The sequence below is a fragment of the Phasianus colchicus genome, chromosome 2, assembly GCF_987193195.1.
Source record: "Phasianus colchicus chromosome 2, bPhaCol1.hap1.1, whole genome shotgun sequence".
NCBI classification, from domain to species: domain Eukaryota; kingdom Metazoa; phylum Chordata; class Aves; order Galliformes; family Phasianidae; genus Phasianus; species Phasianus colchicus.
The window spans coordinates 90129312-90201400 of NC_143437.1; the positions used below are offsets into that span (position 1 = coordinate 90129312).

A 72089-nucleotide genomic window follows, 5' to 3' on the forward strand; every position below is an offset into this window, starting at 1 on the left:
AAGCAGTGAAAACAACTTTCTGTTAACCTGAAGATTCAGTACTAGTAGTTAATTGCAATAATTGGATAATTCTGTAGCAATGGGCTGGTCATCTCTTTTCGTATTCTGTTCAGTCCTTGGCATTTCATTTTGAACACCAATTCCATTTAATTCTCATTATATATTATTGAGAGCCAGAAAGGCATTTAGGATAACATTAGTTTTTTTTTGCCTCAGCCTACGCTGTTTTTAGAATTCAAGCTTTGCAGAGTAACTTGTTTTCTTTTAAAATATCTGGTTTAATAACACAACATTTGTAGGTTTCCTTGTATTGGTTGTTGATGCTGCTTTAATCTGTTTCTTTTCCCAAAGGTCTTTTTTTCCTCAATCAACAACAGAATGACAGAGTTGAAGAAATGGCAGTCATAGAAAATGTTGGGCTTTGTTGTTGTTGTTTTATTATTCCCTGTTTTTACTTAAATCATTAAATCAGAGACACTGGTATAAACTGAGGTGGCATCTCAGATAATATATTTTGTCTCTCACCTTTCAGATAAATGAGTGTTAGATGTAGACCTGGAGGAGTTTACCTGGGAGAGAGTGTTATTCTTCAGATTTGTTCTGAGACAAAACATAGTCTTTGGAACTGTTTAAAAAATGTTGTCGGAATGTTCAAATATTCTCCCATTACTTCAGTGTCATATCATTGTAATTATTACATATCTTTCCAGAAGACAGTGCTTGCTTATCAGATAACCTCCAATGCTGAACAGTACTGATTACCATTATGTCATACTCACATCCCAGGTGGACAGATATTTCTTTGAAGACAAACTTTAAAACTTCATGTTTAATATCTATGTTTTCAACCATGAAATATTTTACTGGTTCTTTGACTTCTTTTATTATTAAAATATCACCTTACTGGATTCAGCATAGCTGTTTTCCTCATTTTAATACCACTACAATTTTCCAACAGTATTTTTCTCGAAAAAAAAACCACTTAAGTGCCGTTGAGTTTTTTAGGTTAGTTCTTCATTTAAGATAGTTTTCTGTTCCTGAAAATTATGTATATTGTTAGCATTCTGCTTTGACTGCTAGTTCTTCTATCACCTACAAGAATACTTAAACTATCAGAAATGGTAACGACATGTATCCACAAACTCATGAAGAAAATACTTTAATACTGCTAATAGGAACTGATGAATTACAGCTGAGGGAACTGGAATGTCACTGGCTCTTCACCTTATAATGAACAGTTTTAATCAGTCTTCACTATGTAATAAATGTATTATTTTGAAATAGAGAAAGTATTAAACATAATAAAACAAGCATATCAATGTTAACGGGGAAAAAAAATATAATTTCTTAGACTTGATATATTCTTGAAAATGTTCTTACACAAATCTCCATGAAGTAATACTATTCAGCATTACATAAGAGATAGAGGGATTGTTTTTAACCTACAATGTTAAATCTTTCAAACATAAAAAGATTACTATGCTCTGTATGTGTAGATTTCCTTCTTTGCCACTTTTCATTTGACAGTGTATACTTTAGCAGCTAATCCACTCCCTCAGTTAGAATGAGAGGCATTGTTGTTGAAGAGAGACCATTCTTACTGGAAAAAAACATATTGGTATGTATATGATTTATAGATCTTGACAGCAACATAGATCCAATAGTTCATCAAATCATTATTAATCATGTTTTTGCGGGTCATTTCTAACTGTTCTGTCAATTTTGGGCTTGGAATGATACCTAATCACAAACAAAGCATAATTCTATTGAAACTATATCTCTGCTTCCTTCTTGCCGTGCAGATTTCACGACCATGGAAAATCAAGGTCTTTTGCAACCTTAATGATGCAATGATTCTAAACTTCTAGGTTTAGAGGTAGTCAAATGAACTCAAAATGAATAGAAGAAACAAAGCTGGTCTAAGTAAGAAGCGAACAAGAAACTGCAGGCAAGCATAGACTTCGCAATTGGTAAGAATGCAAACCTGGAGGTCTGGATCATTTTTGCAAAGGAGATTGGTATGTCAACTACTACATGGAGCAAATGGTGGTCTTTAAACATCCAGCCGTTGGGCAGGAGTGGGTCACCAAAACAAGCTACTTGGAGGGACGGATTGGTATGAGTGAGGGCTGTAACACAGTGATGGCTGGAGCAGGAGTCTGGGGCACAAGCCACGTGCCCAGCATCAGATGCTAGCAGGCCAACTATCTGTATCTCCCTAAAAGGGAGATGCAAGAGTTATTAACGTGTGGCAAACTCCAGGCCCAACTTGCCAATAAGTAGGACATCTAAGTAGTGTTATCAGGCAGACAAGGGTCTCTTCTGGTATTTGAGGGACCTGTGGGTGTAGGATACATGTGGGAAATGCCTGAGTGGCTATATCTATTTTCAGTGAGCACTGAGATGGTTCATCTGGTAGTAGAAAACTCAAAAAATACATAAGGAAGTCTAGGGTCAGGGAAGGGTCAGGTGGCAGAGGGGCCATGCTACTATTTTCTACAGCTGTGAGTGTCAATATGGCAAATTCCATGTGTTTGCCTGCAGCAGTGTCCTCCTGTCTCTGCCAGATGAAGAGGATGAAGGGAGTTAGCTACGTGTATGTCTTATGTCAGTCCTGCATGTAGGTGCTGCTGAGACAGCATATTTTCTGTGGCACTTTGTAAGATCAGCCATGTCACTGTGCTCAGTTTTTCTCTGGGTAAGGATTTCAGTTTCACTACTGGTTGAACTCACAAATCAGAAAGCAGCAGCTGCATCCCTTAGCCCAGGTAGACAGATATTGTCTCATTTTTTATTTTTTTTTATAATTTATGAAACTGTTACCTCAGGAGGTCAATTCATCCCACGTTAATTTCAATATCTAATTACATCAGATAAAATCTTGCATTAAGAGGGGTATTTCTCTTCACTGACTATATAGAGAATCCAAATAATTATCTCAGATGTAGCTCTCTACAGTGCAGATGCTGACAGCTAAGTGAGATGAACTTCACTGGAGATGCCCTGCAGCATTTAGCTCTCTGACTTTCAGTACCTTACTCAAAAATCCACTTCAGAAAGTCTGCACTATAGAGATAGCTAACAGTGCAATATGCTTACTTCAATAAAAACAATCAAAGTACATGAAGAAAACAAATACAGGGAACTCTTCTTTTGAATATTGGCTTGTATTACATTCTCAAAGTATTCATATGATATAAGATAAAAGGGAAGATTTAATATAAAATATGTATTTCTATCAAGTATTTGTCATTTTTTGGACTGATTTTCTCCATACAAACAGAGATGAAAATTATTGAGCACTTAATACACTATTATATGTATCTAATTCTTTAAATTCTCAGCTAAATGTTTTCTGAACTTACCTAATTCACACCCTTCAGGTCAACAGCTGTTTCTTAAATATGAAAGACCAAATTATTCTGTAACACACCTATAACTTCTATTTTTTAACTATAGTACTGTAAACCAGGATTTTCCCTGTAACAGTGTGCATGTTTGATTACCAAAGCAACAAAGCATTTGACTTTGGAAAGAGATTTAAAGAAATTACTTTATTACATCAAATTCATTTAACCGCGCAAACTAATTTAATAGTTTCAAGAGCATTACCCATAACTCTCTGTAGAAACTAAAAAGGCTCAGCCCTGCTAAATGCTGTTGGAGATACATATAAATGTAAATGAGTTTGCTGAAATTAGAAATGTTTTCAGCACTGTCCATGTTTAGCTAGATCTCTCAATAATTTAGAGTTTATGAAAGAATTTGTCCAAGCCAACTTTGAACTCCACAGAAATTTAAGTTATACGCTGAGGATAATTTTATTAATGCCATTCTCTAATCAGATAATCTCAATTTCAAGGAAGAAAAACATAAAATGCTAAAAAAATAAAACTAGAGAAGAGACTTTATTGCACTACCCAGTTATGAACTATATTATTTTTAAATATTTTGAAAATGAGCTGCACTAGTGTTTGTCTTTACTGTGTGGATACAGATTCTTAGCATGACTGGCTCTTCCAAAGATGTTATATTATATTACTCTCTACAAAATTACTCCTTAGGTATTTCTCATTACTGATATATCTCCTCCCAGTCTAATTGGCTGAGAGGTTATACTAAGTAAAATGATTGCAAGGATTTGCATAGTAATAACACAATTATTTTATAAAAGCTATGAAATCTCTATCTACGCTGATCACTTTGTGTAGCCTCTCTGTTTTGAATAGCCATGTGTCTCGAATATTCATCACTAGCAAAGAGGTTATCTTCCCCTCTTCCCCTAGAACACTTTCACCTGAATTAAGCAAGATTAAAGATTTTTCAACAGGAATTATGAGAAAACGTAATACTTTGATGTGATCCCTGGTTCATGCACATTCTTTCTACTAACTTGGCATTTTTTTTCCTCTCCTTATAAATCAAAAGTAATGTCCTAGAATAAGTATGATATATTTTGGGTTTCATTGTTTTACATAAGGATTACTTCTCTCTCTTGAAAGTCCTTTTCAAACGATAAAAACTTCAGCAATTCTGAAAGGTGGGTTAAAGAAATAGAAAGGTAGTTTATTCCATTTGAATCATAGAATCACCAAGGTTGGAAAAGACCTCCAAGATCATCTAGTCTAACCATCTGCCTACCCCTAATACTTCCCCATTAAACTATGTACCTCAGTACTTAGTTCTTAAACACTTTCAGGGACAAAGGTAGATAGAAAATCAGTGATGTCATAAGCAAATGCAGAAGCAATGTTATTACAATTATGTATATATCAATTTATCTCCCTAGAGAGCATTAAAGTCATTTTTATCTAGTTCTGTCTTTGGACTAGCAGCTTATATTTGTTCATTATTTGTTATTCTGTGATTTGGTCAGAGAATGTTATCATTTACTGTAAGTCATGCTAAGTTCAGATTCTCGCCTTACAGCATTCAGGGACAGCCTGTCCTTGCACCTTTAAAATTTCCATCTTGAGGAGTGTCCAGGCTTCCTGGACCCCTTTACCCTTGAAGAGCGATTCCCAAGGGTCACAGACTACAGACGTCTGAACAGGTCAAAGTTTGCCCTCTTGAAGTTCAAGATAGAAGTTTTGGTGGTCACCCTTCTGACATCTCCAAAAATAGAGAATTCTATTTCAAAGGCAGACCCCAACTTTCACATCTCCCACCAGTCCTTCTCTGTTAGTGAACAGCAGGTCTAGCAGGGCACCACCCATGGTAGGCTCTCCTACCAGCTGTGTAAGGAAGCTATCTTCCATACACTCAAGAAACCTCTTGGACTGCTTCCTCTGTGCTGTATTATATGTCCAACATATATATCAGGGAAATTGTAGTCTCCCACAAGAACAAGTGCTGGCAATCACACGACTTCCACAAGCTGCACATAGAATGCCTCATCTGTCTCTTCATCCTGATTAGGCCATTTAGAACAGACTCCCACCAAGATGTCACCCTTACAGGCCTTCCCCATGATCCTTACCCATAAACACAAAGAATTATTTGCTTAAAATCAGTGTGAGATCCTTTAATTTAAAATTCAAAATAAATCATTAGCAAGTTTCTTATTTTTTCCACAGAGAAAGTGCTCTACCACTACTACAGATGTACTAAATGACACTATTATGAAGAACTGAATTCTGAAGGCAAACATTTTTCTTGAAGAAATCTGTAGAGTAGGAAGTCCCTCTGAATCTCAGCTATCTTTTTCTAATTCTTAAAAGCTTTTAGCAAATGAGGGAAAATATTTATAACATTTTTCAAGATAAGATAATGAATTGCCAGTATTGTACTTTGTTGTAAGGTACATGATATTTAAATTGAAGATAATCCCTTTTAATTTACGTTCATTAATAGCCACAGAATTATCTTCTGGAAGGTGACATTAGCATAAAATTCTGTATTATTTGTTTGCAGGATCTTTTTCTTACTCAGCTAATTTTATGGTATTTACTCTATGGTAATTTTTTGTTTTGCAAACAATTGGACAGACTATTGATTATATAGTTATCAATAACTATGACTATGCCGTAACAAGTAATTTTTGGAAACATTTTGGAATTTGTATGGCTTAAGGTATTAGGACCATAGAGAAATACTATGCTCTTTTTCAAATGACACTTTTTTCCCTCATCAGTTGGAAAAGATGTAATAAACTGTTAGCAACACAAGAAGCTTTAATGCTACCAAGAGGTTTCCTTCAACTATAAGTGAAATCTGGAAAGCAACACTACTTATTACTGTTAGAATCATATGATCAACGTGAATCACTGTGCATAATTTGGTATACAGTTATTGTTTTTCCCACAAAAGATTTTTGTTTCCATTTTTTTCATCTGAAAACTATTTTCAATCCTCCTATTCCTAGAATCTGTGCTAAAATTATTTTGATCTTGTTTTATCCTAGTTGAATGCTGCCATGATACAGATAGTCTATTATGATTAACTTTAGCAAAATTACAATACATTCATATCAATATAAGCATTTATTAATATAACTATCATTGTGTCTATACTGTATACTTATCCATTGCGGCGCCTGGGCCCCAAAGTATACATATAGTAAGAAAATGGCTTTTAGGTGCAAAAATTTAACTATTTGTGATAATACATTCTGAAGTTGTCACAAATAGATTAAACCAGCCTTTCCAAACTTTCCTTTTGGTACTGTAGGGTTAATATTTCTGTACAAATTTGGAGGGACGAAGGTAAAGGAATAGAGGAGAGAGAGGTAATATTCTGGCTTAGTTTGCAGCTAATACATAAATTATTAATTATCAGACTTGATGTCAGATAACAAGTAAGTCCAGAGAAATAAAACAGCCTTTAGCTGAGATAGATGAGATTTGAGCATTCAGATGACTTCTTTAGCATAAATGACCTTTTTACTGGTATCCAACTCCTTCTCTCACTAACCAGATTTCTCAGTATTCAAACAGATGCCTAAGTGTAGAATCCAAGATAATTTTTCATTTTTTAGTGTTAATCCTGAATAAGAATTTTAGAGATAGCTCTAATAAAGTTTCTGGGGAGAAGTAGACCACCTTTTTTAAAATTCTATCCTGTTAACTACCACTAGGAGATCCTTTGAAATAAAATTCTTAATAACAGCGTAATGACAATACAACTTTTATTTTGTTTATCGCTTGTTTAGTTTCTTCCTGTGTCTGACATTCACCTTATTCAGGATGCAAATGCAAAACAAGTAACAAATAAGCAAAAACAAACAAAAATCAGAGGTTTGGATTTCCAGGTTTTCTGTACAAAGTAGTAAGTATTCATAATAGCTTTTTCAACACTGAAATTCATAGTTATTCAGAGGCAATCTGAAAGGATGACTTCTTCCTTGTCTTTAAGCTTTGTGCTTAATTTATAGGCTCTCATTTCACATATATTTCCCTTAACTATAAAGATATTACACTGGTTTTCTTTCCCACATTCTGGGAAACTTGCCTGCTCATTCACAACTATAAAACATCTTCTCCATGCTAGAAAAATTATTTGCTGCATCCCATAGTGAAAGAGAGTGTTGAACAGATTTGACTGATTCACAAACTTTAATTTTGGTGTAGGGTGAAGAAACATGAAATTTGCCATACAAGTCTGTTTTAAGAGCTGAAGCTGAGCTCTTTTCAGTAGGATTTCATTTCCTAAAACACATCCTTGTGTGCTTGCTGTCCATTTCAAAATTACAATTGCTTGTGTGATATAAAGAAGAAATATGAGTTATGCTTTAAAATGGAAGGAGGAAGGAAGGAAGAGAGGAAGAAGGATTATCTTATAAACGCAAGAATCCTTAGCATCCATCTTAGAATGAAACATTGTACTCTGCTGACTTCAATTTATGTTTGGTAAATGCTGAATTTAATAAAAATATTATATATGATTTGTATTCATCTTCAAATTGTATGAACTGTACCAAAATTAGTATTTTAAGACAATTATTTTTTAAGCCTTAGTCCAGTAAATATAATTGAAATAAACACATTTATTTTAAGTTCAGATAAGATCAATTAATATTTTTATTAGTCTTTTCATACCTTAATGTTATTTATACAGAAATCAAGCAAGTTTTACTTGCACAGAAAAAAATATCATGGTTTCATTTGCCATGTTTTTTTTTTTCCTATTTTCTTCTCTAAATAGAAATGAATCATTTTCTCTAGCAATTTAAAACCTAATTTTATGTTCTAATATCGTGTTCCAAGCACCCAGTATCTTTATTGAAGTAACTGTACCAATAATTTCACGAGTACAAAAGCCAGGACTTGAGACATAAGGTCTACTTATTTAACAATCCTATTACTTAATAGTAAAGTATGTGATTGAATGTAGAGAGAACCAAAAATAGGCTCAAGGCCAAGTAATGAAAAAGATCAAAAGAATGGAATGAGTCTCACAAAGAGAATGGCAAAATAAGCGAACTACTTACTCCTTCCTGGAAATTAGGAAAAGATATACTGTAGGTAAAGATGTAATGAGAAAATTATTTAGGATTATTAACAAGAACATGCCAGATAAAACAAATCTATAAAATTATGAATTACACGAAGAGTATTACTTAGTATTTTCATACAAGACTCATAATTCTACCTTTCATACCTGAAAAACAATTGAACGGAATCTATCACTTTAAACATTTACATCATTCTGAAATAAGTTTAAAAAAAGCAGCTACTCTGTTAAGGAATTGACACTGTTTGGTTTGCAGGTTGCTGGGGTTGTTTGTTTGTTTTTTGAAACTTGATAATGACTTCTCCAGGGATAGACTATTGTGAAAACTTTTCTTTTAGCCCGTTGCCATAATATAAAAAGGCGACATCTTGCCTGGGTATTAGAATGCAGTGGTTATTAAAGCTCCTTTAGTGAGTCAGATCTGAGACAGATTTTGTGACCTGGAGTTATTATTTTTTTTTCCTTCATTTATAATAATGATGCAGTGTAATTTTAGATGGAAATAGCAAATAATCTATTACTGGTATTTACAACAAGCAGTAACTACATGAAAGAAGATACTGCATCACCTAAGGCATGGTCATAATCCACACTTTTCATCATTTGTACAATACTCTTACATAGGAATTTACTGTTCTAAATCATGCTGTGCTTTCAATCTTGTAGTCCGGAGGGTCACATTGGAAAAGGCTTGTCATATCTACAGGATTACTATTTTATTATTCATCACCTGGATAGCTTAGACCACCAGAATACTAATACGCACTCTGCCAGGCCAAATTTGGTAGACATTTGGAGACAATGTGATAAACATGAGAAGAGGCATCAGGACTGACAATAATGAACATCACAGCAAACAGCTGCAGCTGCTGAGTAGTAAATGGCCAAATATAACAAATTAATGTTCCCTATGCTGCAGAACTCTCAAGAAGATTTGGGAGCTTAGTATCATCCCACTGTACTCAGTTACAAAGAATCCATACTTTAATCAAGAAAATATTTTAATTGCTCCCACTGGGAATACGTGAAATTGGCCACGTTTGCTACAGATTATGCCCTTTTAGAGAGGAAGCAAAACCACCAGAGATTTTGAAGTCTACTGGGCAAGAGTGGACTCTCGTTCTGATTCAGGAGTACATCTGCTGTTAGAAGAGTCATTTTTGAGTATTAATACTCACATGAAGTGCACAAAAGAGAAAATAAACAACTGAAATCTAGCCCAGCAACTTGTACACTTATTTACTAAGCCATACCACATATTGTTCTGAAAACAAGTTTAGTACTGCCATGGTTCAGCAGCCTGATCAGAAAGAAAAACCTGAATGTGCCTGGGAGCCTTGAGAGTCATGTGTTATGTTCAGAAAATAGACAGCAATTTATCACCATAAATTAATACTATATTTTCCAACAAGCATTGGAGACAACTGTAAACTGCATTGCCTTTGAAAAGTACTAGAACACAATATAGCATTCCTCTTATACACATTGGCTCACCAGTTTCACTGAGCCAGTCTTAGAGATTACATCCATTTTAAATGGACAGTAGTCCTCAAAAGTGTTTGATTCTATCAGACCAAATCTCCTTCAAAAGGTAATCCTAAGAAAGGTAATCTCATGGCTATACTAATTAGAGAACTGACCTACAGTTACTTACGCTGTAAAATTGTTAGCACATTCCCTGTGCTCTTTTAGGCTGGGTCAGCTGAGTTTTCTGGGCATTTTCCATTCATGTTTCAGGAGTAAGTATGTGCCAGGAACCACAACCAAACATCTGTTCGGATGTAGCCTCCCTATTCTGTACAGGAAGAGTTTTCATCTTTGTGTACATGAATCATGCTATGCTATATGATCTCAAAGCAAGAGTACTTGTACATTTTCTGTTATAATGTAAATGTAGTCAATCTTAACAAAGCTGATTTTAACTGCATACATTTCCACCATTGAGAGAAAAACATGTAGTGAGTAGCTTATTAATGCTGAGTATCATTTTCATTCACTTTAATCTTTTCAGCCCTGGCAACTCTGTCATTCAGGTAGAAGTATGGGCTCCCCCCTGTACCTGCATCTCAGTGTTAGTTGGCACTCTTACTTGCGTTTTGATGATTCACCTAGTGCCTCTATTGTACTGTTTACACAATACTCTATTCCCTTCTCTACTAATTACTGAAAGATTAAGTCCTCCAGCAAATCATCAGATTTTTCAGGAATCTGCTGCTGCTTCATGCCATGCCTAGCTATTTACTATAATCATGAAAATTTCTGGCACAATCAGCTAAAACTTTTTTTTTTAAACTCTGTGTCTGCTTGCTGGAACATTCCATACTGAAGAGTTTTCTTCCAACAAATGAAGCCCAGACCTGTGCCATTGCCTCTTAGACACAAGAGGAAAACAAAAATAATAAATTGCTCTAACAAATGAAAGATATAAATGCCAAGATTATATTTCTCAATATTCCTCAAGATCACAAACTCAACCAGAACATGGTAACTACAGCCCAGGCTGCCTCTAAATCTTAATCTCTTGAATAATCTCCTCCAAACTGGTCTAGAAATGCTTCACATCTTGTCGGTCTGTCCAATATCTGGACCAGGATGTTACCTTCAACAGACTCCAGGAGTCTCCTGGATTACTTGTACCTCATCATGTTTCTTTCCCAGCAGACATTCAGGTGGTTGAAATCCCCCATCAATTTGAGAGTCTGAGAGTGAGATACCTCTTGTAGTCGCAGAAAGATGGCCTTGTCAACAGGGTCCCCTTGATCAGGCAGCCTGTAATAGACCAGGACCATTCTAATTTCAGCCTACAAGATGTCAAACTTATCATGGCTATTTCTCGCAGGCAGCTCTGCACAACCTGTCCACATCTTAACACAGAAGGCAACTTCTTTGCACCTATTTTCCTGTCCATCCCTTCTAGCACTAATTAGCTATGAATCAAAGTATTGCAGCTGTCTGTTTGGTCCCACATTTCTGTGATAGCAATTAGGAGTTTTCTAGTACACCACAGTTTCCATCTCCTCTTGCTTATTTCCACATTGGAATAGAGATAATTCAAAGCTTTTTATTTTTGCCTTCCATTTCAAAAACAGCCAGTTTATATACATTCTGTGTTTCTTTTAGTCTGCCTTGAACACTAATACTCTTCCCTCACAGTTTATTTCCATGTTGTGTTTGTATAACAATAACAGAGTCATGGAATATTAGAAACACAGAAACATATAATCAAATATAGAAGCATAGAATGGTTTGGGTTGGAAGGGTCATCTGGTTTGAAGTCCTCTGTCATGTACAGGAAAACCTTCAACTAGACAAAGATGCCGAAATTCCATCCAATCTGGCCTTGAATTTCTCCAAGGATGAGGCATTTTGTGTTAATGCTCAAGAATGCTACTCTGACATGCAGAAGCCTGGTAAAAGTTCTGTAAGTCTGGCAAATATCACTACAGTTCCTGCATAAAAACTGAAAAACCCTATTAGTCTGAAAAATAAGATTAGTCATTAGAAGATTCTTTAAGAATTATTGCACTCTGGTAAGAAATGTTATTTCACTAACAACTGAGTAAAGATATTAAACTAATTACTGTAAGACAAGAGAGATTACTGATAGACAAGTAAATAAAAATCTGTGAGGAGTGGCTGAATGAACACAGACTTAAATCTAGAGAAGTGGAAGCTGAGGGGAGAACTAATCACTCTCTACAACTACTTGAAAAGAGGTTGCAGGGAGGAGGAAGTTCAGTCTCTTTTCTTAGGTGAAGAGAGAGAATGTGTGGGAACAGCCTCAGGTTTTTCCAGGATTTAGATTGGATTTTAGGAAGAATGTCTTCACAGGGAGGGTGGTCAAACATTGGAATAAGCTGCTCAGGCAGGTGGTAGAGTCCCATCCCTGGAGGATTGGGAAGAGGCATGTGGACATGGCACTAACAAACATGGTTTAGTGATGGGACTTTGTGTTAGATGATGGTTGATCTTCCTCCCAGTTCTTTGGAGAGTGACCTCAAAGGTCTCTTCAAATCTAAGTGATTCTGTGATTTTCTGTGAGGTGAAAAGGAAACCACAGTAACATTAGTTTTGCAAGGAATATCCTTTCTTCCATTTAAATTATTTTCTCTCTTATTTGCTACTTATGACAGATAAGAGAGGAAGTTTTAATAGTGCATGCATAGTGTATCTTTTAAGATCGATATATGAAGTTACAATAAAATACATGTTGATTTTCTACCTCAACAAGAATAGTGAAGATGTTAAATACATTGGATGAATGTGTAGAAATCAGTTTATACTATAACTTTTTGAAAGACTAACACCTAAAATTCTGATTTGTTTAGATGAAAGGGCACGTGAATATAGAAAAAGTACAACATGTAGTAAAAAGGATTAGATTCAGCTCTCAACAGCAATACAGATGGAGAACAAAGCCACAGATTTTTATCCCAGCAGAGATGAATTACAAAGTAGGTCTGTTTCTCATGTTAAAGGTACTAGACTAAATGGATAATGACAGAAGATAATGATACAGTACCTGTACAGACTAATTTCAATGTTAATTTAATTTCATACAGGGTTGAGAGGTGAAATTTTCCTGAACTATATCCCTCATTTGTCAAACAAGACAGATTTTAAGGAGAGACCTTTATAGATTTGAATTGCCAAATTAAGATCAGTGGATAGGATGCCTCTTCTAAACTTCCCTAACTGTACTATCCACAAAAACAAGCATCTTCCCAGCATTATTTGGAATGAAATGACAAAATAACATCAAAAATCATGATTTCATTTAAGCAGTTCTTCTGCCTTCTTGTCTGAATGTGTTCTTTCAAATCTGGAATTTGCATTCCCAGATGGAATTATTTAACATAATAGAATAAAGAAAAAGAGCATTTCTCATGAGGGATCATAAAGTGACTGTGCCTTAATGTTTAGACCCTAAATAATTAAAACATTGCCCCAGGCACCAATCCATTAGTCTAAAGCAAAAAGGATATCTCACTGTATAGATGCAAGAGTATCTACAGAGAAAAGAATTCAAATGTCAAATGAATATTGAAGATTTGCAACAACCGAGTTATAAATTCAGCAGTTATGAAATAGCAGCATATGCCTGGATCTTAAGGATTATATCTCCTCTTCACGTAACTATCATCAAGCTCCTCTGGCTTTGGAAACTCTCCATACACACTAGATAATCTTCTCAAATTTGCCTAGGGGATTTCTGACAAAGTAGCTGCTGCTGCTTTTTTGTTTGCTCTGTTTCTTCTTCTTTTTTCCTAAATTAGAAAAGAATATGGAAAACTCTGGAGCTCAAAGTTCCAGCATACTATTAGACAAGAGAATAAAATAATAGTTTGCTTAAGTTTTGTTATTTTCAAAATACAATCTTTCACATGTTGCATCAGAGCTGTTGTCACATATGACAGACATTAAAAATTCCTAGCTGATACAATAAAATAACGTTATTCCGATCCTTCAGTGAAATGAGCCTATGTCACCTCTTCAGATCTCTTTGTGCAACATAGTATCAATACTTTTTATCTGGATGGTGTTTGAGACAGTCATTAGTGAGCAGCAAGTACTAAAAGACAAGCTATTTTAGTATCTGTGCTAGCGAACGCATAAATGCACTTAAATCTTTCCCCTTTTGTACTGTCATTGCAATTCTCTTCCCAATTAGAATAATAAAACCATGAGAATGTTGCTTTTGGATTTCACATCATATCATCATGTAGTGCATTGGGAAATAAACAGTTAATGCTCCAATTCCATGAATTATCAATATTTCTGGGTATACCTTTCTCAAAAGAGAAGAACTACAAATTCCAGAAGACTTCACTCTTCCATTTTCCATTTTGAAGGAAAAAAAAAAACTATTTATGAGTCATGAGACTGCCCCTTTTTTTTTCTGCTGGTCTCTGCAATTTGCGCTCCCTAGCCATCTCACCTTCAGCATTAAATTAAGGCCTTCAGTTTTGGACACACTCTCTTTTTATTTGATTTATTAGCTTCAATTCCAATTATATTGTATTATATTGTTATCTCACATTCCTCTATCATATTTAATGAATTAGTTTTCTCCATTAGCTCCTTGTTGCTGCTTTGTTCTCAGGCCCATCTTCCTACCTTTCACCTCTCCCCTTTCCCCCTCTTTCAGGGTGTGGGGACCCTTGCCCCATTAGTCATGGAACCAGGTCAAACCAGCCCAGAACCTTGTCAAAGATTTTGCACATAATGGCCACCTGATATCCAAATACCCTGTTGAATATTGATGGCAATTTGGTTTCCTTTATTGTAACATTATTCCTCCCTAAAAGACTTCAGTCCATCTGTGCTCTTTAAGGAAGAGATAGAGGCAGAAGATAGCGTAGTTTCCTGTAGCTGTAGTTTCTGCCACTACTATTAATAATATTATTTCATTCCTTTTTCTTTAATTTAGATGGTTTTCCAGATCACTGGTTGTCCTGGTTTGTCACTTGGAATATCAGTCTTCAGAATCACACTATTAAGCAGTACATTTATGGGAGTTTCCAGTCTTTTAAGGTTTCCATAGTAACTGCTGGTTATTAGAGACACTTCTAAATTTATTAAACGAAGCCACGAAACACTGGGAAAAACACATATCTTTTAAAATATATTTTAAATATATTTCAACTTGTAAATGTTAAAAATGTATACTTGTATATAAATACATACTGGGATATTTCATAAAAATATAGCTGTATGTTACAATTATAAAACATATTTACATAATAATGATATGCAGAATAATTTGTGATATATAGAATCATAGAATCCTTAGAGTTGCAAGGGAAATTTTAAAGGACATCTAGGCCAACTCCCCTGCAATGAACAGGGACACCATGGTAGATCAAGTTGCCCAGGGCCTGATTCAGCTTTGCCTTGTAAGTCTCCATGGATGGGGCATCCACCACATCTCTGGGCAACCTGTTCCAGTGCCTCACCACCCTCACTGTAAAAGACTTTTTCCTTATATGCAACCTGAATCTACCACCTTTAAGTTCAAAATCATTCCCCCTTATTCTAATCACCACAAACCCTGCTAAAGAGCGTCTCCATCTTTTCTGTAGCTCCCTTTTAGATATAGAAAGGCTGCTATCAGATTACCTCACAGCCTTCTTTTTATGCCTCCTATTTATTTCTTTGGAAACTACAAAATGTACAAAGTACAATAACACTATTTGATAGAAAAAAAATCACAGCTACAAAACACATTTTCAACACAGTTACCACCATTAGCTAAGCATTTTTGCCAGTGATGAATGAAAGTGCGCATGTCACACAAAAATCTGCACTAGTGCAGGTGACACTTGTCACTATCACCACTGCTGAAACACTACCCACTGACTCACTGTGCTCATCATATCCACTGTTTGGTCTCCATAAACATTCAGCAAGTGTTGATGAATGCCAGTGAGTGCAATTTATTCCACATGGGGGGATTCAATGCCACACGTTTTCTTCACACTCACTTCCATGTCAGATGCCATTTTGTCAGACTGTCCCTCTGTTGCTGTTTGTTACAGTACAACAAAATGTAAAGGGATATTGATGGGAAGGTTCAACTCCATTGCCATACCACCAACATCCACGTTGGATGTCATGGGCCAACACCATGAAACAGGAAGCTTTACTTTCAGAGCAACCCTCAAAATAATGGAAAATATGTAACACATACAGAAATACTCACTAGAAGATCTGTCCACTACACCAATAGAGATAGACGATCAAAAGAAACCAAATCATTTCATCCTAGAAATTTAGGGATTCAAAGGCAGCAATGTCAATTGTCACTGAGTCTATTGGTACTCATAAAAGTTCCAGCTATCTTATATATCCATATATCCAAAACCTCTCTGGGCAGCTTGTTCCAGTGCTCTGTAACCCACAAAACAAAGAAATTCTTTCTTCTATTTAAATATAACTTTCTGTGTTCCAGCTTTGCCCATTACCTCTTGTTATGTCACTCAGCACTGCAGAAAAGAGGCTGGCCCCAGTCACATGACTTTCATCCTATAGATATTCGTAAGTAGACTCTTCTCCATGATGTACAGTCCTAGGTTCCCTTATGAGGCCTTTCCTCATAAGGGAAATGCTCCAGGCCCCTAATCATCTTTGTGGCCCTCTGCTGGACACTATCTAGAAGGTTCCTGTCTTTCAAACTGGGGAACCAGAACTAGACACAGCACTCCAGGTGTGGCCTCACCAGGTTAAAGGAGAGGGAGAAGATAACCTACCTTGACCTTCTGGCCCCACTTTTTTAATGCGCCCCAGGATACCACTGGAGCACACTACTGGTTCATGACTAACCTGCTGTCTACCAGGTCTCTCTTTTCAGAGACTCTATTCCAGGAGGTCAGCCCCTAAATTGTACTGATGCATACAGTTATGCCTTTGCAGGTGTAGGACCTTACTTACACTTGCTCTTGCTGAATCTCATTAGGTTCCTCTCTGCCCAATTCTCCAGTCTGTCCAGAAGTCATTGAATGGCAGCACAGCCTTCCGGTGTGTCAGCCACTCCTTACAGCTTTGTAGCATCAGCAAACTTTCTGGGGGTCCATTTTATCCCTTAATCCAGGTCATTAAAGATGTTGTTGAACAAGGCTTAAACCAGTAACACATAGGGAACACCCTAAAGGCCTTCAACTAGACTGTGCAGCTAATCTCAAACCTCTGAGTCCTCTGAGTCTCAAACCTCCAGTCCATCCTCAATCCACTTCACTCTCCATTTATCTATCCCATAGTTCCTAAGCTTACCTAGAGACAGTGTTAATGATTCACTGAAGCCAAGGTATGTAGCATTCGCTGCTCTGTCCCTCATATACCCAGCCTGTCATGACATCATAGAAAGCTATCACACTGGTCAAGCACAATTTCTCCATCGTGAATCCCATGTGTACTATTATTGACCTTCTTTTCTTCTGCTTGTAAATAGCATCTAGAGCAGATTTTTCCATGAAAACCTTATTTTTCTTTTCAGTTTTTGCTCTACCTAATAAACTGTGAAAGAAGAGAAATACAAGTTCTCACACTGACACTTTTCTGATTCACTCCCCTGTCCTACCTGAGCACAGTGAAAATGACTGGCTGTGTGGTAATTTACTACCTCTTGGGGTTAAACCACAGCAAGGGCATAGATAAATACATATATATAAAAAATTATCTATACTTGTTTAATCCTTATCTTCTATTTTTATTTTTTTCTCCTTTGAGTAATTTCAACAAAAATAGAAATAGAAATGTCTTTTCTTCAATAGAAAAGACAAAAATAATTTGTGCTAAAATATTATTGATTAGTTAAGTGAATAGAACTTAGATTGCTACACTAGTGAATGCATTAGTAGCAGAAGTTTACCTAACATATTTTTACATTTTTCAAATTAGCTAATATCAGCAAGTTATGAAATAGAAAGTCACATTAATAATATTGATCTTTCCTTTTGATATAACAGATGCAAGGAAGTGAATTTATATGACTCTAGCTGTACAAAAATGCTGACTGAAGATGTGTAACGTCATAGATTACTTCCTATTTCTTATCTTCTAAGGGGGATAGTTGCATCAGACTTGAAGTCATCTCATTCTCATAAAAGGAAGTTTATTTAAATCAGTGAAATGAGCAACAGTAGAAGATAAACCATTTAGAAGAGGTTCACACTATAATCCATGTTTATCTGCTCCCAGAAGAAGTAGTATAACCAGATCACTAATGTACTGAACTTGCATCGAACTTGCTTCAGCATTAACCTGCATATCTTTTTTTTTTTCCCTCCATTTAGAATGAACAGCAACATGTTGCCTGCATCATTTATTTGTTAGACAGTGTCATGGTTTTATGTTATTTGGTTTTCAGTATTCCACATCAAAACATCATGTACTGTACTGGAATTAAACTGTTAATGCTCCAATCCACCTATCCCTATACATTACGGAAGTCATGGGATCTGACCCTTCCGGGTGGGGCAGTCTCTTACTGCCTGGCAGTGGGTGCTGGAGAGTGCTTTCCTAGCCATTTCCAAGCTTTTCAGGTTTGACTCGGTCTCAGGAACTCTCTCTCCTATTTTATTTGATTTATTAGTCTCAATTTCAATTAGATTGTATTATATTGTGTTACCTTGCATTCCGATATCATAGTTAGTAAAATAAGTTTTCCTCCATAGATTGTTGCCACTGTTTTTTTCCTCCCTTCCTTCCTTCCCATTCTGTGGGGCCAGGAGCCTACTGCTCCCTGTTATGGGCATAGATTGATCTAGTTAACTCCATGACAGACAGCCAACTATATTTCAAAAGTTAATCTTAGTTGCAATTAGTCATAACTGTCTCATTCAATTTATAATACTAATGACAAGGGGTAAAGGATTCCATTTGGAAATTGAAAGACAAGTGTATCTGAATATCTTGTCACACTTTCTGAAAAAGACTTGTAGAAGAATGAAAATTTCATACAGAAGAAGAAAAATTTCCCAGTTTAGAAATCTGTAGGAATTACCAAATTTTTACAAGTGTTGAAAAGATTTAGAGTTACAGTAGTTATCAAAAGATTCCAAATATAATCTCAACAAAAAACATCATATCTAACTTTAGAATAAAAACACCAAAGGAAATTCTAAATCAAGCTAGGCTTGATATATCACATCTGAGCAGAACCAGCTTTTTGAGTTAATTGATTTCTAGTGAACTAAACTAATACATGAAGCTGGACATGAGCCAGCAACGTGCTTTCACAGGCCAGAAAGCCAACTGTATCCTGGGCTACATCAAAAGAAGCATGGCAAGAAGGTCAAAGAAGGTGATACTGTCCCTTTACGCTGTGCAGGTGAGGCTTCACCTGAACTACATTCAGATGTGGAATTCTCAGTACAGGAGAGACAGCCCTGTTGAAGAGTGCCCAGAGGAGGACCACATGGATGGAGCACCTCTCCTACAAGGACAAGCTGAGAGAGCTGGTGCTCTTCAACCTGGAGGACAGAATGCTCTGAGGTGGCCTGACAGTGGCCTTTCAGTATCTAAAGAGGAGCTACAAGAAAGAAGTAGACTCTTTAAGCAGAAAGTTGTGATAAAACAAGAGAAAACAATTTCAAATTTAAGGTGTGGAGAATTAGGATAGATATAAGGAAAAAGTCTTCTGCAGTGAGGTTGGTGAGGCATTGGAACAGGTTGCCCGGAGTTGTGGTGGAATTTTCATCCCTGGAGACTTTCAAGGCCAGGTTGGATGGGGCTCTGAGCAACTTAATCTAGCTGTGGATGTCCCTGTTCTTTGCAGAGGAGTTGGCATAGATGACTTTTAAATTTCTCATCCAACTCCAAGGATTCTATGAATGTTGGAGGTAAGGTGCATTTCAGCAGTGGTAACAGTGACATGAAACAAGCCATAATTTGGATCTGATAATTTGCCCTATCAAGTAGCTTTTTTTTTTTTCCTGTTGTAGTTTCCATGGAAATAAATAGGAGGCATTACTTTCAAAAGCAAACTCCATGATACTGATAGATTAGAAGGAAAGGGTAACATGGATGGAATTCAGAAACAGTGGCTCTACCACATGACACTCTTTCAGTTATAAACTGAAATAACAGACAAGGAGAGAATTAAAGATATTTATATGCCCCAAACCCTACAGAACCCATTCATGTTCACAAAACACTCACAAGTTTCTGCAGTTGAAATGAATTTCAATGAAGGGATCCACTGAATCTAAATATATCAATCAAGTCTGTAAATAGCTCTGTAGCTCAGGAACTCAAATTTTTAGTTCTGTATTTAAACCAGTAGTTTGCTTATGTTTATGAAATCTATTTCACTCCCAGCCCTGGCCATTCAGACTCAGTTTACACTATTCCAGCTACATAATTTTGATAAGACATGCTGTATTTCAGAAGCTATACTAGAAACTGCAGATACAATGAAACAAATGTAAAATTTAAAAAAATATGCGAATATGTTATGAAACTAAATTTAAATTTAACTAAATACTTTAACCTCTAAAGTCATAAATTGCCAAACCTGCTCAATTGCTACTACATTACAAAAAAAACCCAAATTGTATTTAAAACTTCAGATACATATATATGTGTGTTGGTGTGTGTGTGTGTGTGTGTGTGTGTGTGTGAGTGAGTGTGTGTATGCATATGTATATATTTTTTCTTCCTTTGAAAAGAAGATGTTTGTTCTGTAGCCATCTTCTGAAGCTTCTTTTTTCATTAGAAATCTTCCTTTCAGTTTATAAACAAAGAAAATCCAGTATAATTTCTTTAATATTATAGAGCTAAAGAAGCATTACTAAGAATTTGAATAAATACTTTCAGGAAAAGAAATGTAGATTACTTCATATCCTTGAGGGAAAATAATTTAATTCCAATCATAACTTGAGTTTAAGATTAGAAAAATAATGTTTTTTTTTTTCCTCAAAGCTTTATCAGCCCTTTAAAATTGCTTGTTATCTTTTCTCTGTTTACTTGTGAGTCAGAAATTACATCCTGAATTAAAACGTTGAGAGTTAAAACTCACCTGCAGAAGTGACAGCACTCTGATCTTTTCTCACCTTAAAGAAATGCTCGCACTGGAAATTTACATTGTTCACTATGTGTGAGGAAAAAAAAAAAAAAGTATGTTATTACTTTTAAGCATAGGATAATTTCTTAAGGAATGATAGTAATCAAATCCTCTACACTATTAGAACTGAACACACAAATTACAACTAGCTTAAACTCTTTTGTATTACCTCTCTATCTAAACGTAAATCAAGCTTGTGATTTTCAGCCTCCTGGGAAAGTTTTAGTAATCCAACCAGGTACAGCATAAGAAAACAGGAATTCCTTAAGGTTCTGTTGTTGCCTGGTGCTGAAATCTTCATAAGAGATGAAGTTTTCTGCAGTAGTAATGAAAAAGAACCTTCACCTTAATCAGCACATAAAATGAGCTAGACTGCTCTCTTTAGTCAGTACAATGTTTTGTAGCATACTGGTCTGGCATTACATTTTCTGGAGCTATAGCTGAAGGCTCTTTAGGAATACAGTACCTATAATGAGGAATCTGTATATGAATCTCTGAACAGAATCAAAGTTCCTGAGTTTGATGACCTCTAAAAGACTTTTCCACTCCCAAATTCTCATTGTTTCTCCTCTCATTTCCAGTAGTAATCAGGAAACAACACTATATCTTTGCAAATTATTTTGTGATACTATTTAATACTGATATTTATCTAAACTATCAAAAGATTTGTTATAGCAAAACATGTAATTATGTATTCAAGAAGTTAACACTAGAAGCATAAAAAAACCCAAAATAGTATTTGAGATGAACAATGTTTGTGATATTGAAGATAAATTGAAGAATAAGCTACCCCAGGGAGGTGGTAGAGTCACCAACATTGGAGGTATTCAAGAAACATTTAGATGTTGTACTGAGGGACGTAGCTTAGTGGGAAACATTGGTGATAGGTGGACTGAATGATCTTGGAGGTCTTTTCCAACTTTGGTGATTTATATGATTCTATGAAATATTTAATCTGATTTTTGTAATTAAATGTCACTAGGAATAATAAGGTGATAGCATTTTTTATAATTTCAGCTGAATTCTGATGGAAATAATATGAATTCTACTTTTCAGGCATGTTAGGTAATTTGTTGTTTTTCAAAATTTATTAACTCTTTAAATTTCAGCTTGGTGAAAATGAAAACATCTTTTTACCACCTTCTATCTGCCTCTGTCAGTGACATACTGTCCTATTCAATTCTTACTTCTGAGATAGAAATGTCCCTTGGGAATCCTACAGAAATAAACTGATCCTGTAGTGAGAAGGGTCATTTATTAATGTCATAAATTACTTGCTATTTTTGAAAACACATCACTAGACTTCCTCATGAAAAACTTCAAAATCTCACCTTTACCAATGAACACTACAAAAACTATAAGATCACTGCATGTGGGCTAGACATGTAGGCACAATCAAAAATCACAAAGTTTCAGAACATGGATTGAGAAATGGATTTAATGTTCCTTGCTGTTGATTTGTATGCATTCAAAGTAGTGAAATTACCTGGCCAAATTTAAATTCACAAATTGGTTATAAATTAGATCTTGTTCCTAATATAGCATATTTTTCCAGCATGTTATTTCCATTTGTAATATGTAGTATGCTTGATGAGACCCAAAAACAATGAAGTACATACAGTATAATGTAGTTGATCTTAAAACTACTGATAAAGGGCTTAACTTAAAAATATATGGCTAGATACTTCATGAACCAGAAGACTGGAAGTAAAATAAATAGACCATTTTGAGGTATGTGGGGGTATTTTGTTTACCATGTTATGTTTAATCTTTCATTATTTCAATCAATGAATATACAGGTGTTATAATATACAGGTGTTATAATTACGAAATAACCAGGAAAGTTAGGCTAAATAAGATTATTGCAACAGGAGAATAATAAATGGAAAATGCTTACCAATGTTGGAGGCTCACAATATTCTCCACAAAGTGATCTCCAGAAAGAAATCCTTCCTCAGTGGCAGTCAGCACTTAAATGGGATCTAGGAGAGGTGGAGCCAGGCTCCACCCCTTCTGGTAGCACAGGTGAATTACCTTCACCTGTGCTCCTGTGGCTGACTCATTGCTTGCCCCAGGTGGTCAATCAGAGGTTCAGGCTGTGATTCAGCAGTTCCCATACATCACTGTATTGAAGAACTACACAAATTTTTTAATCTGAAAAGATAATTCACCAGAACCCCACCCAAGATAAGATTTCTTTCCTTCTTATTAATAAAGAAAATAATCAAAACTTTTCAACTGCAGAGGCACCTGTCAACGGTTTACAGGCTGGTTCGGCCCGGTTCTGTGACTAGAGGGGTGGAGGGATTTCGCACAATCGGCACCTCCGGAAAAAGGGAACAGGGGACCCCAAAATAATCAAAAACAGTGGCAACGATCTGAGGAGAAACAAACTAATTTACTAAATATAGTATCGGAATGCAAGATAACACACTATAATACAATATAATTAGAATTGAAGCTAATAAATCAAATATAATGAGAGAGAGAATGTCCGAAAGGTGGATAGGCCTCACCACAACCCTACAGTGAGATGCGCAGTCCAGTTGAGCAGCAGAGAGATGGGAGGAGAGCCGACGAAGAAGAGCAGACAAAGAAGAGTGCATCAGGTGACCTTGCCAGGAGTTATATCTCGAGACTCTCTGTGACCACAAAGTTCCCTGGGAAACGTAGTTGTTCTTCTCTTCTGGGCAGGTACGCAGAGCTTGAGCATTAACAGTTAAACTCCCACTGCCCCACACGATGTTATGATGTGGAATACCGAAAACCAAAAATCACAAAACCATGACAGCACCATACAAACTAGATTTTCAATCTAATCTAGGACTGCTTTTGCAACAGTCTTGATCATAGCCAGCAAGATAAAAAATGTGTTGAATAGTTTTGAAGTATAAAGTGAAGATATCAAGCAGAAGTTCATTTTCCCATAGCTGAGCACTATCACAGTCCTCATGACAAAGGAAAAGAGGATATTATTGCTGATTAAAAACAATTAGGAACTGAAATCCAGTAAGGAAGGTACAAATTATATAGAGTTGGAGCTTGTGCATAAATATTTTGGTCAGCAGTGTTGGCGCTCGGTTGAGTTAGAGAGCTTTCACAGTTTCTTGTAGCATCAGAATAGCTCTCCTTTATTGTGTTCAACATATATCTTATATACCAGTCACTTACAAACAAGAAATTCCCGTTCCTCTAACAGTTCCTCTAATCAGTTAATTGGCCCTAGCTTTCCCAGACAACAGTGATAAAGGATGAAAGGTTTCTTAAGTGTAACAAGATTAACAATGCATACAGAAAGAACCTCCTGTTTACTCTTAGACACAAACAGACACTGTTTGCTCTCTGTCTTACACTCCAGCCTCTCAAGGTTTCACAGTGATAGGGTCTATCAAGGAGTCTGATAAGCTCTTTGGTGACTCGCTCACAGTTACATCTTTCCCCACAAGCAGTTTTGCTATTGAGCTGATATCCAACTGAGACTGTAGCACAGTAAATAACTATTGTCAAATTACTTATATAGGGACAGGAGTTTAAGTTTACTTTTTAAGTTTATTTAAAATGAAATGTCTACAATTTATTGAAGGACCACAGAGTTTGTAAAATCTCCCATTATTAAGCATCTTTGATTCCATATCGTACCATGCATTCACACAGCCAGACAACCTCCAATTGTAAATAGGGCCTGTTTGTGCCCAGATGTTGTGGGTGGTACTCGGTGTGGGTGGTACTTGGGCTAAGGTGGGTGGTAGCTACAGAGGGTAGATCTGGGTGGTGCTTAATGGGTCATGGGGTGGTCATGTGTCACAGTATATAAGCGAGTGTTGCGCAGCAATAAATTGGCACTTGAGCTACGTACTGGGTCATGTGTCTCTCGTGTCCCTGTGCCGGGTAGGTGTGCAGATGGAAGGGGCACTGGTGTGGTGTTGCTAACCGGGCATGGGTTGTGAGGAGGTTAGTAACAGGTGTCATTCTGGACATAAAATTTTCTTGGCAGTTAGACAAACTCAGCCAGACAAACATACTAATCATTGCTGTTTTATATGGCTAGCTTGTTTATTCCCTTCTTAGCCATCCCCTCTTTGTGTTCCACTTGCTCTCCCTTTCTTCATTCAGCACACCCCTACCGGTTTGCACACCTCTGAAGTTTCTTCTCCCTCCCAATCTGAAGCATTCCAATTCACAGTTTTATCAGCATAAAGTCCAGGCTGATCTTCCTGGAAATTATACCTGTAGTTTTTTTTGGTTTTTTTTGGATAGTCCATCAATTAGTGTGACTAGGAGATTTATTTCTTGTCACTGTCTCCATGTTTGTTTGTCAGGGCTGTGTCTTTGTACAACCTGCATTCAACTTTTCTCTTTCCCTTTGTTTCCCAGCTGACAACGTCTACCTCCAATTAGATAAACCTTTCTGGAGAAAACATTAGTACACTCTCACAAGCCTTTAGCCATGAGTGCAAGTCACCAGCTTTAGTCCCCTGCCTGTGTTATCATTTGTCAGGCAGGTTTGTGTCTCAGTATGTCCTTGGTTTTGGCATACTTGCTCTATTATTACCCCTTGTTGCATTGAAAGTAGCCCCTGGCAGGACATTCTTAAAAGAGCAGAAGCTCTCCCTGGACATATCTTTATTAGTGTCATGTTTCTTCTTCAAAGACTACAAATATAGTCCTCCTCCTCAAATACAAAATTTCTTGATAACTCCTGAACTGCTGTAAAATTGTATTAGTATCTGCTTGTCTGTCAAGTCCACTATTCATTTTTGCCTCACAAGTTTCAATGGCTTCTGACATTCTTTTGCACTGACACAGCTGGTCCCAGGTTCAACTGGAAAGTCACAGTTTTTTAACCACACATGAGGGATGGAAAATGGTATCCTGCTCCTTGCAAAACACATTTAATAGCTTGAGGATTTTTCCCTAGAAAAATTTCGTGCAATGCGACTGTTTTTGTTAGGTGCCTGACAGCTTTCAGTCTGTCTCCGAGTTAACACTCGTCAAAAAATACAGTTACGACTTAAAAGCTATACATCACAAGTAACTGAAGTAATTACATAACTAATATTTTTCATAGATGAACACACAGACTCTGATCCAATAAACAATGAACAAAGCAAAATATTGTGCCACAAATGTCTCATATAAAATAAATATATGTGTGTATTAGAAAATGACAGTTTTTCTTGCTATCTCACACTATATAAATTTACGCTTGGATTACCAATTCTTCAGTTCTTTAATAACTCCTATAGCTGCCAACAACCTCCTCCACTTGGCAACTTGCATCTCCTGAACTGTGGAAAAAAAAAAAGGAACAGTAAATTCATAATGTAGCTTATATATTGGATTGTACTTTTGCTGATCTATTACTGAAAGGTTAATTCATCATATTTGATTAAGATCAGGAGTTAGCCATATGGAATTATGCTTGTTCATGCCTAAAGCCAAGCAAGCCTTCCCACTGTGCTTTTAAATAATAATTTAATGGATGCTTTGATGAAGCAGAAATTCATCAAAGTAAGGCCTAAACTTGATGTGAAAAATGTATCAGTATGCCACCATAGTAGCATAGAGAAGAATGTTGCTTTCATTTCTTGTCCTGTAATTTCTAGCAATGCCATATTGTCTTACAATTAAAATTAGACCTTAGTCATAAAAACAATTCAAGGTAGAGGGATGAAAACAAAATATGCAAGAAATATTCCTACCTCATACTATAAAGAAAACTTAATTCTTAGGCCGCACCTTGAGTACTGTGTCCAGTTTTGGGCCCCTCGCTGCCAGAAAGACATTGAGGCCCTGGAGCGGGTTCAAAGAAGGGCAACAAAGCTGGTGAGGGGTCTGGAGCACAGGCCTTATGAGGAGCAGCTGAGGGAGCTGGGATTGTTCAGTCTGGAGAAGAGGAGGCTCAGGGGAGACGTTATTGCTCTCAATAACTACCTGAGGGGGGTTGTAGTGAGCTGGGGGTTGGCCTCTTCTCTCGTGTAACCAGTGATGGGACTAGAGGGAATGGCTTCAAGCTGCTTCAGGGGAGATTTAGGCTGGATGTTAGGAAATAGTATTTTTCTGAAAGAGTGGTCATTCACTGGAATGGGCTGCCCAGGGAGGTGGTGGAGTCACCGACCCTGGAGGTGTTCAAGGAACATTTGGATTTTGTGTTGAGAGACATGGTTTAGTGGGAACTATTTGTGATAGGTGGATGGTTGGACTGGATGATCTTGTAGGTCTTTTCCAATCTTGGTGTTTCTGGGATTCTGTGATTCTTTCCAATCACTAATGACATCCACTCACTATCACCAACAGTAATTCAAACAAGGACAATAATACCTCCAGTATAATTCATGCAGGACAAACACTCCCTTTGACTTAGACTTCAGAAAATAGCTCAAGAAATTTAATTTCATTAATTGTTCTTACATCAGTAGTTAATTTTTTTATATACATATATATTATAGCTTACAATGTAGAATCTAAATTTAACAACCCATTCCCTTTCTTGTATACCGTCATGAGTTCAAACGAAGTTTAAGCTTCTAGAATTAACAAGAAAAGTAATACTGTTAAGAAATACTGTCATATAGGCCAAACTTGTCTGTGCTCATTCTGTCATTCTCTCTATCTTTCAGAACCATAAAACAGAATAAAATATTATAGTGCAAAACATTGTTAATGGAATGTAGATTTTTACATATAAATTGACTAATGTCAGGAAACTCAGATGAAATTTCTTTTCTGATCTCTTTTCTGTCTTTTCCTTCATCTTTTGTTACCAAGCATATTTTTGTCCCTCAGAACATTTAATGATACCATATCAAATATGATTTAATTTGTGTAATGACATATTTATCATATGTCTCAAACTTTTAAATAAGACAGTAATGTCAGTGTATCTTATCCAGCAAACAGAAACATTCATTGTTCTTTTTATTAGTAACACTGACTTCTACAGAGAATATTGTAATATAAAATATTTTAAAAGATAGAAAAAATCGTAATTTTGCACATACTTTTTGATTATTTACAACTTTCCTGTATGTAAGCATCAGCAGGAAAGTAAGGGGTGGGAAATGTTCTCCTTAAAAATGTCTCATGCACTTTGATGTGGCACAGCTCCTCCATACTGACATAAAATTTGGAGAAAACTCTATGCATATTATGAATATATGAAGAGAATACATACTGTTCAGAAAACTGAGGCTATAGCAAAATACATGAAAAAATAGAAGGAATAATGCAGACATAATGAACTACAGAACTCTGTAGTCTAAATATTTAGATTATTCCTTTTTCCAATATCTTGTTTCTTTTACAACCTACAATGCAGCTGAAAATCATGATCTTTTTAATCAAAGGTAAAGATGAAATGGAAAATACTTTGGAAAGACTGAAATTGAAATGAAAATAATGTATTTAACATTCCTTTTTTTATTCCTTTTTTTTTTTTTTTTTTTTTGCTTATTTGTTGGTTTTGCAGAGCTGCAGAATGTACAAATTTTTCCGCTGCTTCCAACCACTCTACTCTTTCTCTGAAATGCCTCTCCTGCATTTATTACAGAAGTATGCTACCACAAAAATATGCCTGAGCTAAAGACAAGATATAGGTACTGTAATTTTAACTGGCTGAAATATTTTTCTCTATGATATATGAATATGCAGTCACACAAACTGCATTTGAAGATGCAGCTCATTGTCTTGGCTGCTAGTGCTCATGGCTGGCTGGCTCACATCAAGCCTATAGTAATCCACTACCCCCACTTCTGCTAAGCTGCTCTCCAGACATTTGTATCTTTCTGAGGCATTACTTCATCCCAGGTGCAGAAACTGATGTTTTCCTTTGATTTTTTCTCCTAAATCCAAAACACAGCATCATACCAGCCATTATGAAGAAAATTATCTCAGCCAAAACCAGTACAACCTTATGCTCAACTTTAAGTTGACCAAACAAAAAACCATATTAACAAGACTAAAAGCACTGCACTGAAGCTGTTGACCCTTCATCAAGCTGTGTATTAACAGCACAAGTGACATCGTGAAGACATACCAAAAAAAGCTTCCATTAGGCTTCAGGGCCTGCTTCTTATAAGGATATATGTAAAAGTTTACTGTCAGCTCCTGCTTCAAATTTATAAAGGAAAAATTCAGGCTTGTCTCCCACTCTCCCACTCTTCTACTAAGCACTGAGTATCTGCAAGTGTGAGTGCATCTTATGTGCATTTAGAAACCATGAGAATTTAAGGAAATCCCTCAAGAGTTGTTTTTGTACAAGCAGGGAAAAAACAATAATTGACTGCGAATAGCTGTACTTAAACTTCTTTCACTAAGTACAAGCTGCCTCTTCAACAATTAAAATAACATTTATATAGTTTTAATGAAGTGTTTTGGAGACCTAATGATACAACATTTACAAATAAAGGTTGCTTCTTTCCTTCTATTTTCCTTTAACATTGTGAGGAAAAGCACTCCTTAAATAAACTCCATAGAAGATCAATTAACTGAAGAATATTTTAGACAATTTTATTTTACTGTGAACATTATTCACAGCTTAGCTTTTAGATTTTTTTGTCAGACTGATTCAACCTTACAGTTTTTTTGAGGTGATCACACCACAGTCATGTTCTACTTAGAGTACTGGATCACCATGTGCAAGGAGCTCCAGAAAACTAAGGAGAAGCCAGGGAGAAGAGAATGCTGCCTGAAGCCACCAGTCCACAGAAAAGCAGACAATGTGGCTAGGGTGTGACCAGAAGCAGTAGGGTAACACTCATGCAGGGACATAGGCAACCCCTAGAGAGTGTGAGCAACCAGGACAGAGAAATGGGCCATGGTGTGTCAGTGTGTATTAAGTCCTAGCAAGAGGATGAAAAGCAAGCTTCCAATTTGGAGGAGACAGATGGAGGTGGAGACAGCAGGCAGTGGGTTGTCTTTGAGAAGCGCCTAAGTCAGGGGCCCCTTGTAGGGACAAGCAGAGACCTACATGAAAATGGTGAGGGGATTGAGTGCACCCTCATTGAGTCTGCAGACAATATAAAAGTAGGTGGGAGTGTTGATCTATTTGAGAGTAGGAAGGCTCTGCAGAGCAGATGTAGACTGATGGGTACTGTCCAATTGTACGGCATTCAACAGACTAGGGTGGTGCACTGGGGGTGTAACAACCCCATGCAGTGGTATAGTCTCAGGGAAGATTGGCTGAAATTTTGCCTGGCAGAAAAGAATCCAAAGGTGAAAGTCAACAGTCTGCTGAACTTGAGCCAGCAGTGTGCCAGTGTGGTGAAAAAGGCCAATGGCATCCAGGCCTGCATCAGAAATAACAAGGAAAGGGATTTTCCTTCTCTACTCAGCAATGGTGAGATCACACTGAGTACTCTGTGTGGTTTCGGACCCTTCACTATGAGAAAGATACTGAGTTTCTCTAGCAGAGAAGACAAATTTGGTAAAAGACTGAACAGGATATGAGGAATGGCTGTTTAGTCTGGGGAAAATGAGACTGAGGGAGAATTGCATCACTCTACAGTCTAAAAGGAGATTGCAGAGAGGTGGATGTTGGTCTCTTTTCACAGATGGCAAGTGGAAGAGCACAAATAAATGACTTCAAGTTTCACTAGGAGTTCAGTAGTAACACTTACAGCATTGTGCGGACTATCTCCCTTATATATGAGCAGATATTCAGACTTCGGGAGATTTTTATGAGAAGATACTGAATCAATTGAAATCAGTGCACCAAGACTAAATTCCTAATACATTTTATCCCATGAGAAACTGAGACATGGAGGCCAGAAGGTGATATCTCTTATTGGTTCTAACGGAAAACTTGCTGTTCAACTTTATGAACATTGTTGATAATTTCTAAGAATACCACCATATCTGACAAAGAAAGGCCACTTGATATTTAGTGAGGGAAATGCACAATAGTTATTAGTTGCTGTGTTAATAGCTGTGCTTATATTTCAGAAAACAAAATGTGAAAAATAGCATCAAAACAAGATTTTTAAAAGCAGTTATCTGTTACTTTTTCATTGTTATTAGTTTTTTTAATCAAGAAAAGTATAAAGAAAAGTATCATGAAATTACTATCTTTCTCCTGAGTTCTAGCTGTCTATCTGATCATACATAGCAAAACATGACATATGCCATTTCTGCAATATATACTCAGATACCACTTCTGAGGAAAAAACAAAACCAACAACTCAGTAGAAGCTCTTGCTGGTTTTCCAGCTGCAGATAGTGTTTGTCAAAGTTAATATTTAACACCACCTGCTCATGCTGCTCTATTAGTCTTCACAGAATAATTAGAAATTAGGTATTATGATAAGTAAATAATGCACTCTATCTATTCAAGTCAGCTCTGTCTTTTTAAATTATTATTCAAATGAATAGATGTTTACTGCAAGTATAATGAAGGGGATAGAGGTGTGTTTATCTGTTTATTTGCATCTGGGCAGCTGTCCAATGAAGATCAGAGATGTGTGAGAGAAAAAAATTACATAATGATTATAATTTGGCCAAGTATATTTTCATTCTTGAATCTTTCTAAGGAAAATAAAAAAGCCTCCAAAATCCACTGTAAGGAGAAATATGTAACATCTGTTTATTGGTACAATAGTAACACTCTAAGCAGATGTTAGTTTATGGAATAAACCACTGAGGAAGGTCATAGAACTTTTAAAAATAATATTATAGAAAAGAGGTTATTTACCTATAACTGATTGTTTCATGATAGAAAAGTCAGAAGAAGAATCATTTGCAGAGATTTCACCGTAAATATTTGAACCAAATTTAACCTGATGGAATATTTGATCAATGAACACTGTAGGTTTAAAAATATATAGTCTATTAGTAATAAAGAAAATGCATTCCAGAAAAAAAAAGATTGAAATAAAAAAGCAAACTTGGTAATATATGATAGACAAGTATATTTTGACAAATATATGAGCATTCTGAGCTTACTTAACTGTACAGATTTATGAGATCTTCAAAAGTGTAAAGATTTGTAGTGTTTCATAGGGAAATTGATCAAACAAATCAAGAAGAAAATAAACGCTTAAGAATACAGATCAATTATATCTACTTAAATACTATGAATTATACTAATAATATAGTAATATAATTTCAATGAGGAGGCACTAAAATAAAACAGGTTCTCCTCTTCCCTACTGATATATATACATTGCACAAAGTCCAAATGAAATTCACTTTAATTTTTCAGTAAGCATTTCAGAATGTATATGCATCTGCCCATGATCATGATTAATTAGACATGTTATTCAATTCCTTATATATAACTATGTTTTCTGCTCATAGCAACTCTCAATGGTTTACGGGCTGGTTCGGCCCGGTTCCATGACTAGCAGGGCGGAGGGATCCGCAGATCTGCGCCTCCGGAAAAGGGAAACAGGTGGCCCCAAAATAATTGAAAACAGTGGCAACGATCTGAGGTGAAACAAACTAATTTACTAAATATAGTATCAGCAAAATATAATGAAAGAGAGAGAGTGTGTGAGAAAGGTGGATAGGCCTCACCACAACACTGAGGTGAGAAGTGCAGTCCAGTTGAGCTGATGAAGAAAAGCAGATGGAGAAGAGCAGACGGAGAAGCACAGGCAAAGAAGAGCAGGCGAAGAAGAGAACATTGGGTGACCTTGCCAGGAGTTACATCTCCTCGCTGACTGCAAAGCCCCCTGGGGAATGTAGTTCTTTTATCCAGACAGGCACCTGGAACTTGAGCATCAACAAGTCAAAGCCCCCAGTGCATACACAATGTTATGATGTGGAATACTGATAACCAAAAATCATAAAACCATGACAGCAACCCAAAGTGCAGCCTGAAATTTGATGGAAAGCACAGCAATGACAGAAGAGTAGCAAAGCCCTCGGCTGCAGCAAGTGAAGGTTTGCTCAAATGCACAACAGCCATAAAAGTAGAAATAAAAAGTAAGATGCTACTTACCCTTTAGTTCTGGGAAGAGATGGATCCTAGCTCCACCCCTTCCAGTCACTCAGGTGCATGCACCAGAGCTCCTCTGGGTTGGTCTTGTCTTCCCACCAGGATCTCAATCACTGGTTCAGGCCATGACTTAGCTTTTCTGCTACAGCAGTCTCAGGAATATGAGACCAGTGCAATGCACCAGCAGAAACTAACTCAGTGGATGCTATTCCACCAATAGAAGATAACACATTATCTGGATAATCTCACACTGAAAATAAAGTTTATTTTTGGTCTTTGAGGAAAAGCAAAATAAACCATTACATAGTCTACCTTCCTGTAATTGCTGCCATACTGAACTAAGAAAGTAAACAGTGGCAGAAATAAGAGGCTTTTCTTCTGCATTCCTAACAGTTTCATTGATGAACATCTGAAACTCCTTTTCACCAACACTGAACCCAAACTTTTCTGATAAACAGAGACAGGTTGCTACATTACTCATGAGTGCTAAAAATAATGAGAAGTGAAAAACTAATTCAATTGCATCTCATGGTGTTGGGTGTTGAGTGTCCCAGATCAGCAGACTTGGTTGAGGATCAAGGGTGAAGGACCAATCTTGATTGCAGTTCCTCAGTGAAGAAGGTGGGGCTGGAAAGGCTTCTAATATCTCTTTCTTACTCACAGCTTTTACAGTAGCCTGGTTACACAGCTCCACTGCGTCAGAGATGACTTTGAGCGCAGCCAGCCCAGTGCTTTGGAGGGCCTTAAATCCCCAGACTTCTATAATGATACAAATGTGTAAAACTGAGGGTTCCATGGGACTATAAAATGTAGCTGTTTCTTGTTTCAACAGTTTTGTTTGGAGAAGTTTGTGAGCTGTCATTCTTGTAAGTATATCATGTATGACTCAGAAATGAGTATTTATGGGACTGCTACAATAAACACCGAAACATAACAAAATGAAAAGCAATCTCTTCTCTGTGCTTTGCTTAAATAACAGGAATTGATAACACAACTTAATCACTTGACAAGGAAAGTGCAACTAATGTCATCTTTCTTGGGGATCTATACTGGGGTAGATGCTTTTCAGTACCTTTATCAGTTACATTAACAGTAGTATCGAGTGCACAGAATCATTAAGGTTGGAAAAGACCACTAAGATCATCTAGTCCAACCCCAACCCATCACCACCATGCCCACTAAACTGTCCCTCAGTGCTACGTCTCCATGTTTCTTGAACACTTCTAGGGACGGTGACTCCACCAACACCCTAGGCAGCCTGTTCCAGTTTCTCACCTCTCTTTCCGAGAAGAGCTTTTTCCTATTATCCAACCTGAAGCCACTCCAGTGCAACTTAAGTCCATTATCTCTTGCCCTTGGCATAATTGTGGATTACGTCAAGCAGCAAACATACTTGAGGGATGGAATGCCATTCAGAGATACCTAGACAGGCTCAAGCAGTGGGCCAAAGACTACTTCATGAGGTTCAACAAAGTCAAGTGGAATATATAGTACCTGGGTTGCATCACTATCCCCACTATCAATACTAGCTGGGGAATAAATAAATAAATAAATAAATAAATAGATAGATAGATAGATAAATAAATAAATAAATAGTGAAAAAGCCCTGCTGAAAAAGTCTTGGGTTATATTGGTGGATGGCAAGCTGAACATGAGCCAACAATTTGCCCCTGCAACCCAGAAAGCCAACCATATCCTAAGGTGCATTAAAAGAAGCATGGTCAGCAAGCTGAGGGAGGTCCTCTAGTCTACTCTAGTGCAAGCTTACATGGAGTACTGCTTCCAGATATGGAGTCTTCAGTATAGGAGAGATATGGATCTTTAAGAGTGCATCCAGAAGAAGCTACAAAAATGATCCATCATTTTCCTTTTCAAGGAAAGTCTGAAAGAGCCACGCTCTGGTTGAGTTTGTGATCTCGAGAACTGTGGGCCTGGTGAAGAGTGGCATCAGGACCCTGAACTTTGGGAGAGCAAACTTTAAGCTGTTCAATGGACTGTTGGCCGAGATCCCCTGGGATGCTCTCTTTAAAAACAAAAATGCTGAAGAGAGCTGGTTACTCTTCAAGGATGCCTTCCTAAGAGCGCAAGAACTCTCTGTCCCACTGAACAAGAAAGCGGGCAGAGGAGGGAGGATGCCGGTGTGGCTCAGTAAGGACCTGCTGAGGGAGCTGAGGGCGAAGAAAGGTGTGTATAAACTCTGGAAACAAGGGCATGCCACCTGGGAAGAATACAGGGATGTTGTTCGGACTTGCAGATGTGGGATCAGGAAAGCCAAGGCGCAGGTGGAACTGAACTTGGCGAGGGACGTGAAAAACAACAGGAAGACTTTCTATAGGTACATTGGCCAGAAGAGACAGGCCAAAGCGAGTGTACCTCCTTTGGTAAATGTAAAAGGAGAACTGGTTTCAACGGACGGAGAGAAGGCCGAGGTACTGAATGAGTTCTTTGCCTCGGTCTTCACTGGCGGCCAGGACTCCAGTACTCCTTCCGTCCCTGAGCCCTGCATCCCTACACCTCTGGGTGGGAACTGGGGTGGTAAATCCCCCCCTGCTGTGAGGACAGAGCAGGTCCGAGACCGCCTCATGAGACTGAATGTGTACAAGTCTATGGGGCCGGATGGCATGCATCCCAGGGTTCTGAAGGAGCTGGCTGAGGTGATTGCCGAGCCGCTCTCCATCATATTTGAAAAGTCGTGGCTGTCTGGTGTGGTCCCGGATGACTGGAGGAAGGGTCACGTCACTCCCATTTACAAGAAAGGGAGGAAGGAGGACCCCGGGAACTACAGGACAGTGAGTCTCACCTCTGTGCCTCGGAAGATCATGGAACAGATCATCCTGGATGACATGCTTGATCACATGAGGAAAGGGCGTGTGATCCGTGACAGCCAGCATGGCTTCACCAGAGGAAGGTTGTGCTTGACCAATCTGGTGGCCTTTTATGATGGAGTGAAGGCATTGGTGGACAAGGGAAAGGCGACTGATGTCATTTACCTGGACTTGAGCAAGGCCTTTGACATGGTCCCCCACCACATCCTTCTCTCCAAACTGGAGGGAAGTGGATTTGACGGGTGGACAACTAGATGGATAAGCAATTGGTTGAAAGGCCGCAGACAGAGGGTGGTGGTCAATGGCTCTATGTCCAGGTGGAGGCCGGTAACGAGCGGTGTCCCTCAAGGGTCTGTCTTGGGACCGGTGCTCTTTAACATCTTTATCAATGACATCGATGACAGAATCGAGTGCACCCTCAGCAAGTTTGCTGATGACACCAAGCTGAGTGGCGTGGTTGACACGGTTGAAGGACGGGATGCCATTCAGAGGGACCTCGAGAGGCTAGAAAGGTGGGCCCGGGTGAACCTGATGAGGTTCAACACGGCAAAGTGCAGAGTTTTGCACTTGGGCTGGAGGAATCCCAGGCATCCCTACAGACTGGAAGGAGAGGTCCTTGAGAGCAGCCCTGTGGAGAAGGACCTGGGGGTCTTGGTAGACGAAAAACTTAACATGAGCCAGCAGTGTGCCCTTGCGGCTCGGAAGGCAAATGGGATCCTGGGCTCCATCAGAAGAGGGGTGGCCAGCAGGGACAGAGAGGTGATTGTTCCCCTCTACTCTGCTCTTGTGAGGCCCCATGTGGAATACTGCGTCCAGGTCTGGAGCCCCAGTACAAGAAAGACAGGGAGCTGTTGGAGAGGGTCCAGAGGAGGGCCACAAAGATGATCAGGGGACTGGAGCACCTCCTCGATGAGGACAGGCTGAAAGAGCTGGGCTTGTTCAGCCTGGAGAAAAGAAGGCTGCAGGGTGACCTCATTGCAGCCTTTCAGTACCTAAAGGGAGCCTACAAACAGGAGGGGAATCAACTCTTTGAAAGGGTGAGTGACAGCAGGACAAGGGGAAATGGTTTTAAGCTGAGGGAAGGGAGATTTAGGTTGGACGTCAGGGGGAAATTCTTTACAAAGAGAGTGGTGAGGTGCTGGAACAGGCTGCCCAGGGAGGTTGTGGATGCCCCGTCCCTGGAGGTGTTCAAGGCCAGATTGGATGGGGCCCTGGGCAGTCTGGTCTAGCATTAGGTGGAATGGTTGGTGGCCCTGCATGTGGCAGGGGGATTGGAGATTCATGATCCTTGAGGTCCCTTCCAACCCTGGCAATTCTGTAATTCTGTAATTCTGTAATTCTGTTCAGCCTGGAAAAGATAAGGCTTTGTGGTGATCTGATAGCAGCCTTCCAGCATCTGAGGGGACGCTATAAGAAAGAAGGGGACAGACTCTTTAGCAGGATCTGTTGTGATAGGACAAGGGGAAACAGTTTCAAATTTAAAAAGGGGAGGTTAAGGTTCGTTATAAGGAAAAAGTCTTTAACAGTGAGGGCAGTCTGGAACATGTTGCCCAGAGATGTCATGGATGCGCCGTTCCTGGAGATATTTAAGGTCAGGATGGACCAGGCTCTGAGCAGCATGATTTAGCTGTGGATGCCCCTGTTCATTGCAGGAGAGTTAGACTAAATTTTAAAGCCAAAATTTAAAAGAAGTTATTTCCCATGTAACATTCTACTCTCATATTGCCTAAAAACATAACAGCCTTTGACATTTCTCAGACCTGTAACTCCTTTGTTTGCTTTTTCTTCAAAGACTTCATTAACTGTAATGTGGTAGTTATACTTTTTGTCCTGAATCATGACCTTATATGCACTAACATTGCTACAAATCATTTCTTTGGATATATCCATGATAGACAGTATCGCGAATCTCTACAGACTCAAGCTAAAATGGAACTAATGCATTCATATTTCATGCAGGATTCACTCCATCTTCTCTTGAAAAGATAATGTCCCTCTGTGCACATAATATCTAACGTAACGAACAGAAATGTAGTCAAATACAAATTCTGGGAAAACACACCGGGGCATGTGTATTTAATATTGTATGACCTAATGCCTTTACAAAGTGAAGGGTTACATTTCATTACTGTGTGACAGATGGCGGCAGAGGGGCAGTCTGACAAAATGGCGTGGAGGTGCGTATGAAGCAGAGGTATGTCACTGAATTCCTTCATGTGGAAAAAAATGGTACCCATTGACATTCATCAATGATTGCTGAATGTTTACAAAGACCAAATAGTGGATGTGAGCACAGTGAATTGGGGGGAGGACCATTTCAGCAGTGGTAACAATGATGTGAAAGACATGCCACATTCCAGACGGCCATACACAGCTGTCACAGCTTGAAATGAAGAGAGACACATTCAGCTCATATGCACAAGGTAGCTAATGGTGGTATATTGAAAAATAGTGTTTTGTAGCTGAGAATTTCGACTATCAAACAGTGCTACTGTGTATCTGTTGTTTCAATAAGAAATAAGAAATAAGAAAGAAAGATTACTTTTGGAGCTACTATGTATTATTGATAGTTAAGTGGCATAAGATGAATGGGTAACAAGACAATATACTACTATGTCTAAACTGTGTAAATTGAGATGAATGTACTGACAACTACGTTAGCTGATATATGCTTATTGGCAAATATCATTGGAGCTGCATTCTTGATTCACTGACTTATACATCTCAGGATCTGATCTACTACTTGCAAAATTAGAATAACACTTCTTTGTGTTTTAATTAATTAATTAATTAATTAGAATATGGTATGTACAGTGGCGCCACTATGCAGCTTGAATATATTATTATATGTGTGATTACATCCTTATCAATTTCCTTGGTCTATATTACCCTGGAAATAAACAAACTAACAAATAAAACATCCTGTACATGAACTCCAACAAAAATGTGATGAGTACTTTATGTAGAATACAACTTATGCTCTGTTTTATTGTGCACAAAACAAACCAACCAAACAAACAAAAGAACACAGAAACAAAATGTCATTTGTTAGCACTACCTGCCTGTGTTTCTTTATGTGTGTACATACAGACATATACATATATTGTGGAAATACATATACGCATATATGCAGTATGCATATATGCATCTGTATGTATGAACATTGCAAAGTTTAATCACACTGTTATAACTATTTAACTATAAATATATGACATGTAACTTGAAAAATTGGTGTTGTTTAGAGAAATGGTATTTGTAAATTAACTTGGTATATGAATAGTAAGCAAATGCCTTCTTTGATGGAGAGGTGTCAGCATTACAGAACATGGCTGACAAACCAGTTGGCATGACCATGCAGAGACATGAAGATTAAATGTTTTGGAGAACAAACACACTTGCAGATGCAGAGACAATTCCTTGGAGGCAAAGTTAAGACAGCATCCGGCTTATTTGAAGAGCCTTTAACTGTCACTGTCCAACTTGAAATTCAGTGTTTGGGGAAGAAATAGCAAATTTAATTTCACAGCTCTGTCAATCCTGAATGTTTCATAAATATATGGGGCACTTGAAAATTAAGGCAGACGGGACGACTTGGAGCATTTTGCTCCTGGACATTTTGCTACTATTTATAAATTTAGGCAGAGAAATTCACAGCAATATGTAAACTAGAATTTTATATATTTATCCAGAAAGATTGTATTGGTTGGATTAACCATTCCTTATGCTCTTTTAACTTGAAATGGGAATAGTGAAGGAAATTAATAAGTAGAGTCTGACAAATCAGTAATCAAGGTCATCACTTGCAAATTATAGTGACCATATCTCAATGCTGTCAGTACTTGTCACTAGATACTATGACGCACTTGAATATAAACTGATCTTGACAGCAAAAGAGAGTTCTAGCTAAAATCAACAAGGACAATGGTGACTGGAATAACAATCAGCTTCACACCATCAGTCTTTTATTTGTTAAAGCTGAAAATGTGCATCAAAACTCAGCATCCTTAGCTATTGCAGAAGACTGAATGTTCTCTGAACTTTTTATTTTTTATTTCATTCACATTGAGTTTTGTTTTTTGTTTGTTTGTTTGTTTGTTTGTTTTCTATTGCTTGGAGTATTATCTTAGCCAGCTCCTTTTATGCTTTATATTTACATATGCATTTGAAGTGTATCAAACAGGAGTAACGATACTCTTAGTTTCATTTAAGTCAAAGATGCAACTACCATTTAATTCAAAGGGAGCAGCACACATATATATTTCACATGAATAATTTAAATGCCTTGTCGATATATGTTTTCTGTATAGCTTACATCAAAGACTTGAGCGTGTATTAATCCTGCCACTAATAAGAGTCCCATTAGAATGGGATTCTACATCTGTGACTCTGCTACTCTTTTTCACTATATTTTCACTTTTCCACTACAGATCTTCTGTATGTCATTAGGTAGCCAAAATTTTGGCTTTAAATGTCTCGTTACATTTTTTTCTGCAGTTTTATCACATAAAAATAATTCATGTGAGAATGTAAACTGTATATACAATCTGTTCATATAAGATTGTATATAGCATAGGAAATTTTCAGAGATAAAATGTGTTCAGCATCTAGTTCTCCAAGTATTGCCAAGTACTGCCAAAGGCTAAACCTAGTGAGCTTTGGCTCTAAGATAGTGTTTTAAGAAAATTCATGTCTTAGTTTCAGCTGAGACAAAATTTGTTCTATTTGGAGTGTCTGGTATGATGCTATGTTTTGGTTCTAGGAGATAAACAATGTTGATAATACAGATGTTTATAGTTACTGTTAAGCAGTATTGTACAGAGCCAAAGTCATTCTCAGTGAAAGGCCCAAGGAGCTGAAAGGGAACAGAATCAGGAAAGCTGACTGGTCACAGGGACATTCAGTAAGATATTACATCATGTGGAAGGAGTTTTGAAGGGGGCAGAAGTTCAGCTCATCATCTTCCACTTCTCAAGAGGCTAGCTGAGCATTAGTTGGGGCGTGGTGAGCAATTGTTTGTGCATCACTTGTTATATACATTCATATATACATTCATCACCCAAATAGGATGGGTGGAAGGTCGGGTCAGAGTGGGCCAGGAGGAGTATACCAGCCCCACACACAGGTGGCCAGCTTCCAAAGTTATTAGATAAACCTCAAATAAAACCTAGAAGTAAAAGCGTCACATCAGTTAATCTTTGCGGTTTATACATCAGCCATTTAATGCCTGTACACATTGTCGAGGAAGCAGACCTAGATGTAGTAGTAGTACCCATAAAAACACAGGAGCCTTATTCCTAGGGATTCCTTGAAAACTACTTTGTTCCCATTAGCCTTCATAATCTTTCCCATCCTGTTTCAGAGAGCAACTTCTACACCATCTCATATGTATTTTTCATTGACTACAAAAGCTGTTATTCATACTGAACTGAATTATTTCATAATAGAGTTAGGACAGTTTTATTAACAAATACATCCTTAGTAAAAAAAAAAAAAAAAATACATTTTACTTACAATACTGGAACTAACAGAGGAATGTGACAAAATATATATATATTCAGTTATATAATTAATCAACAAACTATTCATACAAGTTATACTCATCAGCATTCATTACAAATCCTTCTCATTATTCTCTGGTTCAGGTTGGCAGACACTGGGTGACATATTTTAATAAGTGTGAGCACATAGAGCTGAATATCATTCACACCTGGAAGATCTAGCCATCTAAAAACCTTTGTTTTAACTCAACATAAACACCTAAGTCAATTGTAGATAAATATTTCCAGTTTTTATTGCTTTTGAATTCGGGAATGATGTTTAATCTAATCTTTCAGTAGTATGTTAAACTCCATTATAGTTCTGGGATTTCTCAATCAAAAAATGAATGCTTCAAATTTTGTAAATAAATCCTGCTGTATGTGCTAGTTTCAGTGCAACCGTCATCAAGAGGACACTGCTACTGCCTCTGTCATATTTGTGCAGAATACAGATAAGTACTCTAAAACTTAGAAATAACTGCATATTAATCAGTGCAGTTTCTTTAAAGACTTTGTGCCTGCTAGGCTGAAATTTGTATACCTGTGTTGCTGGGAAGGAAAGAAAGAAAGAGATGTGCTTTTCTTCCTTCTGATGAATAAAGACTATGAACAAATTGAAGTGCATCAATATGTGACTATTCTAAATTTCAACAGTATAAAAATGAGTGTACAGTATTTTCTGTAATTTAAGTGTATAGCACCTATCTTTAAAAACTAGTGGTCAATTTTAACCAGATCTAAGATGCATATCTGAAATGACAAATAGTGCACTTCTAATGGATTCTGTACTTTGAGAATATGTTGCAACTAACTTTACAGGTCTAAGTATATTACATGTGATTCATGCCAGAGCAGAACAAATTTCCAATAATGCTTGGTGATAAACTTTTGCTGAGTTATGTAACTTCTGTCACTCTTGGGACAAATCCCTCTGACAATAATATTACTTGAATATTATCATAAACTTAGTTATCTTCAACATATACTGATATCTTTTTTTCCCTTGTATGTTGAACAGATAGAATTTAGTACTTGAGAAACTGGGACTGATGTTCTCCATCCTCACCCAGCCTCTGGCATAATGTTCTAGTGGGAGGTACCACATAATTAAATGCATTAGATGTTTTGTTTTTTCTTTTGTACATATGGAATTTTCACTTTTGCTTCTCATCGAACTATACTAGGGGAATAAATAAATCAAGAGCAAGCTCATATGCCAGGAATACAGCAAATATCATAGAATACAGCAAATATCATAGAATCATAGAATCATAGAATGGTCTGGGTTGAAAGGAATCATACTGATAATGTAGTTTCAACCCCCCTGCTATGTGCAGGGTCGCCAACCACTAGACCAGGCTGCCCAGAGCCACATCCAGCCTGGCCTTGAATGTCTCCAGGGATGGGGCATCCACAACCTCCTTGGGCAGCCTGGTCTGTGTGAATTACATGCGTATGTGTAAGAGGAGAAAAAACCTCCATGTTTAAAGCTACAATTTGGGGAATAATGTATTCTGAATAGTAGGTGAATGTATATTTTCCATCAGAGCTACTTATTTTGAACAGAAAACTAATGCTCTTTCTGATAGCTAGTCTAGATCACTCAAAGTTCAGGCACTTCTGCATAAGTCAGTGATGTGTATCTTGTAGACACGACTTGCAGGAGAGTTCTTATTTGTATTTTCCCTGAAGTTACCACGTTGGTTACATTCTCCTCTCTGCTATCTGCTCTTCATGTAAGTACATGCTATATGCTGGCCTTCAAACTTGTTGCAATTATTTGATTTTACTGATAGATATTTCATACTTTTTTGCTGAATGTTCTATACTCCTACTTGTTTATTTTCTAAACAACTTTCCAACTTCCAGAATGTTGTTTGTCAAGACTCTCTACTTCTACAGTGTTGATAATTAGTATTCTTGAATGATCTTTTAAACAGTCAACTTCTGACTCTCATCTCACTTTGGTGTCAGCCAAGGTCAATGCATTTAAGTTGTGTTAAATTGGTAGGGGAGAATTTGTTCCTAGATTTGGATTTGTAGAACAACAGGTGAGAAAAACTTGAGATTCCATCCCAATTAGATGATTGTTTTCTTTTCTTTTTCTCCCTTACAGTCTCTGCCTTTAACTTCTGTTGCTTGAGCAACTCTTTCCAGTTTTATTACCCTATTGTTCTTTGCTTTTATGGTGCAAATGAAAAATCAGGAATAGAAAGGAACCAATGCTGGTTAACATACATCTTTTGCTCTCCTTCCCTAAGAAGACAAGAAAGATAAAATAGAGGGGAAAAAAAAGGAGAGGATGGAGAAAATAAATAAATAAGTAAATAATGAAAGTCTTAGGAAAGGGCAATGGCAATGGGTAAAGTCCAAAAGGGAAATTTATAGCAAAACATATGACGGATGAACATAATTGCAGAGTACAAATTAATGAATGGAACCCAGTCTGCAATACAATATTGATTTTTCCTATACACGGTTTCAAGAACTTTGTAATTTTATATATATATATATAATAGAACATGAAATAGTCACAAATTATGAAATAACTTCCATTTTACTTTTTCAGGTGTATCTCCCCAATTTGCAATTTGGCTCGCTGTCCTGGCTTTATCATTATTCCATATCATGACATCACGTGGCAAGCTGTTTAGTGCTGGAACATAGTGCTGGGTAGCTGCACTTCCTGGGTCAGTTTCTAGCAGCATTGGTTACTTGCATGTTCTGGGTCCTGGCAGCACTGCCTATTCTTACATGAGTTTTGGCTCCCTGAGATGAAGATACATTGAGAAGCGACAGACTGCAGATCCCAAAAGTGCCTAGTACTTTCCATATGATTTCCAATTTCAGGTAAAAGAAGTGAAATATCACAGTGATGGCGGAAAAGGCTCTCTTCTATTCCAGTAGTGCAGTGAGTAACAGTCAGAATGCTTCTCTCTCCCTTTCTCTGATTTATTACCTGTAACTCATATCATATTGTCTTATATTCTTCTATCATCTGTAGCAAACTAGTTATCCCTCCTTATCTTGGTTGGGTCTTTCATAGGACAGAAGAGGGAAAGGGGTAAAGAATCCCTAACACTTGTGACAGAATTGACTAAACTATGACACGTCTTTCTACTTTTTTTTTTACTTTTTTTTTCCCCCTGAAGTCTGGCCTAGACAAGTCTCTTTTCATGCTTTCTGAGCTTGCTTACAGTTGATAAATATTAAATTTTATTTCTGTGAAACACCTATCTCACTTCCAAATAGTAAATGCAATAGTAAAATAATGCAAGATAAAGAAATGGATGGTCCTTTGAAATCAATTTCAGTTATTGTGTCTGCATTGAGCTTCTTTGGGAAGATTTGGAGGCAGGGCTGTATGGATGGGAGAGCCTCAATAAGCAGAGCCCAGCACTGGCACATGTCAGAGCAGAGCTCCAGCTGCTCCAACAGGGACCCACCACTGCCAGAGCTGAGCCATGAGCAATGCTGGGTGTGCTCTGGGAAAGCAGCCTGAAGACAGGGAAACACTACTGAGCACCAGAAGCTGGGAGTGAGGAGTGAAAAATGGGAGAGAAGTAGCCTTGCAGGCACAAAGGTCAGAGCAGAACAGAAGTTCCCTGCAGCCCAGCAGAGGCCCACAGAGGAGCAAGCCATCCTCCTGCAGCCCATGGGCACTGTGCGGAGCAGATCTCCCCATTCAGCCATGGAGAAGCCCATGGTGCAGCAGTGGGTGAGGCCCGAGGGAGTGTCAGCTTATGGATACCCCCAAGGGGAGAACTACTGGGCCAGAGTTCAAATCAAGTCATGCACAAATAAAGAAAGACTACTTTTATTTGAACAGTGTCTTATCTTTGCTGCCGAAGACTAAAGAACTGGAGCTGAGAATGTAAGAAAAAAGATGTAAGACCTTTGATCACTCTTTTGCCTCGCTTCTGATTGGCAGTGATTACCTCCAGAGTGTGAAGATTATATAGTATATATAATATCTGCAATGTCTCGTTACATGACACAAGAAAGTGACATTGAATCAGAGAAAGACTGAAAGGTAAAGACCACAGTGTATGGAACATGAGTTCCATACAAGAATCCATACTTTTTTTTTTTTTTTTTGTTGGTCTCCTTACAGACTAGAAGAGTATCCTCGAGCACAGTTCTGAACTAGGAGGTCCCTAGACTAACTAAAGGCAAAACAGTCTTATGCTGGGAATGCTGTGCACAAAGGCCACGTTTGCAAAGGAAGAGAGATCCCTATACCATACAATATAATCAGTGTGCGTTTTTCTGAGGTGCCTTTCATATGTTGTTTTCTGTTGTTCATTGACAATCTAGCATGAAATAAAAATTAAGTAAAATAAAAGTCATAGAAAATTACAAAATTAAAACTAATGGCATGAGCAGAAAGACACAGAAGACACTGAATCTAGAAATAAGACTTCCATCTGTGTCTGTCTCATGACTACACAAATTTCCCATCAATCTTATCCCCAGTTCTGCAGATTCATAACTTCTACAGACGTGGGGATTCCAGTTATAAAATCCGATTGCACTTCTTTCTAATATACTTTTGCATTATTTATGTAACCTATCCTTAATCTAATTTTAACATCCATTACTAACAGGCTCAATTACAAATCTGGAAGCAAAAATACATCTTGTGCTGTCATTTATTTTGCTGTAAATCAGTGGTCCACATCTTTCCATTATTTATGGATACAGTCACTATTTTGTATTAGGAATCCATTTAGAGAATTCTCATATTCAGCGAAAAGCCCATTTACTGAAACATCTAAGAGAAGACAAAAAGTTTAAAAACGCATCCTTGGAGGTATTAATGATAACTAGAAATGAACAGCTTAACAGAGAAGAAAGCAAAACTAAAAAACCTAGTATTTTATAAAAACTTCTTATATAAATCTATAACATATAGAGCACATGAGTGACAAATCTATGTCGCCATTTTGACTTATGAAGACTTTCTCATGTTACAGTAAAAAAGATTATGCGTCAAGTAATTACATGTATTCCCAAAACTAATAGTCATCGGGGCTTTTATGCAACAGTTACCTGCTTTGAACTTAATCTTGCTTATTTTCATGTTGGAGTGAAAGCATCAGAATTTCAGATCTACTTGCTTTTAATACCTAAATATGTAAGATGCTTTTGCATTAAAACACACTTCACTGACACAAAACTCTGATTTTTCCTTTTTTTTTCCTAAAACATTGTTTCAAAATTTGTTTTTCCGTAGGAAAATGAACACTCATATTCTCATATGTTTTGTAATATTGCTCTTTGTGTTTAGCACTGTTTAAGAATTTTTCTTTTAAAATATTATTGATATAAATCAATTTTAGAACTCTATTCTTCCAAATTCTTTTTCTGCCCAAATAACAATACTGCTTCCATTGCAGGTTGCAGACTGCATTAAAAGGAAAAAAATAGTAATGAGAATTAGGCAAACAATCTGCACATTTTTGCACAGATATGCATTATTACTGGGGGGGGGGGGGGAGGAAAGAGAGATTTTTCCAGTCTGCAGATATCAAAAAGAGATTTTTTGTTACTACATTCTTTTTTTTTTTTTTTTTTAATTTATTTTTGTCTTTTGCCTAGATATTGCACAGAGTTTATCTATTCTGTTTAATTTGTATGGTACCTTTGTTATGTGAAACAGCATGGATACTAGTGATCCTGTGTTTGAACCCTTCTGTAATACTCTTCTATTTACCATAGATGTACATCTTAAAAAAAAATAAAAATAAAAATCTTTTCTCCAGTACTCACATACACATGAAAATGCTCATAGCACTAATCAGAAGTCTTATTTCAGCCTCATTTTGCAGACTAGCTTTTCTTGTAGTGCCTACTCTTAAGCAAAGGTGCTATAAAGTCCACCACATATGACCATATTTAAAGATATATTCTTGACTAAGAACACCCACTAAGCAATAAAGTGTGAGCTGACTTTGTGAGCAAAAGACAACAGGAACATGAGGTTAATCAGAAATATAGTCCTTGTGCCTAATGAAGTCTAAAACTTTATAAGAGAAATCTGAAATATACTTGAAATACCATAAGGAAAGGTCAAACTGATATTTCTGTGATAGCACAAATACATCCTAAATGCCATGGAAATGGCAATAACATGGTATGTGTGTTATGAAACAAAGCTAGAATTATCCATCATTTACCAAAACTTAATAGAGGAAGGTGCAAAAGAAGGATTTTATAATGTCTCTATTACCCATGAAAAGAATTAGTAATGAAAATAAAACCTCAGCTTTCTTGAGTAGCTGGTGGTATGGGAAAAAGCAGACAAAATAATGCTGAAGTTATTATAAGCCATCTGGAGTTTGCTGTGATGATGTCATGGCAATCTGATGTCCACATTTAAGATTTGGACAAGTGGAATATTTGTAGATTAAGGAAGGACTAAAACAGACTCACTCTAGTTTTTTATTGTCTTGCCATTGAATCAAACACTCTAATTACCGAACTAATTTGCAGTTTTTCTAATTCCTCATCAAATCCTCATTACCACTTGTCAAAACAAAGTAGGCTTTATGGCTGAGACAGAAGGAAAAACCTTCTTTTCTATTAGAAAAATTAAATGTTTGAAGCCTAGAAAAGCATGTGATAATTCAGTCTGACTTGCTGCAAACAGAAGGTTTCTGAGCAGTAATTCCTACATCTACAAGTTCCTCTTCAGCCAATGATTTAAAAGGATGATGGGTGTTAGTATGATTGTGAATGTATCCCATTATTAGAAAACGGTTAAATACCTTCATGATTTAAAATACAAACTTTCTTCTTGGGTTTTTTAAACCATCTTCCATCCCATTTTTATTTCTATTCTTTTGTGTGATAGGTTAAAGTTCTGTCTATTACCAGAAGTCTTCATAAATAAATAATTACAGACTGCGATCAAACTTCAAATCAATAATCTTTTTTAAAATGAGTGGATCGGACTCCTTCTTTTATGTATGGAAAATTTACTAGACCTCAAATAATTCTTCCATATTTTTTGTGAACTCTTTCAAATTTATAAATAGCTTTTCTAAAGCACAGACACCACAAATTGAATTTCAGTTTTTCAGTAAGGGACACAAAAATTACAGCTGGAGGTAATGACGTCTCCTATTTTCTACTTGGTAATTTTTTAATTTTTAATTTTTTTTTATTAACCCAAGAGTTACCTTTGTTCCATTACCCAACATGAGTTGTAAGATATTACAGTACTACCTTTTAAACATCTTTCCTTTGCTTTAGGAAAACAGAACACACTAACTATTATTTTATTTTATCTTTTCCAAGGTGAAATTATTTAATTGCAGCATTAAAATACAGTATTTTTCATGTTCTTGCAAAAGTAGTTAGATATTTCCCTAATAAACTTCATTAAATTAATAATAAATAAATAAATCTTTGCATTCCAATGATCTAAGTATTTTAATCTTTTATTATGGATTTCCTCATAAGAAAGAGGAATTCACCTGTATGTAATACTTTTCAGGTTCCGGTTGCATGCACTAAGTAATCAAAAATAAATGTATCTTCATTTTGAAAATGAAATAATTTCATTTGAGTAAAAAATATACAAAAGCAAGAGGAGTGTGTAACTGTTCTGAAAATGGGAGAGAAAAAAATATAGACCACACTTATTGTGCTCTAAAATGAAAATAACAACCTGGAAAAGTTTCTACTGAAACTTTCAGTTATGATATAGGCATTTAGTATTGTTTTCTTCCTATTTTTATTTGATTTTGATTTTGCACACTGTAAGTAACCATGCTTCCTACCAGAACTACTTCCTACTCAGAGCCTTTGCAAGCCAGGGCTGCTGTCAAATTTATTTTCAGGTTAACATTTTGTAGCTGTCCTCATTATTACAAAAGAGTATGTATATTTTGTAAACGAATAGGTTTGGCTGGGAATTCTCCATTACAGCAAATGCATCTTTAGGTATGTTTTGTTAGCTTTGCTAACAAATGAAGCTATTTGCAATGAAGCTATTAGACACGCAGTAAAATGAGCAGTGTTAAAGACAAAAATCAATCTACAATTGATCTTTAGAGAAATTTAATGTATATGTAGCCCTTTGAAGAAAATTATTGCTGTTATGATGAATGTTGTTATGGATGAACATAACACTACAGCAGAAATAAAAATTAAACATTTTTGAAATTTAGAAACCTCAAAAGCATGTTAATATGATGTCTACTTTTCACACTGACCTACATTATGCAGAAAGCACCATTAGAGATATTCAAGAATCAGAATTAAAGTATCATGAAAAAGTTTCAATCTTAAAGCAACTTTCAGTAAAGAAAATTTTTCTGTAATAATATCAAAATATATGCCTGACTGTTTGATTGTCCCTGTATGTGAAATCACAGTGAACTTGGGGGAAGGTTCTTTGCAAGACAGTTATCGGCAATATCATTATTATCGTCCAGTATTATAAAGTGTCCCATTGGGCTCGTTACAGATGAACAGCTATGAACAGTCTCTCATACAACACTGAAACTCCAGCAATGTTAGCATCTGTGCCCTGAGGCTTCTAATAAGCTTCATAGACACTTTCCAGCCTCATCTGCAGCCTCCCTTACATCCAAACATTTGCTGATGGGATGAGATCTGGCAGGAGAGGAACCTGCCCTGCCAGCCTTTTTCTGATTTCCAAGGAGCTACTGGCTTGTGCTGCACACTAGCTTTGGCTGCAGCCCACACCTTTTTGAAAGATCCAAATACCAGTAAATATTACTATAATGTCTTCTATTTTTAAAGCTCAGAGCATGTTTTTAGGGTCAAATTAGCAATCTGAAAATTAAGTCATATATAGAACTCATGAATATGCTTGTCCCTTTCAGGGAAAAATGCTCTATTATCATAGTCTCAGATTAATTGCAAAGTATTTTATCACTGTAATCCAATATGAAAAAGAAAAAAAGAATGATAGCACCTCACACAGAACAAACAACATTACTAAACTCTAATGAGGAGTTTGATAAAAATGCGCTCTCAGGACATCTTGAAAAAAAAAAAAATATCAGACATCTTTCAACAACTTCCAAGTTTATTTAAAATAGATTTTTTTTTTTTTTTTTTTTTTTTCCCCAGGGAAGTTTATTAGAAATTTGTGTCTCACTGAAAACAAAATATTTGTTTTCAGAAGCAACTTTGTTATAAAATACTGATGCTGAAAATATCTCAATGCACCTACCCTAAAATCCTGAGTTCTGAAATTTTGTGCTGACCTCATCATCTTCACTGCCTCATGATTATTGTTTCACACATTTCAAAGCCAGTCCCATCTGTTATTAGTAACTTAAGAAAACTTAAAGGCACACCATCTTCACTTGAGGTTGATAGAAATGTCATCTAAAAGGAAAACTTAGAAATCTTAAAAACTACATGAAGAAGAGCTCTCAGACTTCCCAGATGCCTGCTATGAAAAGCCAAAATTCTTTCTCTACCTGGAAACTCATCTCTAAATAAATTAGATTTTGAGACAGCTCTTCAGCAGAGAGGTAGTATAAGTCCATTTTCTGTCATGAAGTTCTAGATGGAACATTTGTAAGTGAATTCAAGGCTCATATACAGGATATCTCAGTAAATAAAATCTTCATTTAATTTTGTTCAAAGCAAGACTTATTCCATTCTGATAAACCGGATACTAAAATCATGTGCTGTTTTTGCACAATAATCAAAGTGATATTTCAAATGGAATGGAGTAAGCAGTCATTCATTTGGTCAGTTAGCCAATTTACACTTAGGTAATTCCTATCAACTTGTGTATCTTCCTTATCTATGAAATTAAGTTCTAAAGTTCACTGGGGTTTTGCTAGCTTCTTTTTTTCTGCTGTGTGTGCATGTGTGTGTGTGGATCCAGTGAGATTTGTTTTTTTCGGAATATATGTCTGAGTTGAGAATTGTGAGATAAGATTTTATCTTAATGCAGGATGTGCCCTGTTATATTATAGGAATCTGGAAGAAACCTCCAGGAGTTCAGTAAGTAGTCTTCAAAAGTGAAACTGTTAAGAGTATTCAGGAGAGAGAGTCCAGAAAACGTGAAAGAGAACTTTCAAGTGATACTTCTAAATTAGGACAATAGGAATAGTCAACAGAGTTGGTCTTATAAAAGACCAGTTCCCATGATCCCAATTAGGTGATGTAGAATCATTCTATCACTGGGATCTTAGGACAATCTTAGAAAATAGTAACTTGTATGCTGCATGCTCTATTTTTGTTTGCTGGCGTAAACAAAACAAGCAATGACAAATCTGAAACACTTGGCCATAATGGCTGTAGAATCTGAGAATATGTGAGCAGTTGTACAATAACTAGGTTAACATTTAACTGATCAGTTAAAATAGATGTTCATATGAGACACCTAAATAACAACACTCAAGATCACTCTGTAAGATGAATGGTAGGTAATGTTAATACTGGAGATAAAATTCTTAGGTTGCTAGCAAGCTCCCATAAAAGATCTAGAACTGAAAGAGAACACAGAGGCAATTAGTTAGTTGCACATACAGTTCAAAGAGATAGGAAAAGACAGAAGTCAGAACCAGAAAATAAACATTTTACATACATTCAGGAAGTGAAGGAGACTGCAAGAAAAAGGAACACAGAAAGCAAACTTCATTGGGGAACTGCGAAATTTGTCACTATTTAGCTTAACAGAGGAGAAAACACTGAATTGCTCTCTAACCAAGTTATGGACACTATGACAAACCTGGCAATTTTGTTGCTGATATAAAAAATACTTTGTATATAAAACCCCAAGGTCTCAGAATTTTCATTCTGAGGAAAGCCATAGATTATTAGAGATACTATGGTCAATCTGGGTACATTTATGGTAAAAATCATGTTTCCATCTATTTCTACAAAGGGAGAATATGGAAAACAAGAATGGAATATAGATACAGAACAAAAATTCCTTTACTTTTAATATCAATCCTAGAATACAAAAACTATTTTTTTCTTTTATAACTGATGGAAATTATAGAGATATTTTCATATGAATTTTGTGCTATTTTAGCTAATGATACTCAGTTTTACTCTTTCATTATAATGAGGCTGAAGAGGAAAGACCTTCGGGATTACAAAAAAGAACATCACAGCAGAGAAAGTCTGGTTTTGGGTTTGCAATTTCAGGACACAAAAAATTCTTAAGATATGGAGTCTGCTTTGAAAAGGCGTTTAGGAAACAATAAGACAAACACATATGGAATCTATAATTACAAAAAAATTCAATGAAAATTTGATAGGTAAGGACAGAAAGACATATTTAATGAATGCCCTGTACCATACAAAAGTTTAAGGGAGACTCTGCTAATACCTCTCATGGTAGAGAAACAGCTGAATAATATGCTTTTTGATGTTTTTAATGGTGTTATACCTTGGATTCAGACTCGTTTTTCTCTTTCATCTGTGAAGAAGGAGCAGTTTGCCATTCTCTTCTGATGTTAGTCTGTCCCCTTCTCCTTTGATCCAGACTTAGTCACCCTGAAAGGGAGGACGTTTAGCCTGCTCATCTGGTTCATTACTGAGAAATTCTGAAACATCTACTGTATTTCCAGCAAGCAGTTCGTTTCCAATTTAAAAATACAATCGTCATTACAATGTGGAATAGACCACACCAGATGCAAAACAAGAGTAGTACACTATTTAGAAATAAATTGCCCACTTGAAAATGAAAGGATGGCAGTGAATTGAACTACCTTCTTTCTTGAAAAGATTTTTTTTAATACCTCATATACTTAAGTAAAGCTTCAAATTTTGCCTGGATAATCATAGAATCACAAGGTTGGAAAAGACCCACAGGATCACCCAGTCTAACCATCCACCCTCACCAATAGTCCTCACTAAACCATGTCCCTCAACACAACGCCCAAACGTTCCTTGAACATCTCCAGATTTGGTGACTCCACCACCTTCCTGGGCAACCCATTTGACTGCCTGACCACTCTTTCAGAAAAGTAGAATTCCCTAACATCCTCTAGTTCTATCACCAGTTGCACGAGAGAAGATGCTGACCCCCAGCTCACTACAACCTCCCTTCAGGTACTTATAGAGAGCAATAAAGTCTCCCCTGAGCCTCCTCTTCTCCAGACTGAACAATCCCAGCTCCTTCAGCCGCTCCTTATAAGGCCTGTGCTCCAGACCCCACACCAGCTTTGTCACCCTTCTTTGTACCCGCTCCAGGGCCTCAATGTCTTTCTTGCAGTGAAGAGCCCAAAACTGGACTCACTACGAGGTGCGACCTCATCAGTGCTGAGTACAGGGGAACGATTACTTCCCTGTTCCTGCTGGCAACACTGTTTCTGATGCAAGCCAGGATGCCATTGGCCTTCTTGGCCACCTGGGCACACTGATGGCTCATGTTCAGATGAGCATCAGTCAATACCCCCAAGGTCCATTTCCTCTACACAGTCTTCCAGCCACTCTTCCCCAAGCCTGTACCGTTGCCTGGGCTTGTGGCCAAAGTGCAGCACTTAGCCTTGTTAAACCTCACCCCGGCTATCCGGCCTGTCCAGATCCCTCTGTATGGCCTCTCTACCTCCAGGCAGATTGACACTTCCACCCAACTTCGTGTCATCTGCAGTCTTACTGAGGGTGCATTCAATCCCCTCATCCAGGTCATCAGTGAACATATTGAAGAAGACAAGCCCGAGCACCCACCCCTGGGGAACACCACTCATGACAGATGCCATCTGGATTTAAATTCCATTCACTGCCACTCTCTGGGTCATGCCCTCCAGCCAGTTCCTTACCCGGCCAAGAGTGTACCTGTCCAAGCCATGGGCTGCCAGCTTCTGCAGGTGAATATGTGGGAGACAATGTCAAAGGCCTTGCTGAAGTCTAGGTAGACTATAGCAACAGCCTTTCCCTCATCCACCAGATCGGTCACTACATCATAGAAGGAGATCAGGTTGGTCAAGCAGGACCTGCCCTTTGTGAACCCATGCTGGCTGGACCTGATCCCCCAGTTGTCCCGCACATGCTGCATGATCTCCCTCAAGACAATCTGCTCCACAACCTTCCCTGGCATCGAGGTCAGGCTAACAAGCCTGTAGTTCCCCAGATCCTCCTTACAACTCTTCTTGTAGATGGGAATCACGCTGGCAAGCCTCCAGTCTTCTCGGACCTCACCAGTCACAAGGAGTGCTGGTAGATGATGGAAAGCAGCTCGGCTATCACCTCTGCCAGTTCCCTCAGCATTCTCAGGTGAATCTCATCTGGCCCCATGGACTTATGACAGTCCAGTTGGAGTAGTAGCAGGTCTCTGACTGTCCTCCTGGATCGTGGGGGGTTTTGTCTGCTCCCCAGCTGAGACTAACAGGTCAGAGAGTGGAGTACCCTAAGGACAACTGGTCTGATCTTTAAAGACAGATGTAAAGAAGGCATTCAGAACCTCTGCCTTTTCCTTATCCTCAGTGATCACATTCCCCATACACATCCAGTAAAGAATGGAGATTCTCCTTGATCCTCCTCTTACTGTTGATATATTTGTAAAAGAGTTTCTTGTTCCTTTTTACCCCAGTGGCCAGGTTGAGTTCAAGCTGGGCTTTTACCTTTCTGATTTTCTCTCTGCACAACTTAACAATTTCTCTGTACTCTTCCTGAGTTGCCCATCCCTTCTTCCACAGGAGATAGATTGTCTTTTTCTCCTGGAACCTCAAGAATAGCTTCCTATTCATCCACGCCAGTCTTCTTCCCCACCAGCTCATTTTGCGGTTCAGGGGGACAGCCTGCTCCTGCACCTTTATGACTTCCTTCTTGAAGAGCAACCAGCCATCTTGAACCCCTTTACTCTCTAAGGCTGAATCCAAGGGGACTCCCCCTACTAGTCTTCTGAACAAATCCACCTTCTGGAAGTCCAAAGTAGCAGTTATGCTGTTCCCCCTCCTGGCTCCACCAAGAATTGAGAACTCTACCATTTCATGGTCACTCTGTCCAAGACAGCCCCCCACCTCCACATCTCCTACCAGAACTTCTCTGTTTGTATAATAATAATAATAATATAGAGGAGAGATCCAGTGGTAATGGTAACTTAATACACAAATGATAAATCACCTAAATGAGAATGTGGAGTGGTAGCAGGGGAAACATGTTTCAGACATTTACATTCTTACTTTTATTTTTTCCTAAGTATCTGTTGTTCAGACATTAGATTCTTTGTTAATCTATGTGGGGGAAAGACGTAACTGTGAGCAAGTCAGCAAAGAGTTTATCAGACTCCTTGATAGACCCTATCACTGTGAAACCTTGGGAGTCTGGAGTGTAAGACAGAAAGCAAATGGTATCTGTTTGTGTCTAAGGGTAAAGAAGAGGTTCTTTTTGTATGCGTTATTAATCTTATCACACTTAAGAAACCTTTCATCCTTTATCACTGTGTTCTGGGAGAAGCTAGGCCAATTAACTGATTAGAGGGATAGGAATTCCTGGCTTGTAAGTGAATGGTATATAAGATGTATGTTGAACACAATAAAGCAGAACTATTTGGAGAACTATTTGGAGAACTATTCGGAGAACTATTCTGATGCTACAAGAAACTGTGAGTGCTCTCTAATTCGACTGAGCGCCAACAGATCTATCTTTAGAGAAAACTCAAAATTATTAGACAGATGAATACAAAAAGATTGTATATAGCCTTCTCCCTCACCATCACCCCGTTTAGTGAGTTCTGGTATTACTGTCTTTGGCATTAAAGCATTTTATGTGACACCTATATCACTCTTGTTGAAAATTACAATAAGGTACTTTGTCTCTCTCCCTTTCCAATTTGGTTTACATCTTTCTTAAAGTATTTTACCAAGAAGTTGTTATCAAACTCTCCATATGGACTTCTCAATTTCAAAATAAGTAGGATAGTTACATCAAGCCTTATTTATAACATTTTTACCTAATACATTTCAGAATTTTATCTACCCTTTTTAATAGCATCAGATTGCTGGCACTTGTTCTTTGTGTGGCCTACTGTAGCTTTAGAACTTTTTTTCTTCCCTAAATGTATAACAAAATTGCCTTCATTGAATTTTATTGTATTGATATAAGACATAATACTGTCTTCCAGCATCCTTGCAACTCTTCCCAAGGAAGCACTCCTTAAAGTTTAAAGAAGTGTACTATGTATCCCATCATCCAAGCCATTAAAGAAATTATTGAATGCCATTCGCGAAAAGTCTCACTGAGACCTTGCTTAAAGTACTTTCTCAGTTTGAAATTGAGTTATTGGTACATAGTCTTTAATAAAGTCTAAAATTTATTTCTAATTTTATCTAGGCCATGTATTCTCAGCTTGCTCTTTAGAATAGCCAAAAGCTCAAAAGCTGTGTCAAGATATATCACATCTAATGCTTACTTCTCATCCACAAGGCCGGCAACTCTGTCAATTATATTGTGATATAATTTTCTACATATCCATTTTGAATTTTCTTACAAATTCATCACTAAAAAATACATGTTCTGTTATCTTTTCCTCATGCTGAAAATAATCTACTGATTTATTCTTTTTTTTGGTACACATCTCTCTCCTAAAATTGTTCTACATTGCATGATCCTGTATATTCTTCTTGCATTCTTAAAATCATTAATAAATCGAACTGTTTTGGATAGTTCTTTATGATCTTTAAATTGAATTTAAACTAGTCACACTGTTTTTTAAAGGTTAGATTAAGCACATTTCATTTACTAATTTCTCAGTTGTGACTCTATTACTTTGTTGTTCTTTTATGCTGAACCTTGATAGCTAATATGTGAACTAATGATTCATAACAGAGAAGACTGAAGCAATTGCACCCTTCTCTTTAAGAAAAGAATATAAGTTTTCACTTTATCCTTCTTTGTAATGTTGTATAGGAACTTGACTTTAATAGTTACGTATCTCAGCTCTTACATAGTTACGTAAATAATCTGAAGCTGAAGCCTAGTGTTGCTACCCTCCTCTCAACCCTGCCCAGTCAGCAACACCGTATCAGTGCCCCTACTGTCTGTGCCCCAATCCAGCACAGGGACATGAGAGACTCACTCTTAGGGTGTAGCTCAAGTGCCAATTTATTGCTGTGCAACAGCTGCTTATATATTGTGACACGTGACTGCCCCGTGAGCCCGTGACCCGTTAAGCACCACCAGACCATCCCCCGTAACTACCACCCACCTTAGTCCAAGTCCACCCACACCAAGTACCACCCACATCTCCCCCCTCTCTACACCATGCTACCATGTCCCCTACTTTCTACTATTGTTTCCCTTAGTCATTAGGACAAGAACAGTGCGTAGAGGTGCAGATATACTGGATCCGCTGAAAAAGATTAGTTCTTGTCTACGGGTGTCACTGTGCAGAAACGTTCCCAATGTCTGTCACTGGAGAATTGCCCAGGGGCAAGGTCTCTCCTGTTCTTGGATTATCAGCCCGACAAGAAGACTAGATTCCCAGTTCGTGCCTTCCTTAACATCAAGAGAGACACCTCTGCAAGTGCCATTGTGCGGGCTATTATCAAGGAAGCGTTAACCAGGACCAGCCTTGAGATGTTCAACTCCTTGTGGTGCACTGTCCAATTCAGATAAGGCAAGCCCAAAGGACAGAGGGAGAATGTGTCGCCTGTCATAGAAAGTGCGAGACACTTCAGTCTGTCTTCAGTCTGTCTTGTCTGCTGCTACCTCTGCTGGACACGGGGCTGGCTTTATCCATTTCACGGGGATCTAGCACAGACCACCACTACTTCCCACACAAGCATACCTGCGCCCAAGCACCAAGAGCGGCTGGGGCTCTTTTGACCATACCCCATCCAGACCTTGAACGTACACCACTGCAATCTGTTGCCAATCCTTCCCGAAATCATGATCACCCTGTCGTTGTTCCAAGTGGTTCAAACTATATAGAGCTCTTAATAACAACACTGAGGGGCACAGTTCCTTCCGGGAATCTCTCCCCCCTCTCTAAGAGCCACGAGACGCCCCTTCAGCATGGCATGCGTCTGCTCGACAATGGTCTGACTGGTGCTGTTGCCCGTATTCCTGTGACGTGCTTGATGCCCCACAGGTTGCACCAGGAGCGGAACATGGCACTGTGGTAACATGGCCTGTTATTAGTTTTTAGGCATTGTGGGACACTGAGAACTGCTACTGCTTGACACAAGGCTTGCACACAGTGTCGAGCTGCCTGAGCTGTTAATGCAGTAGCCCATATCATCCCACTGCAAGTATCTACCACAACATGCAGATACTTCTGGTGCCCAAACGATGCATACTCGGTTACGTCCGCTTGCCACAACTCTAGGGGGCGCTAGCCTCATGGGTTCACCCCTGGATGTAGCATTGGCAAATTAGTGGAACAGGCCAAGCAAGCCGCCACAATTTGTTTAGCAGCAGGTAGCAGTAAGTTGTTAAGGCGAGTGAGGGCTAAGGCGCTTTCGAGATATAGCTGGTGTGAACGCTCTGCAGCAGTGGCTGTGTCTATATTAGCCATGTAACATGCTGTGTCAGCCAGCTTGTTGACAGCTGAGATAAACCCAGGCAACTCAGAGTGACTGTTGACATGCATGAAGAAACAGGAGTCATGCACAGGGACAGTGCATTATAGAAGGCAACTGCGGTGGGAGTGGTTTCTCCAGTGCAGTCCCCACATAAGGCAGCCATTCAAAAACAGTACTGGCTATCAGTTACCATGTTCGCCGGTTCCTCTTTGCTGTGTTGCAGAGCTAACAACACTGCCTTCAGCTCTAATTGTTGGCTAGATGTGTTTGGACAGATCTCAACCCATTTGCACCATTGCTTACCATCGTGCCACAACACAGCAAATTTCCCAGTTTTCCCTGAAGCATCGGTGAAAAGGGTACGACCCAGTAGTGGCTGGTCACTGACTGGAATCCGCAGTATAATTGTTACCAGCTTACATAGCGTCCCTTATGAGGTAGTTTGCACTGCTGTTACCTCACTGAGAAAACCCTCTGAACTTGCCTGTAGCACAGGACTATGCTGAAGATATTGCGCCCAAACGTCTCCTGCAATCTCAATGGACACAGACTCAGGCTCCTTCCCCATGAGAGTGGTAACCTTTCGCCGGACCCAAGAAATGGCTTGACTAATAAGAACGCCCCATTGAGGCTAAGCAATTTTGGGCACTGCCACATAGCCCCATAAGATCGGTCACTGTATTCCCCTTTGATGTAACGCTATTATAGCTCCCTCCCACTGCAAACCAATGTGACCTCGTAGTCTCTCCCCTGGGACCCGAAAATAGAGGGCTGCGGATTGCATGCGACAATAGACAAGAGATAACACGCTTTTGTTGCGATGATAATTGTCGTGGAACTCCTAGATCCGTATCACCTTTGAGACCGTCAATTAGGATTTTCATATCTGCCGGTGCCAGTGGCACGAACTGTCAGAGCCATTGTATAGCCCCTATTAGAACCTGTAATTCATCCAGGGTTGTCACGGCTGTATCTGCCAAGATGATCTTCTGCAGACGAATCAGGTGCTTCTCTACCAGGGTACCTAAATACCCAATACCTAATAACCCCTCCCAAAGGTCCTTTTCTATGTTGGGCATCAAATTTTCCCCAGCTACCAAAATGTCATCCATATAGTGATACGCCATGAGCTGCAGGTACTTCTCTCGAAAGGGTCTCAGGGCCAAGGCTACATACATTTGACAAATGGTGGGGGAATTTTTCATACTTTGTGGTAGGACAGTCCATTGGTATTGCCTTGCTGTTTCTGCATTGTTAAAAGCTAGGACCGTCATGGCGAACCTAGGTGAATCATCTGGATGTAGAGGAATGCTAAAGAAGCAGTCCTTCAGGTCAACTAGCAGACATTGCCAGGAGTCAGGTACCATGGATGGTAAAGGCAGTCCGGGCTGTAAAGGCCCAGTATCCTGTAAAACTGCATTGACTCCTCGTAAATCATGCAGAAGTCGCCATTGACCTGACTTCTTTTTAATGACAAAAATAGGGCAATTCCATGGGCTGGTGGATGGTGTCAAATGTGCCATAGCAACCTCCCGATTTACTAATTCGTTAACAGCTTTCAACTTTTCCTGAGCGAGGGGCCACTGGGAAATCCATACTGGGTCATCACTTTTCCAGGTCATTTTCCAGCAGGTTACTTTCCCAGCAGCCCCAGCTAAAAATCCGGACCACCATCTAACTTTCCTTCAATGGAAATGCGTGCACCAACAGCAGCAAGTGCGTCGCACCCAATCAGCGGAATTGGAATGTCCATGACATATGGATGAGTCGGGCTCAACTCCTTCGTCATATGGATAACTAAGAATAAAAGGATATACACTAGGTTGCCCCACTGAGATCCCACCAGTCCCTCTAACCATGGCTGTAGACGCCATCATAGGCCACCACACTGGCCACCTCCCTGTGGGCAAGGTGGTCACATCTGCTCCCGAATCTAACAGCGCATCACAATACCACTTAGGTGGCATCGGTGTCAACAATCCTGTGATGCGAACCTGAATTCAAATAAGGGGTCTATTTTTACCCAGCTCAAGAGAGAGGGCCATAAGCGGAAGTCCCACCTGCGGCATCAGTAAACAGCCAGTTGTCCTAGCTAGGATCTGGCTGCTGTTTGTGGACTGGGAAGGTACTTCCACCCCCAAATCTCCTGCCCCTACCCCAACTACAAGGGTTCCAGGTGCCACTGGCTGTTCCAGTATGTCACAACTCCATGCCTGGGACAAGAGGGGGCCTTCTTTGACCCTTCCTTGTGCTCCTGATTCGCTCCCGGCCACAGTGCTCCCCATGAGAGCTGGGCCACCTGTCATGGTTTTATGATTTTTGGTTATCAGTATTCCATATCATAACATCAGCACCCCTGATGTCCAACACCACCCTCTTTGCTGCCCACTCTGCTTGTTGAGCAGCCACACTCATTTCTTTTACCGTTTCCTGCATCTTGCACAACAGCCACTGTGCTGCAGTTTCCACCGCAGCCACCTCTTCTGCATTCAGTTCCTTCTCTGCCTGCCCAGCCCCTCCTCCTCCAATCACCGGCCCGGGTTGCTCCTGCCTCTCCCCCTTTTGCTCCAATCGTGGGCCGGCTGCCTCTGCCCCCATGGCACCACCTCCCACCCGCATACAGGGGAGGGGCCATAGGTGCCATTAGTGAAACAGTGGTGGGCATCTGTACCGTCTCGAGGATATACAAGAACGCTGGTGTAGCCCCAGTGATCCTCCAATTAGACACTGTGGGAGGCCACATAGGCACTGCCCAAGGCACATCATCCTCTGCCCCCAGCGCAACTTCCCCAGCCCCTCTGCTCCTTCCAGGTGTATCCGCCGTCGACTCCTCCTCCTGTTGCCCAGCCTCTGACGTTGCCCTGCTCCCCTGTTCAACTTCCACTGAATCCTCCTCACCCCCCTTCGCAGGCTCCTTCCCTAACTCCTCACCTTCCTCCTCAAGCTGACCTAACACCAATTCCTGAGCCATCCGCCAACACTGTGCTTCCATTCCTGACACCTTCAGAGCCTGCTCCAAGCTCCCTAGGGTGGCAGCATTGTCTGCGGCACCCTTTGATCCTGCCTTTGCTTCCTCCCACAACTCCTCTGCTGCCTTATCTAAATTCCCATGGGATAAGCACTCCATGGGGTTGCTCCCACAACCACAGCGCAGCATCCAATTAATCAACGCTGTTAGGGCTTTTGACGATAGCGAAACCCCTGCCTCCTTCCCCAGCATCTTCAGCATATTCACCACCTGCTACATAGTAGCCATACTGCTATCCCCTACCCGTGTGTGCACACCAATCACGTCGGGGTCACCAATTGTTGCTAACCTCGCAACCCTGCCCGGTCAACAATACCGCTTCAGCGCCCCTACCGTCTGCGCCCCAATCCAGCACAGGGACACCAGAGACTCACCCTTAGGGTGTAGCTCAAGTGCCAATTTATCGCTGCGCAACAGCTGCTTATATACCACGACACATGACCACCCTGTGAACCCGTGACCCATTAAGTACCACCCAGAACCACCCACCATAGCCAGAGTACCACCCACACTGAGTACCACCCACACCTAGTCAATGTATTCTAACTTGTGCAACCAGGATTGAAGCTGAGCCAGCACCTTAAAGCTGTATGCCCATTTGAACAGTTATTTGTACGTTCATCACTGCTAATTCAATCCTTTTCCATTTTCTGGAGCATATTCATTCATGGATCAGTGTTACTTCAAGGCTATTACATTACTATACAATTTCATAAAAAAGAAAATTTAAATATGTATAAATTATATGCACAATGGTGTAATCATATTCACTGAAAGAAACAAGATGATCAAGAAATATCCAATATATCCCCACAAATCTCAGAAAAAAAAAATCCAGTCTATAATACCAGTAAAAAAATTAAGATCTTTCAAGTTTTGATTTATGAAAAGGGCAATTCTGGTAACTTTCAAATAAATTCTAACGTATAAATAGTCATGATTTTTACAAAGTTTTTTTCTGTAGGATTCTTCCAGATAGAGATTTATTTTATTTTAGTAATAGCTTTCCAGTAAAGATGGTATGAAGCCATGGGGGAAAAATGAACTTTTCTTTGAATACCATCTTAATCTAAGTCCTGGAACAGTAGTGTTTGCCAAAACCTATATGAAATAATTGACTACTTTCCATTGCAAAGGAATTGTTTTCAACGTAATGATTATTTACAGAATACTAGTTACACACTGTTACACCTCAGAGAGTTCATTGTTTCTTCAATGCATAACAGCTCGCCTGCTTTGTCTATTTCCAACAGGTTGTAAATGCAGGTGTTAATTGAAAGTTAAGCTGAAAATGCATTATGCATTTTATCCCACCAGCCGCAAAGAAAAATAATTTACATAAATATGTTCTCTTTCAATAACTAGGCAATGTGGAAGTGCCTTGATTTCAGCTGGATCAGAGTTGATTTTCTTCATACTTTATCTATTACAACATAGTAATGAACATAAAAATAGGTACATTTAAACTGCATATCTTTCATTATTGTGCATTCAGTTCAACCATACATACAACTTGATGGATAAACTCTTGTGGCAGTATTACAGACATTTTTTTCCCTTTTTTGCCTAAAGAGAATCTAAAAGTGAGAAGAAAAACACCAAACTCAGCTCTTCCTTTACCTCATTGGGCATCACCTATATTTAAGACTAAGCATGATCCCAGACTTTAACATGAAAGATATTAAAAACCATAGACTTTCTTGAATGAAGTATTGTTACATCAAAGCAAAGCTCAGTGCTCAGAAGAAAGAACAACAAATCTGAGCCACCTACAAAGAAGTCATTGCTCTATCAGCTTCTACTAGTTCCACCAAATGATATCAGAAGGACTCTTAACGTTCCAGAAATCTAGTCTCATCACAATTTTGTATCAGATTGTCATGGTTTTATGTTTTTTGGTTTTCAATATTCCACATCAAAACATCATGTACTGGAATTAAAGTGGTAATGGTCCAATTCCAGGTACCTATCCCTATACATTACGGAAGTCATGGGATCTGGTCTTTCCGGGTGGGGCGGTCTCTTACTGCCTGGCAGTGGGTGCTGGAGGGTGCTTTCCTAGCCGTTCCAAGCTTTTTCAGGTTTGACTCAGTCTCGGGAACTCTCTCTCATATCTTATTTGATTTATTAGTCTCAATTTCAATTAGACTGTATTATATTGTGTTATCTTGCATTCCGATATCATAGTTAGTAACATAAGTTTTCCTCCATAGATTATTGCCACTGTTTTTTTTTCTTCCTTTCCTTCCTTCCCATTTTGTGGGGCCTGGGAGAGTGGGGGGGGCAGGGGCCTACTGCCCCCTGTCACGGGCATAGGTTGATCTAGTTAACTCCATGACACAGATTCAGATATTTCACTTTCTGGATGAAGAACTGACAATACAATGAATACAATGATTGTTCCACATCCAACCCAGTATTAGAAGCAGTGGAATACACTATTCTTGAATAGTATAGATAAAGAAGGATAAGTGGAAATACAAATAGTGCTGGGGAAAATAGTGACAGCTAATCAAAACAATATGAACTGTAATGAATTCTTCAAAGCTAGTACTAAAATTATTTTGCAAACCGAAAGAGCTTTCCTTCCACTAGAGCAGCCAAATCCAACCTAAGTGAGCTGCAGAGGGGTGTGTGTTGCTTCATCGATCCTAACTGCCTGTTCTGTCTGCAACAGAACAGAGGACTGGGAATTTTTATCTTCTTCAACATCACTGATCTGTTCTATTTCTAACTCCTGAAGCAACAACTCACCTGCATTTCCAGTGCTCACAACATTGATTAGTCAAAATATATTTAAAACCTGCAGGATTCACAGCCTAAAAGATATAAGTCTGACTCAGAGATCTGTCTGGTTATTAAAAGAGACACATGAATAAACAGAATCACTCCTGCTTAGAATATAGGATACAAGTTTCTTTTAAGGACACAACTGTCCTCGTGAAATGAAAGATGCTCTCTGTAAGGCAACCATGGAAACTAGCCTAGAATCAAGCCTCCAATTTCTTAAAAGCTTATGAAGCGTTAAGCTAGATCTAAGACTATTTATCAATATAATTAAGGCTAATTTTCTACCTGCAGTGTAATCTAGATTTGCATTAGGATAAAATATTTAAGCCAATTCAGTAGTACTTGTTAAGAACTACTCTGCATAAAACTGAGGTGACAAAAAACAAATTCTCTGTTGTACTCAACATTTTTCAGTTCTATAAGGTCTGCTCCAGAATAATGCCTCCTATTTTAATATGTTGGCACACAAAGTAGGGGCATGTGTTGGTGGTACTGCAGAAGAGGTTGAACCTTCCCACAAGTATTCTAGTATATATTGTTGTCATGTGACAGATGGCAGTAGAGGGGCAGTCTGACAAAATGACGTCTGACACAGAAATGAGTATAAAGCAAAGATGTATCATTGAGTTCCTCTATGTTGAATAAATAGGACCCATTCATTGATGTTTACTGAACATTTATGAAGATCAAACTGTGGATGTGAGCATAATGAGGCAACAGGTGCTGCATTTCAGCAGTGGTGACACTGAGTCAGGTTTTTACTAACATGGAATGCAGGCTCTTTGTCATCACTGCCAAAAATGGATAACTAATGGTGGTGACTATGATGAGAAATAGCATTTTGTAGCTGAAAATTTTCTCTATCAAAGAGTTTTATTGTGCTCTTTTTAAATCTTATTTTCCATTGAAATATACAGGAGACATTATTTTCAGAGCAATCTATGTATTTAAAGTATTTTTGCATGAATGATAATTTGAGAACCTTTGTCTGGACTGAAACACAGCAGAATATTTCTCCAACAGTATAGGTTGCAACAGATTTCTGAAGTCTGCTCTCAGATTGCTATACAAACCGGAACATCCAATCAAATTTTTTGTCTCATTTTCACCTTCAACTACAACTGTTATTTGGGCTGCACACAATCAAATGATCTATGGTATTGAAATAAAGACAGGGCTGATAATGACATCTTCTGGCATAACAGAAACTTTCAAATAAAATACTAATAAACCTAGAAAACAGACTGTTCTCAAAACTTGTCAACAATTTAAAAACATTGTATCACCTTTAAGATAAAGGGACTATTGCAGCACTTATTTCTATTTCTCTCCAATGTATTTCATTGATGTTTTATAGAAAAATTCATATTAAATATATAAATATATATATAAATATATCAACAAAAACAACAAAATCCATTGTAAGAGCTAAGCATGCATGACTGATAGGCTAAACATGACACAGACAGTGATTTTAACGACTGCAAGTCCAGAAGACCTTAATTCCTGTAGAATTAAGACCTTTAATATTTTTAAGTGATATTTATTCTAATATCTGGTAGCTATGACAGAGAAGATTATTATTGTATTATACCTATTGGAGCTGTTCCAACAAATTAAATTTGGACATTATAAAGCATTCCTATTGTCAGCACTGAAATTTTCTGTTTCCTTTATAAAATTCAACAGCTTGTTTTTGTACACTGAGAAAATACTTGTTCTATATGAAATTCATACTTATCAGGCTATCTTACTCTGTTTCTTTAATTATACTGGGAGACATAAAGAACATGACTAAGAGAAATGTGCAATCAAAGCTATCAGTAAAGGCATATTTCTAAAATAAGAATTTTTAGAGGGCAGCAGGTAAACCTAGCTTTCTCCTAACTTGTTCCTTCAGCCTATATTTATGCATTCTGCACCCAGCATATGGTTATTTCACCTAGATAATGTTTTCCTAGTGATTTTAACACTGAAATGTCAAGGTCTTATAGAAGTTAATAAACATAATGGGTGTTGCTTCTCCCTTATTTGCAGGAGCAATTAATCTCTCATAATGTAAAATGTGATTATTTGTTATTGCTTTGTTCATCTCTCATTTTAAAAGTGTTCTATTTTGCAGAAGGAAATTTGAATTATACTAGGATTTTTGTTTTGAATATTTATATTGGATGTCAGTGGGAGTCCCTAATGCAGGTGACACTGGATGCAAAATATACCAGAAATTACTGCACAAAAAATTGAGCCCAGGCTCTCATATTAGGTACTAATCAAAGTAATAATAGCTTAGAGGGTTATTAATCATTTCTTCCACTGTGAAATAGCACCTGTAGGGTATGAAATAGAAACATATAGTTGTTTCCTCTGACCAGTTTGCGGACAACCTAAGCAAGGTATTAGCCACAATATGTTAATAAAGAAGAAATTGCATAGCTTGTTTCAAATACAAGGGCTCACAAGAAAGCTCCCAAAAGGAGGCAGTCACAAATTAAAAAAGCTTCCCTTTTGGCTGCCAGCCCTTAAATGAGGTTAGGGAGGGGCAGAGCCTAGGTCCACCCCTTCTGATGACACAGGTGAATTGCTTCCACTGTGCTCCCAGGAATGGCCATACTCCTTCACCAAGCATTCAATCACTGGTTCAGGCCACAACCAAATAGTTCCCATGCAGCATAAAAAGAAGAAAACTTGTGGGTTCTGAACCCCTTTTATTCTTCCATTTCTGTCTGCTTTTATCTTCAAAGTCTACAAATGTATGGTTTGGACAGTGAACTTCTGTGCAAAAAAAAAAAAATGTTTGTGTAGTGAGAGGGCTGAAAATATGGACTTTAAGAAACTACAACCTGAATTATTTATTTTGAACTACCACAGTTAGCCATTATGCCATTATTTTAAGGAAATAATTTTAGCACTACCTTCTGGTATAGTTTCATCAGTAGAAGGAAATAATGCCTGCTGGTACTTCACTGCAAGAACCAGATTGAGAGTGGGAATGAAAATATTACTTTCTAGTCATGATCTGTTTATAAAGTCTAGTTACCTATGCAATTGTCAATTACTATTTATCTTGGGTCCTATTCTGAAGAATGTAGCTTTTCACACACACTTAACATGAGCATCTAAAATGCACCACAAATCAAAGTGTAACATCAGCAGGTTTGCAGATGACACCAAGCTGAGCAGTGCAGTTGATACACTGAAGGGAAGGGATGCCATCCAGAGGGACCTAGACTGCTGGAAAAGTGAGCTCATGTGACCTTAATGAGGCTAAACAAGGGCAAGTACAGGGTGTTGCACTTGGCAGTCCCAGGTGTTTATACAGACTGGGCAAAGAACCCCTTGAGATCAGGAGAAGGGAGAAGGACTTGAGGGTCCAGGTGGACAAGAGGCTGGACATGAGCCAGCAGTGTGCACTTGCAGCCTGCAAGGCCAACTGTGTTCTGGGCTGCATTAAAAAAGGGGTGGCCAGCAGGGAAAGGGAGGTGATCGTCCCCCTCTACTCAGCTGGAGTACTGCGTCCAGGCCTGGGGCCCCAGTACAGGAAGGACATGGAGCTCTTGGCGCAGGTCCAGAGGAGGGCCACTAAGATGATCAGAGGGCTGGAGCACCTCTCCTATGAGGAAAGGTTGAGCAAAGGGGGCTTGTTTAACTTGGAGAACAGAAGGCACAGGGGAGACCTCATTGTGGCCTTCCAATACTTGAAGGGAGCATGTAAGCAGGAGGGGCAACAGCTGTTTATAAGTGTGGATAGTGATAGGACAAAGGGGAATAGTCTTAAACTAAGACAGGGGAGGTTAAAGTTAGATATTAGGAGGAAGTTTTTCCACACAGAGGGTGGTGACACATTGGAACAGGTTGCCCAAGGAGGTTGTGGATGCCCCATCCCTGGAAGCATTCAAGGCCAGGCTGGATCTGGCTTTGGGCAGCCTGGTCTAGTGGTTATCAACCCTGCCTGTGGCACGAGCATTGAAACTAGATGATCTTTGAGGTCCTTCTCAAGCCAGGACATTTTATGATTCTATGAACTAGTGATATGTGCAATACACATGGCAAAAAAAGTTTCTGGAATACAAATACAGCATCTAATTTATATACACAGAACAAGGGTTTCAAAGCTTTTAAAACTTTCCCTCTACAAACTTTAGACTGTGTTACAGAGTTTCTTTTTCCTTAGAGAAATCATGCATGTCTTAAAATCAATACCAAATAGGAGTTCACTTAACTATACTGTTGAGAACCATCACAGATGAATTAAAGATTATCTGGTTTTGCACTTGCCTGAACACCTAAATTATCACCCAAGAGTCTTTTGGTCATTCTTGCTTTCAATATATGACTGTCAACGAATGACCATTCCAAGTCTTTACAGGCAAGCTTACTCATCTCTAACGTGCTTAGCAATTCCAGTTATGCTTTTGTAATTCCTAAAGAAAAACTTACATAACTAAAATATTTTGCTTGATAACAAAACCTTCAAACTATAGTAACTGTTCATGCTTTCATAATGAACTGTTTTCAATATTGGATAGCATCACACATGAATATGCATTAAAAATAGCTATGATGCTTTTCCTGATGAGTATAAACAAATGTGATGAAAAACTGAGTATCTAAATCTTGAAGAACACATTCTTTCATGCTTTCTTCTCCTTTCACATCTACCACTAATCTAGACCCTACTTTCCTGCCTTGTATTCCATATAATTTTATCACGACATTCCTTGCTGCTCATTCATGTCCTAAAATATGTGCTAATTGTTATGAACAATTTAAAATCTGAAAGAGTAAAAATTAATATCAAATTAATTGGAAATCAATGTACCAAGCTAAATACAAATAATGTACAGATTTCCTCTGATGAAATTGAAATGCCTCTACATTGATTGTCTATATTTATTGTTATCTAAACCCCTTTTGCATTCCGTGTCTAGGAAGATCACACTCAGCATTGCAGTCCATGGCTCAGTGTCTGAGATGAGAACAGTGATGAGTGGCATTCCTCATAATCAGTGCTAGAACTAGTGTTATTTAACATCTTTGTAGGCAAAGTGGGATGGAGAGCACCCTCGGCAGGTATTAAGATGACACCAAGCTGAGTGGTGCAGTTGACACTCTAGAGGGAAAGGATCCTATCCAGAGGGCCCTGGACAGGCTCAAGAGGTCCATGCCAACCTCATGAAGTTCACCAAGGCCAAGTGTAAGGTCCTGCACTTCAGTCAGGGCACTTCCAATTACAGATAGAGGTTGGGAGAATGGCTTGAGAGCAACCCTGAGGAGGAGGATTTGGGGTATGTTGATTGATGAAAGACTCTGTGAGAGCTGGCAATGTGTGCTTGCAGCCCAGAAGTCCAACTGTATCCTGGGTTGCATCAAGAGAATCATGACCAATATGTTGAGGGAATTAATTCTGCCCGTCTACTTTGCTCTTGTGAGACCTCACCCGTAGTACTGCATCCAGTTCTGAAGCCCTCAACATGAGAAGTTATTGGAGCATGTCTAGATGAGGGCTACGAAGATTATGAGAGCGCTAGAGCACCTCTTTTTTGAGAACAGGCTAAGAGTGCTGGAACTCCTCAGCCTGGAGAAGAGAAGGCTCCAGAGAGACCTTATAGAGGCCTTCCAGTATCTGAAAGGGGCCTACAGGAAAAGTGGTGAAGGATTTTTTATAAGAGCATATAATGACAGGACAAGGGAAAATGGTTTTAAACTGGAAGATGGTAGATTTAGACTGGATATGGGGAAAAAATTCTTTACTGTGAGGATGGTGAAACACTGGAACAGGTTGCCCCATGAGATTGTGAATGCCCCCTCTCTGGAAGCATTTAAGGATGCACTGCATGGGGCTTTGAGCAGTCTGGTCTAGAGAGAGGTGTTGGAACTAGATGATCTTAAAGGTCCCCTCCAACACGCTCTCTCCTTTTCTTTTCCAGGCTGAACAAGCCCAGCTCTCTTAGCCTTTCTTCACACAAGAGGTACTCCAGCCCTTTGATCACCCTTGCGGCCCTCTTCCGCACCAACTCCAACAGTTCTATGCTTTTCTTGTTTTGGAGACACCACATCTGGTCTGGTTTCTCCAGGTGGATCTTCACAAGGACAGAACAGAAGATGACAATTACCTCCCTTGCCCTGCTGGTCACCCCTCTTTTGATGCAGCCCATACACAGTGTGACTTCCAGGCTGCAAGCACATACTTTTGACTTACATTATCTACTGAAAACCCCAAGTCCTTCTCAGTAATACTGAGAATCAACACTGAAATAAGCGTAGCCACTCTGCAAATTGAGATATGCCTTCCTGAAACTATACTGTAATACAGAATGCAACAGGAAAAAATACTCCTATTATTTCATTATTTATTTGATTTACCCTGTGTTTTACTGAATATCAATATGACACTGAAGTGCATTAAATCATTAGGAATTTTATGAATATATTTCTGGTAAACTCACAATTACACTCAATTTTCTTTAAACTGATGTTTCAGTGCCAAATGGAAAAGTGAGGGCAGCCTTTTTTTGTTTGTTTTAATTGTTGTTTTTATTATTGTTGGTTTGGGTTGTTTTTTTTCTTTTTTTTTTTTTTCCAAACATTTAAACTAGATATATTAAAATGAAACATGGTCAGTGATTTATCTTTGGAAAAGTTAGCCAGGCCAGAGAGTACAGATAGCATAGGTCTAAGGTGAAGTATGACTGAATATAAAGCAGTTAGAAGAGCATGAATTTGAATTGAACTTTTGCTGAGAGGAAACTGATCTGTATTGTCCTTCTTATCCATACCAGTCCTCAACGAGAGAGCTCATTTAAACAGACACACATGTTCCAAAAACAGATAAGCATGTTTATCATCTTCTGTAAAAATAGCTTTAAAGATATGACTAAGACACATAGATACTATATTAATAACCTCTTTTAAGTATAGTAACAGAGGCCCAGGCTGCAGCCAGCGAGGATAAACCCAAGTGTAGCAGCCATGGATGCAGAAACAAAAACAAAACAAAAAAAAGCTTTTAACCTTCAGAAGGGCTCAGGTAGGCAGGGATCTCCAGCAAAATACCCTTACCTCCACTGCCAACCCTTAAAAGAAGTCTGGGAGGCAGTGGATCCTGTCTCCAGCCCTTCCAGTCACTCAACTGCATTGCATGCACCTGAGCTTCTTTGGTTGGCCCTGCCTTCCCACCAGGTGCTCAATCACTGCTTCAAGCTGTGACTTAGCATTTCCACTACGCATTCCATCAGTGCATTTCCACTGATTTGAAACCTAAAGTATTATAGACAATATAAAGATAATACACTGTTAATATATTAATTTAAATGTTAGAAAACTGTCACTATTTTATTGGGTTTTTGTTCTTCAGAAAATACTCAAGAAAAACATCACATATTATAGTAATTTACTACTGAATGGGAAGTAAAGAGCAGTACCATTATGTACTTTTTAATAACAATTTGAATTCCTAAAGTAAGTTTAAGCAGAACTCATCTGTTAGT

General features: G+C 38.3%; 1 long non-coding RNA gene across 1 annotated transcript; it reads right to left on the reverse strand.

Moving 5' to 3' along the window:
* Positions 1-26222: 26222 nt before the first annotated feature.
* On the reverse strand, positions 26223-59198 carry LOC116240409 (uncharacterized). Its single transcript, XR_016464832.1, has 3 exons — positions 59088-59198; positions 52706-52812; positions 26223-26301 (listed from the first exon to the last, which is right to left on the reverse strand). It is a non-coding gene; the product is annotated as an uncharacterized LOC116240409 (long non-coding RNA).
* Positions 59199-72089: the final 12891 nt, after the last annotated feature.